Consider the following 65,888-nt stretch of genomic DNA (forward strand, 5'->3'; position numbering starts at 1 on the left):
AAGAAGTTATCTACTACTTCTTCCTCTCTTGTGGTTTCCAACAAAATTAAAGATCATAAATTGAAGCAATCAGAGGAATCTCTTAGGACTGTTATGTACTTGAGTTGTTGGGGTCCTAATTAGTTACTCTTACTCTAATGTTTTTCTATGTTTTCTTTCAATTACTTTCATTTTGGTGTATATAAATGTATGTTGGAAACTTGGAATTCTGTAATTAATCCAAATTTCGTACTTTTAATATAAATTGTGTTTCTGTTATAGTTCTATTGCAAACTAGCTTGGCCCTGGCCCTGGCCCTAGCCCCGTGCTAAAATGCTACTCCCTCCGTTTCAAATTAGTTGTTATATTTTGTCGGTAGGCACTATTTACGTTATAATGTTTGATTATCTTTTACTTTATATCCATAAGAAAAAACATAATTATGTTGAATTTTGTTTGATTTGTCCTACTTTTTAAATATAAATTTTTATAATTTTTTTATATACGTAATTTAAGATATAGTTTAAATTATGAAAAAGTAAATGTAGCAATTAATTTAATACGAGGAAGTATTTCTAACATGCCTATATGAGGATTATCGATAATATATAGTTGGATTTTGCTCTTAAATAAAGAAAGAGTTAAATGAGATTTTACTAAATTTGTTTAATATATCGACATAAAATTTTTATAATTTTTAGTGGTGTGCAATTAAAGTTATTAGTTGATGGAAGAAACACATTGGATCATGTGAAACAATGAACTTAATGTTCTTTTTAGGAACGGAGGGGTAAGGTTCCAACCTCCAAGCCCCATCTTGTGTACTCATCATTAGCTGATTAATTTAGTAAATACAAGGAGGTTGTATTGTATTGTTCGATCTGGTTTATTATAGTTTTTTCGAACATAAATTTGATTTAATTTTGCTTGATTATGTCTTATTTTCGAACACAAATTTTAATTTAATTTTGCTTGATTATATCTTTTTTTTTTTTACTATGTATTACTAATGTTGCTTGTTCCTCGATTAATTTTTCATTAAATAAAAAAACAGAGGGATAGACGCTACTATATGGATAACTTTAGAAATTTTTGGGATTTACCGACTTTGATTTTTTTTTTTTCTGCTGCTTGTTTAGTACATATGCGGGTAATTGCCTATAGATTTGAACGAAAAAGAAAATAGATTAATCAAAAGCAAAATATATCTCAACTCCATCGCATATTCGAAACAATGGTTTTTCAAGAACTATGAGCTATGACAATAAAGGCAGATGTATATTATTGATTTTCTGGAAAAAACAAAGAGAGAATTAAGAGTTGTTTGGTAACTTTGGTTCTCAATTTTTTTTTCATTATCATCTATTACCACTTTAAAATGTGTGGTGTATCCTAAAATATAGGGAAAACATGTTTCATAATGAAATTTTATTATCATGACTCAAGGGTATTTACATTATTTTTTCTTTTTACGAATTTACGTTATAAAAAATTACTGTTACACCATGTGTAACCATTAACCAAACGTGTTTTGGTTCACTAGTGAAGAAATTAGGAGGCGTTTGGTTTGGGCGCTTCATGAAAGGGTAAGGGAAACAAAGCTCTTGATTCCCTTACTCTATGTTTGTTTGGTTATTTTAATCATTTTCTTTACCCCCTCCTTTCCCCCAAAGTCCTCTACATTCATTCCCCACAACCCCCTAGGATTTCACTTACCCTTTCTCTCTTCTACTTCATGGTCACCTTGACCAATAATTGACCACCACACTACCACATGAACTCACCACCCCAACAGCTAGAACCACCACACTACCATCTGAACTCACCATCCTCGCCACCAAAACCACCACACCACCACCTGAACTCACCATCCTTGCCACCCTCGCCACCACATCACCACCTGAACTCACCAGTCACCACCCTCGCCACCAGAACCACCACACGTCACCAGAACCAATCGGAAAACATTCCCCAACCATCTAACCACCAAAAACACCACATCACCTACAACCAACACAAAATTTTACCCTGTTGCGAAAAAAAACCACCACCCGAAAAAAAACCACCACCCGGTTAGCCACCCCCACCCCTTGAAAACCACCAAAACCCACTCGAAAAAACCTCATCCACCCCACAACTACCGCGGAAGAGGGGAGGGAGGAAGAACGTTGGCGCCAAACGTAACAACAACCTCACATAACCCAACTTAAAAACCAAACTCTAATAATTGATTATGGCTTTAGATGGTTAAATTCGACCTTAAAAACTTCAAATCTAAAATTTTTATGGTCAAATTTGACCTTTAAAACCTCAAATATGGTCTTTAATTGTGGTAGAGAAGGAAAACAAGGAAGGGGGGATTGTGATGGGCGGCGGTGAGGTGGCGATGAGGTGGAGAGTGTTGTGCGGTAGTAAGAGGGAGGCGTTATGAGTGGCAGTGAGAGGGCGCGGCGGCAGTGAGGGGTGGGGGTTGTGGTGGTGGTGGTGGTACTTGGGAGACGAGTTTGGTTTGAAAAATAGTGGGAGGAGGAAGATGAGTTCTCAAACCAAACAACATTCTTTAAGAAAGGGTTTTCTTTTCCTTTCTCCTTGTTTCTCTTTCTTAAACCATTTCCCTTTCCCCTTCATGAACCAAACGCCCCCTAAAGATAAGGAAGCAAGAAAGGCAAAGAATAGGCCAAAGGAAAAGGCCAAAGAGAATGATAAACGCAGCCAAGCACTACTTATAAAAGGAGCTAGCTTAGGAATTTATGTCCCTTTGCCTTTCTTGATTCTCCAATCTAAACATTCCTCTACAATTTTACAAACTTCTCACCACATGTATTTTTCATGCTCTTATTTCAAAATAAGTTTCAGGTCTAATCGGGTTTAATTAGCTAAAATTGATTTGGTATAAATATAAGGAAAATCAAGGATGTTTATATTCAATAAGTGCTAATAAAGTAATAAGTTCAGTTTAAATAATTGGAAAATGATATACATAGCCCTTAGGGCTATGTATAAGAAGCTTAAAATAGAAATAAAAATTTGAATCAAGCATTTATTACCTCAAATGATGTGAAATTTTGTCATGAATTCATAAATTGTTTCCATTTTAAGACATGTATTTAATGCTTATATGTAGCCCTTAGGGCTACATATAACATTACCCTAAATAATTAAGTTCAGGTGAATAGAGTGCAACTTTAATTTACAGTTTTTCCTTCTTTAAGATCGTTGTGAGATCGTTTTTTAAATGAGCGATGAATAATTTAGTAATATGGACTTTTTTTTTTTATAAATGTAATATGAACTTTAGGGTGCCATCATTATCTCTTTCTTTATTGATTGTCATAAAATGCCATACTTTCTAAATAGCTAGTCTTAGATACTGACTTAGCTTTAAATGCTGCAATATATACATTTTTTTTTTTAATAATATATAGTTTTTCAGTTATCGCGGTGGTTCATGATATTATTGTTTGCCGCACTTTATTTATTTTTTTTTTTGACAAGAAGAAAAATAAATTCATTGATAAGGAATAGCCAAACGGCACTTACAATCAAATCCTGAAAAATCGAAAATTCCAACATAGGTATATAACACCTTAGAACTAGATACATCGCAAATTTGATAAAAAATAGCCTTAATAAAAAACTTCATCTGAAGCAATACAATCTGTGAGTTCGCCCTGATTCGGCTTAACTTCCGCTGATGCATAGTCGTTTGGGTAAAAATACTTCTGTGGGTTTCTAGATTCTTACAGAGAATAGTGATTGTTAGATCTTCCTTCTTCATTAGACGAACAAAAAAAAGAAATGGAACATCCTAAAATAAATACCATCTTAATGATGGGATATACTTATTGGAAGCAATTAAAAAGGTTTTTGGGGCTTACCACCGGTACGAACACCAGTGGAAGCCCCTACAAAGATTCACAATTGAGAACAAGAGGAAAAGTGATGAAAAAACAAAGAGAAAGAAGAAAGAATGAAGGAAAAACCTTCAAAAACGAAGAAAAACCTAGCGATGGAGGCTAGGAAAAAACCCTCCCAAGGAGAAACCCTAGAGAGAAAAAACTCTCCCAAGAAGAAACCCTAGAGGGAACCCTTGCCGCACTTTATTAGCTTAACTAACACAACTAATGTTATTTTGTGTGGAATGATGTTACTAAAAGAATGAAATATTTAACATTATAGAGAGGAGTAACATGTTTTGAGCTACAACTTTTGCTCATGCATTATAATAATAGTATATATTAATTTTAGACTTGTTAAGATTTGACCTATCTCAATCTAATATTTTTTTTTAATTTTGAACAAGATTCGACACAAAAACGATGCAAACTCGATGAACTCTAATGTTTCATATTAAGATTAGGAATGAATACGACCTAATCAGATTGACTCAAAATTCTAAATAAATTTTGAACAATTATATTTTTCATTTATTGAAAATAATAATTTAAATAATATAACTAATAAATAATCAAATATAAATTATATATATTTACATGAAATAAATCTTTACTCCCATACCAATTTCTAAATCTTTGATTTGTTATAACAAAATATCGTTTCTAATACCATCTTTACTAGCTAATATGATTGTTATATCTATCATATTAAGATGAAACAATAATTATATAAACAGAAAATGCTCTTTTTATATGAGAAAAGATCAGTTGGCATATATATGACAACAACCATAGATGAGGTACAGGGAGCAATTTATGCTAAAACGCATGGCTTCCACAACATAAACTATAGTAATGGGTTCATGACGCACGTACTAGGAATCTAGGATGAGGCTCGTCTAATGCTATAGATTCTGCAAGAGCTCTAGAATATTCTTTATTTTAATCTTATTTTTAATTGTAGCCTAATTTTAAATACCTTCATGTAAATTATTTCTCACACCATGTGTTTCTCTAATTAAATCCTTTGATGAAATTAAGAAAGCGGACTAAAAAAAAGTTAGAAATAAACATGATTACAAGGCTCTTTTAGATACTCCTGTTTTGAAGAATCTCGTGTTGGGTGCTAACATTGTCATAGTTCAGGCAACTCGCACCAAGTTCAACTGATGGAAGGAAGAGAGAGAAAGAGGAAGAAGAAGGAGGAGGCGGTGGTGAGAAGCGCGTTCATACAAGTGAAATTCAAATTGGATTGAGCCACATATATGGGTCAAGTTTCAGCGCTGGCTGTATTATTTCAAATTAGACTGGGCCGGCCACACGCGATGTTTTCGGTGTGGCCGACCCTATATAAGAATTTGCGTTAATATAATACAGGCAAAATTTCTTTATGAAAAATAGAAAAAGAATAAAGTGAATTATATTAATGTCTCATTTAACTGCAATATTTTTCAAGGATAGATGATGAAGTTAGAGGTGATCAATATAGAACGACTCGGTTAGAAAATAGGCGAGTTTTGGGTACGATTTTTCTGTTCGTGGTCAAACTCTGTTGAGCTGATTTTTGGATAAAAAACTGGGCCACAAAAGATGTAAATATGAAAAATTAGTCTATTTTATGTCACGGCTCGAAAATGCCCCAACAAGCGGGCATGGCCCAACCCGATTTAACGGGTTTAGATGCTGAAATTTCGCACTGAAGCTTAACCCAGCACAACCCAAAACTTTAATCCAAACGGATCATTTTTTTTAATAAAACCCGGCCCGACCATGATCACCTCTAAATGAAATACTGAGAACACATTCACACAATGGCACAACGAAGTCCTCAAAATTGACACGTGTAAATCACAGATAAACTCATTTCACTATACACGTGTAATCATGAATTCTTTCTTTGCCTGTGTTATTTTTTCTCTAGTAACTTTTAATTCCCTTTTTTTTCTTCTGTTTATAGCAAAAAAGCAATATTCTCTGGAAGAGCATCTCAAACTATGATAACTCGGGAGCACATCTGATTCTTCCTGGTCCAAACTTCTACTTTTCTGCTCTCTCTCTCCTCCCAAAACTCACTACATAAATCTTCACAAGATAAGGTAAATTACTTATTAGTTTTGACTTTTAATTCATCCAATTTCTTTGAACTTCAACTGTGTGTAATTTCAATGAAATTATGCTTCCAAATCTATCTATAGCTTTATAATTCCCATCAACTTGTGTTTTTTTCAGTATTATATAGCGATATGATTCTTGCGCAGTTTCCAATTTTCAATCTTGTTAATGTAAATTTTATGCCTTTTTTGTTTACTGGGGTATGAAAAATACTAATGATGTCAATTTTCTTGAATTCTCTTGAGATCTTTAGCAGTTATAATGATGGGTATCTTGGGTACTTTGAAGAACTTGGTTAATAATTGGGTATTTGAAAATGTGGTGGAAATGTAATCAACCCTCCTATTTTTCTTGTGATTTGCATAATTGATAATGATGTTTTATTGCATCTTCATTTTTACTGTGGATTTTTGCATCATTTATGAGGATTGGATTGCAATTTGCAAATGGGAGATATTTTCATCATTCAATGTCATTGATTGGCATAAAACTATTGCTTGAGTTTATGTAGTTTGGAAATAATATCATGGAAAATTTTATTTAGAGATGTAGTCTGGGTTATTGGATCCTAAGTTTAAATCCTCATTCCTTAATTGTAGCAGTTGTACCTTCTATGAGGAGAATGAGTAAATAAATAATAAAGTTGTCATTTGCAGCTATATGGACGGTAGCAAAAGTCCCGGATTCGGGGGTTCCTAATGTAGAACTTAGGGTGCATTCTCTCCGCCTAAACTTCTATGAGCTGAACTTATTAGACCTGGTTGATTAGCCGAAGAGAATGCAACTTTAGTTGTGCTGAGGTTTTTGTCATAATCAAACTGGTTATGCTCATGCTTATGTATCTTCATTTCCTCAACTATTATCTATTGCATTGAGGTTCCACTCTCAAGTCTCAATACACTTTGTTATGTATAGTGATCTTGAATCTTATTCTCTGATGTCCCTCATAGTTCATTCTTTCTCCCTTTCCTCCTTGTGCGAGGAGGAGCGTGGAAGCTCATTGCTAATAACAATCAAAATTCCAAAACAAGACTTCGTTGAGATCTCATATATATAGGCTAGTTGGTGCAAAAGCAAAACTACAAGTTATCAAACTTGATTATAGCAGAAACTCTGAAAGAATTCATTATCAAATCCGGAAGAGGTCAACTGCAAGGTGTCCTTTGCCTCTTGCATGTTAGCCCCTCACAGGTCTCACCTTTGGTATACTGAATCTCGTTCTTGTAATTTGATAGTTATGTAGGTGATTGTTTCCTTTTTCTGAACTTCTATAATTCAACTCTTTTCTTCAAACATTTTGATCATAAAAGTTTCACTGTCTTGCTGTAACCCTGTTTTACATTCTCAAGTGACCAGCATCCTACTGAGACTTCAGACTGACAGGGAAAGCGGTAGGCCTAAATAAAATTTAGGATACATACTTGTTAGATTATTCCTTTTTTATTGGGAAAATTCATACTTTCTAGAACTTACGGGCCCACTATATTGTTTCCATCTCTATTAGGTTTTGATACAAGGTCAGCGCCATTGAGATGGATGCAAAATATGTTGATGATTCCACTGTTTCAGTTATTGAGAATGATTCTGGTGGTGACATTGAGGCAATATCAATACAGAACGGGACAGCGGAGGATATATATTCTGAGAAAGAGGTGATACGAGAGATTGGGAGTGCTCTTATTAGACTCGAATTGGATATAGCTGGTTGTTCAGAGAAGCTGGTTAATATGAACCTACTTATGATGCATGTAGCTGCAAGGGAGAGTAACTTTGAAGCATTTACTTTGGAAAAAGAAGACACATTGGTTGGGAAGGCATTGGAATTTGATATCTTGTCTGGTATTTTTGATTTAGAAGTCAGGGAGATGGATAGGTTCATTGGTACACTTGAGACAGACCTTAATAATACTTGTGAAGTAATTTCTTCCTACGAACACCTAGGAGAAGATTTCTTGGCGTTGCAAGAGAAGCTGCAAGATGCTGAAGAATCAATAAAACAATCACAAGAACAAGTCTCAGAATTAGTAATTCAATCTACCAAGTTCCAGAAGATCTTATCAAGTATCAACCAAGGGGAAACCTGTAAGTAACTCTGTCAATCTGATAATTTTCTCTAATTTGATGTTAATGAACTGGGTTTTCAGTTACTTTAAAAGGGGGATTTAGGTATTTGCAGGTCAATCTCTTGACTTTTGGCAAGTATATCTGGTTAAAGAAAAAGAACCTGAAAGTTACAAGGCAAGTTCCTTTGTATAAAAAAATAAAAATTGAAGCATGTAAATCTGTTAAAAAGGTGTTTCTTTTACTTGCACATGATTATTTCCTGTTTCCTGTTTTGCTGGTCGTTAAATATTCTTAACAGGTCCTGGTCCTCATACCTCCTTGAACAAAATCTTGCTCACTTCTGTCAGCTTTATATCTGTTGCTATGTCATGAAGAATCTTACTTTTTGTCAACGCAAGATGACAAGTAAATGTGTTTCTCAATCTTATTTAGATATTTCTTATGCTAAGTTCTCTAGCCCGAATAACACTAATAAAATATTATGAATTAGGGGTAGGAGTACATCTAAGTTCTGTCACTTGTCTTTCTATGTATTATTATTATTATTGGATGTAATAAACTTTAATATGCAGCTGATGAGGACAAGGAAGCAATCATCTCAAGGGAGGGTGACTATATTAACACAACGGCAAAGCTAGAAATGCTAACATCACAACAGCATCGACATGTACTGAGGATGCTGGAAAAATCGTTGGCAAGAGAACTTGAATTGGAGAACGAGTTAAAAGAATGTATGCAATCCCGGGATGAGATGAAATATAAGCTTCATTCTTCTCAACTGGAAGTGTTATCTGCCGAAGAGGAAACTGCTGCTGTCTACGCCCAATTCTTGGAGGCTGACAACGCTTCAGCTGTGCTTTTGGGAATTTCAAAAGATTTGATGAGTAGGCTCCAATTATGCCAATTTAAAATAAACAGTGGACTGTATCGAGAAACTGAAATGAACACTAGGCTCCAAGAATGCGCGAAAGCTGTTCAAAAGTTGGAGAAAGAAAAGGCGGCTATGCAGGAACTTGTAGCAAAAAACAACTTGGAGGCCTTGGCTTTGAAGGAGAAGGTGAGATCCCTAGAGGAGCAATTAAGAGAGTCAGAATCTGCTCTGCTAAATGGAAATGCTTCTTTGGATGAGATCAAGGAGTTTGAAGAAAGAATTTTCATAGTTGAAAGCAGGGCTCAGAAGGCAGAGGCAGAGTCCCAGTTGCTTGCAGAAGCTAATAAAGAACTAAATGGGAAACTGGATCTTCTAAAAAATAGTGGTGTTTCTGTTCAGAAGGTTGAAACGCTTGAAAAGCAACTAAGGGAGACAGATATTCAGCTACAAGAGGCAACAGCATCTGTGGAAGCAAGTCAGGAGAGGCAGAGCTTGTTGTATTCTTCTATCAGTGACATGGAGATTGTGATTGAGAAATTGAAGTCAAAACTTTCAGAAGCCAATGCTCAGATTGACAGTGCAGAAGATAGATGCATTATATTATCAGAGAGCCACGAAGAGCTAAATGAAGAGCTTAATTTTTTTAGGAGCAAAGTGGAATCTTTGGAGGCATCTTTGCAACAAGCAGAAGAAACAAAATTGGCAACTGCAAAGGATATAAATTTACGCTCAAAAGTGATTACAGATATGGTCATGCAACTGGCAGCTGAACGTGAATGCCTTGACAGACAGGTAATAACTAATAGGTATTATCTCATGATTTTGAAGGCCATGGTTGAAATTTGGTATTTTTTTGTTGTTTTGCTGTGGCTATTGTTATGATTCCTGTGATTTCTTGGTATTACTATGTTTTTTTGGAAAAATGTCAACTTCTTCGGTTTATTATAATGCTAGTAATAAGCAAAATACTTTTAAATTATGTAGGCAAAGCACTTTTAGAGTAAGCAAAAATATTGATGATAATGCTTAATAATTTGCATGTCCATTGCTTTTAAGCAAAATTTCATTTACGCCATTGTTAGTTTTTACATTTTATTTACCACTTCTGTGCAACATAGGTTGTGCGGATATAACCTCAAAAATATAATGTTGTGCATGAAAATGTCGGACATTCATCCTGATGTATCTCCTTGTCGGCAAGCAGTTATCTTTGTTTATGAAGGAAAATAGAGCTCTTGTGGATGAATTACACATGGCAAACAAGGTTTCATCCAATTCTACAAACCATGAAGGTGGGGAAACCGAGAAAGGAGTTCTATCTTCTGTGCATCATTCACCTTCAGTTGATGACGGGAAAGGAAATAAAGAAGATTTTGATGCTACAGAGGTAAGAGATGTGGTATTATTTAAGTTCATTAGTGACTGTAAAAGATAATGGTTTATTTTCTTAAATGACCTGAAGATTGAAGGAGCACACTATAAGTAAGTGATAGCTCAGAAATTTACACCTCACAGAACCATTATTTATTCTTGCTTGTGTTGGCTCCATAAATAAAGGTTTTTTAATATATTTTTGGAGCTAAGAGATGAGTATATTCACACTGAATAACTTGTTCGAGAAAACACAAGGAAAATTCCGAGGACAACATTGTTCCATTTATCTTCAATGCCAAGAAGTACTGTCTGCCCTCTCTAAATAGTGATAAACAGAATGGCATTGAATCTACCTCACTAAATAACGGCTTTTACCTTGGATAAGGTGCATGATGATGATGCACTACTCATTCGTACACTCGTACTCATTTATTACTTTGTTTATATTTTTAGGTAGCGAAGTTTCCGGAGGATGTTTTGGACTGTGAACGCAAGTTGGAGCCACAGGATTTGGAATCTAAGCTTAAAACAGTTCGGACAATTGATGCAAGGCGACTTAGTATCAAGTGTATATTCTCAGTATGTCTGGTAGTGTTAATTGCAGTTCTGGCGTTGTGTTTTATTCAGCCAGAAAACTGCCTGTTCTAGTGACGAACTTAGGCACAGTATTGCAGTCCAGTCACTGTAACTTTTAGTGAATTTTGCAGAAGGTGGTGCAGCTGTAGAATATTACACAGGTTAGTTGAGATTCTCAAACTCTTGTCATAGTAGATTGATCTGCACCATGTATACATAGATCCTATAGGTGGAATATTTTTGGCCAAAATACCATGACCCATTTTTATCTTTGGGAAATGTTGACGTTTTGATAGTACCATTTTCACTCTGAAAATCTGTTTGGAGCTTGATGCATATGTACAAGGAAGTTTTTCAGGATATGCTATTGGTTATGCCAAGAGCTTTGAGAAACCCTTCTCAATTTTGGGAGAAGCATGATATGTAACGTCAAGTTTGTTGTAGTGTTATTTTGTCTTACAATTTATGTAGTTTTTGATATTCTTTTGGAAACAACTTACTTGACAGAAGACCAAATACAGATACAACCCGCTTATTCTAATTAACAGCTCTACTCACCAAACTTGCTTGGTGGAAGTGTGGGGAACTCACCTTGTGATTTTGAAATTACAAATACGAACCCTATTACCTACTTGTGTTCAGGAGTAAGGATTCTCTTTTATCCCTTTATTCTCAAACGTTGACATATGTAACTGGGCTGATTGATCTTGCGAGAGGTGCTGATTCAATATGGTCATTTTGGGGGAAAAAAAATTAACAGCTCTACTTTAGGTTAGTGGGTTTATGATTTTCATGTATTGTTCACGAAGGATTTTTCGACTTCTATCATTTTGTAAACTCTATTATTTCTCAAATAACCTCCTTATAAAACTTTAGTCTAAATAACCATCTTATATGAATTTTTGTTTAATTAAAAACACAATTAAATGACAGTTTTTGTCAAAAATGGCAGTTTTTGAGAATAAGTCTAATATAAAGTCAATAACTAAATTTATAAGGTGGCTATTTGAAAAATAAAAATAAAAATTCATGGTATAAGGTGATTATTGTCTAAAAAAACCATTTACAAAATACAGTCACTAAATATAATTATATAGTACTTAAATAGGAATGTCTGCTTCCCACGTTCAAGTAATGCTGGTAAAAAGTGGCAAGCAGCCAAGCACTGCAAATTGCAATTAAAAATTAAACGGTAGTATAAAGTCATAATTATAGTTATTAATGAAAATAACTACTTCCCACGTTGCACTAATGAAAGTAGTGAATGGGAAGTCCGTATTACTCTTTAGTTTGAATTTGTAAATTAAGAGGCGATTAAAGCCATGTGCAGGATGAGCAACTTTAAAGAGGTTTCAAAACTGGCTCAATTTTACTTGTCCGCGAAAAAAAAAAAAAAAACTTAAATCTAATTACAGATTATTCTTTTCCAATTCTATCAAGTGTAATGTTGGATGCAAATTTAAAGAGATTAATTTCTATTTGTATTTTTCTTCTTATCCTCCTATTCTCCAAAAAAAACCTCATTAATAACTCTTCCGTCTCTTCCTATTTACTAAAAATAATTTATTTTACCATAGGGTCCCTAATTTTATGAAACGGCCATGTGCAGATTAAAAAGTAAACCATGCAATATGAAGTATTATACTATTCATCACTGTGCTGCTATATAGTGCACAATCACAATTACAAGCATCTACCCACTCCTGAGTCCTGACTCCTCTCTAGTAGACTCGTCTAAAATCCAAAAGAATGGGGCAAGAGATGAGACTATTCATCACTACACTCGTACTATTCCTGGTTTTTACGAACGATCTTGGCGTCGAAGCTCGACTGCTCGACAGAAAGGGGCGCATTAGTGTTGGTGTCATGGTTTCTGAACCACCACAGACACCAGATCAACCACCAAGCCAACCTGATCAAGCAAGCCCGCCAGAGCCTATTGTCGGAAATGGAGCAGGAGGAGGAGGTGGTGGTTACTACGATTATGATTATTTCAAGAATTGATTCATTGCCTTTCTAAAAGACTCAACTAAAGATGTTCACTATGGGAGGTTATCTTGGAAAACAGAATACTGTTGAATACTATTATTTGCTTGGTAATTCTTGTATTGTTCATGTTTATTCTTCCGACCAAAATATAGGTGATAAGTTTTTTCTTTCCGCTCTTCTATTTGATTTCGTTCCCTTTTCATTTCATAATGTGAACTAATGTAATAGTCGTTACCAAAGGGGTTTAATATAACTTTTGATGCCGAAGAAAAGTTTGACCATATACAAACTTGTCATTCAATCCTAAAATCAATTGGTAATAAGTGGAGTAGCTTCGATCTCATACATTCTCCGTTCTCATTTACTTGTCTCTGTTTCCTTGTCACATCATATTTTACCTTTTGTGATTTTTTTTCTATCTTTTTTTTTATTTTCTAGATTTGCTTAAAGCGTTTTGCTTTTAAGAATTTCTCAGACTTCTCTCGTCCTCTTCATCTTCCTTTGTCATTTCTCATCCCCTCATTTTCTTTTTCTAACTAAGTAAGAAAGTAGATTAATGAAGCAACACTTTACAACCTAAACCAAACTTTAAGGAAGGTAAACCAACTAAGTTGGACTTCCTTAACCTTTAAGAAGGTAAACAATCACTAGAATCCAGTCAGCTTAATTACAAACTATAAAGCTAGTTATAATCTTTCCTAGAAACTTTTTTAGGCATGCCAGTTTTCTAGATCTAATACTCTCTCCGTCCCAAAATATAGTTCCCATTTCAATTTGCACGGTCTCCAAGACGTACATATGACCTACAATATCTTCTATTTCTTATTAGTAAAAAAAATATATAAAAAGTTGATATTATGAATTTATACATTGAGACGAATCTTAACAAGACCCCTCATGAATATATTTTTTTGTATACATTAGTAAGAATATTTGGTCAAAATTTTTAAAATTTGACTCCCAAAATAGAAATGGAAACTATATTTTAGGATGGCGAGAGTAGTATTTTAATATGCGTAACTAACTTCAATACTCGGTACACATTGGTTCCAATATACAGAATTTCTCCCCTGCCATATAACATAGACAAAGGGAATACAAACCTGCTAATATAACATGTTTCTGAATTTTCGATCTTCTACTGTGCTGAATTCCTCTTATCAATTGATGCATGCCTTCAATATTATTGCTGATGTTAAACCATCTTCTAATGAGTCTCAAACTGCCACCACTAAATATACATGTGAATAACAAATGTTGTTGTATGAAGCACAATTAAGTGATAATAACTTGTGTTTGGAAGATTCAACCTACTCCACACCATCCCATGTAGCACGCGAGGTTGTTCACCATTCAACTTCTCATGTACGGCTTTGACAGAGTAGCTACTCATATTACATATCTTAGCTTGTGTAGACACCAACTTTAGTTGCTCCTTAACATCACATACTTTCCCCGAGTACCAACTAGTGCCTGACTTAGGCATAATTCCACCAATCTACTTCTTTCGGATATACTGAGCTTATCCATTTTAACAATACATTGTCTTGCTTAGTAGATACAGCCCAGACATATTTGCCAAGAAATGCAATGTTCCAAAGTTCCACATTTTCTAAAGTCAAGTCCTCCAGTTGACTTTGGAAAACATAACCTCTCAACAAGCAATTGCACCATGTTTTTGACAATAATTGTCCACTCCAAAGGAAAGCTCTGCAAATCTTGCTTATTTCTTGCAAAGCTTTCTTTTGAAGTATGAAAACTAGAGCTTAATACATGTGTAAACTAAGTAACATAGAGATTATAAGTTGTACTCTTGCTTTATAGGACTAATTCCTTGAGCTCTGATTCTCATTGTCATTTTCTCCCTCATTGTCATTTTCTATATAAGAGTTTCACATGGAGCAACAGAGATTTTCTTGGCACATATGAGGACACCAAGATACTTAAAAGGCAGGTTATGTTGAGTAAAAAAATGAAGCATCAACTATCTGTGTGTTTGTGAGAGCGATTCCACATGTATACATTGTATATTTGCTCACATTAGCCTTCAAACCAGATGTATCTTAGAATAGCTTGAAGGCTCTTAGCAATAGGTAAACAGACACAAATTCAACCTTACAACAGAGTATGTATTAAGTCATCTGCAAAACATAAATGTGCGGGTGATACTAAAACTGCTCTAACTCGTGTTTTTGTCAAAATTCTTGACAAATACTCCATACACAACACAAAGAGCAATGGTGACATAGGGTCATTGAATGTTTTCTTCTTCATTAACATTCTTAAACTGCTGCAAAATCGGAGGATTACCTGATTGCTAACCTGAAAGAGAAGACTTTCCAGCATTATCATGAATGTGTGCCGAATCTGCATATTTTTTTTTTTTTGGGTACATGAGGTACTAGTGGATCCCTATCTCAGGGAATTATCCACCAGAAACCTAAAACTAGTAGAATCCCTATCTCAGGGAGAGACTACTAGATATCTAAAGTACAAGAAAAAGAAAAAAGAAAAGGAAAAGCTAACACTAGCTTCTCAAGGAAGCTTTACAATCAAATTTCGCAACTAAGAAACAAGCCCAAGGCGGTTGAGGCGGCGGCTCACTCGCTTCAGCTTCAAATCGCCAGATCTGGAACACAAGGACGTTGTCCATGTCCTTTTGGTGGTAGGGACTATGAGTGGCGGACTATCAACCACCGAGCACGGCACCGACAAGATCAAGGATAAGTCGGTGGTGGCGGTAGAGTGGATTTTTAGAATTTCGGGGCCAAGCCCGGTCTGAAGGATGAGTCGCTTCAGATCTGGGCATGGTCTCTTCTTATCAGTTGCTGAGCCACCATCGACGGCGGTCGGATTCGATGTCTGGCGACATCGAATTGGGCAATAGATGTAGTCGGTGGAGGAGCAAATAGATGTAGACAGATGGTGAGCACAAGGTGGAGGCTAAGTGGTGGAGGGACCGAAGTAGAAAGGCGGTGAGAAGGCTGAGAGAGAGGCGGTGGAAAAGTGGACTGAAAAGAGGACGGTGGGGATTCAGAGAAAATTCTAGAGAGAAGGGAGAGCCCTTCTCTCTAGAACCTCCTAAATGTGCTTTGCCGAATCTCCAGTTGTGTGTTGGAGTTGATGAATCAACGGTTTTGGCGTCAACATTTCACCAATCCCTAATCCAAAGTCCAATGCCTCTATCTCCATAATCTCATCCACTAGTTTCGTTCTTAAGGCATGTGAATCAAATGATGGACCTTTCACTTTCTCCTTCCTGTTTCCATGATCACTACTCTGAGTTTTCTTGCCAGAATTATATGTCATAGAAACTGCACAATCATGCATTAAGGGAAACTTGGAGAGAGTTTCTCAAAGTCAAGTTTTAGGGTAGCTCTGTTCATCCTCTCATTTTCACTCTTCTCATTTCTATGGATCTTCATGGCTTGTTTCTTGCATTCCACCAGCGGAAACTGATTGCCTGATTCTTCTCTTGTTTGCACGGCGTAGTAATTCCTATCCATATTATGTAGTAGGAATGAGTAACTTCACTATGTTGCATTTCCTTAAATTAATACATTGTATTCAACTTTGTTTGATGGAAAGTTCCATGTTGTTTTGCACCCTTCCCCATTTGATTGGTAGCTTTTAAAAAATGGTCAGTTAGGTATCCATTAAAGATCTATAAACTGAAAAAAAGTATCTCCATAAAATGATAAGATATACTTCTTTCGTTTCAAAACAAGTGCAATATTTTTCATTTTAGAAAATGTCAAAATAAGTGCAATATAGCTCAAAATGGAAAGTTTTTTCCTTTTATTTACAAAAATTTCATTACTTAATTTCCTCAACAACTTAATTAGTTTATCATCTATCAATCTAAACCAAATTAATTAATCAACCCACACAACCCCCTCTCCTCAACTCAACCCATCCAACCCCCCTCTTCTTCACTCAACCCACCCAACCCCCTTCTGCACCACCAACCCGACACCACCACCAGCCACCACGCCCAATCCTCTCTGTCAAAAATAAAAAAGCAAAAACCAACAATGGTGGAAACTAATCTCTTCAATCTACTAAGCAAAGAAATCATCTTCATCGTCCTAGATGACCTCAACGACAACAATCTACATTTTTTATTCTAAATCAAAGAACCCTAAAACCTAAAACATCAAAGAACCCTAAAATCTAAAATGTGCGTTGGAAGATATTTAAGTTCAAAAATGTGCGTTGGAAGATATGCACAGGAAAGTGAGAAAGATAAAAAAAAAAAAAACAGAGGGAGTAGTTCTAAAAAAATTAGTTCTTATTGACTGATTTCATAATATGAAAGCAATTTTTAAAAAAATTAGTTCTTATAAGATAATTACTTAGGGCCTGTTCTCCCCAGCTTATTTTCAGTTCAGTTCAGTTCAGTTCAGTTCAATTCAGTTCAGTTCAGTTCAATTCAGTTCAGTTCAGTTCAGTTCAGTTCAATTCAGTTCAGTTCAGATCAGTTCAGTTCAGTTCAGACCAGTTCAGTTCAGTTCAGTTCAGCTCTTGACAATACTTTTACTCTCACATATCACTATTCATTTCAGTTCAGTTCAGTTCAGTTCAATTCAGTTCAGTTCAGTTCAGATCAGTTCAGTTCAGATCAGTTCAGTTCAATTCAGTTCAGTTCAATTCAGTTCAGTTCAATTCAGTTCAGTTCAGTTCAGCTGTTTTATGCCGAAGAGAACAGGCCCTAAGGGCCTGTTCTCCCCAGCTTATTTTCAGTTCAGTTCAGTTCAGTTCAGCTCTAATAAGTTCAGTTCAGTTCAGTTCAGCTCCAATAAGTTCAGTTCAGTTCAGTTCAGCTCCAATAAGTTCAGTTCAGATCAGTTCAGTTCAGTTCAGTTCAGTCTATTCTTTTATAACCATTTTGTTAAATATTATTATTATTATGTTGGTATAATTTATTTTACTAATTACTATTATTATTATTTAAATTATATTCATTACTATTAAGTATATTATTATTATATATTATTATATTATTATTATTATGTTGTTGTTTCTATATTTTTTTTTATTGTAGCTTTACTAATTATTATTACTATTATTATTAGGAGGAACATGGTTTAGGTCAAAGCACAAATAAACCCACTTTTTTTAGCCCATAAACCAATCAAATCGCGTCAAGACGGTTTATGATGTAATTTTCGCGGTCCAACCCAATCATTATTTTTATTACTAAATATTTTTAAATTATTAAATCTAATTATTAAAATAGTAATATTAATTTACTTCTTAGATATTATTGTTATTATATATCATCGTCAAGTATTAATATATTAATACAAATAATATAAAATAATTATTATTAATTATCATTACTATCATTAATTATTATTATTATTAATTTATGATTATTAATATTATTTATTTATAACTATCATTATAAAATATCCAAAATACTACTATTATTATTATTATTCATTATTATTACTTATCATTATAATTATTATTTAATATTCATATTATTATTGTTTAAAATATTATTTATATATTTATTACATTCAATTTATTTCAATGTAATATAATTCAATTCAATTAATTCAATTCAATTCAGTTAGTTCATTAGTTCAGTTCAAATCAGTTCAGTTCAGTTCAGTTCAGCTCTGATAAGTTCAGTTCAGTTCAGTTCAGCTCCGATAAGTTCAGTTCAGTTCAGTTCAGCTTTGATAAGTTCAGTTCAGTTCAGTTCAGTTTAGCTGTTTTATGCCGAAGAGAACATGCTCTTAATTATAGTTTGTTTAAGGTAGTTATTTGAAGTAAACAACAAGTTAATGGAAAAAAATATTCTAAAGCTACTTTAGACAAAACCAGGGGCAAATAGAAAACCATTATATAGAAAGCAGCCAATATATAACCAACCCTAACTTAACACAAGTAAAGATATATGACCACAGATTTATCCAGAAAACCAATACCTCATTAGTCATTACTCCGTTTCCTAGGCCCATTGCTTGTGCTACATCACATACTCCTACCTTGTAATCTTATATAAACCAATTTGGACCCAGAAAATTCATCAAAGCAAAAAAAAAAAAAAAACAAGCAAAAATTTGGCAATTTGAACTTGAGAGAATAAAACCAAATAGAGATGAGTTGTAATGGAAGAATAAATTGCAAGTTTGAGGCAGCATTTAAGTCTATACAGCATAATACTGCCAACAATAATTATTTTCATGGTAATCAAAATTGTCACGTTGATCATTGTGATGCAACTACAATCAAAAGTTCAGCTAGTGCGAGAAAGGAATGGCGATCAAAGGAAGAACAAAAGGCGTTCATTCTTCTCCAATTAATTTTCTGGGGGCCTGATTAATATGGAGTGTTTCTTAAGTCTAGTAGGCTAGTAGCTCACAAATTATGTACTTCCCCTGGTCTTTATTAATTTAATTTTTTTTTTCACAGAGTTTCAAGAGAAATAATGTTGCGGGTCAAAGAAAGAAAAACTATTATTTTATATTGGAGTTAAATGTATGTGTGATGAAAAGTTAGTAGTCCCATTCTAAAAATAGAAACAAAAGAAAGGGATAAACTAATAAGTAAAATCCCAAAAAAAAATACGAGTAAACTAATAAAGGCCGGAGAAAGTATTCTATTGTGTATGCATGCACTATAAAGTTAGTATCGATACGAATTCCTAATGTTATATATGCACTATTTCATGTAGCAATCTCTTTCTTATGTTATTATTAAATGTTATTTATTTTAATAAAAATCTCAGTTGAAGTAAAATAGTCGTTAGTTACTTAGTCATTGTTGCTTGTTGCTTCCTTATTGAAGTTGGGAGACTGATTTCTTTTTTTTATATATAAAGAAGAGGCGTCCACCATGGATACTCCACCATCGGTGGAGGCGTCCATGACAGACGCTCCACCACGAGGTTTCCCAATTAAAATCATCAAAATTTGTGATTTTTATGTGTATTATAAAATTTTAAGTTGAATGTTAATTTTAAAATGTAAAGTAATGATAAAATGTTTTTTTTTTTGTCCACTCAATCAATAATCCATCAACTCAAGAAACAAATTATAATACTTAAAATCAAAGAGATGAGACATAATTTGGAGTCAATTGAAATCTTGACACTCATGCCCTTAATAAATAGAGAACCCTAAATAAGTACCTTCGATACCTCAATTAGAGAACATTCAGTAAGTAATTTTGGAGGACCCTTAAGATTAAAATCCTAGATCCACCCCTATTTGTAATTGGAGGAGTAGCACAAAATTGTGGAACTATAAGATTATCCAAAAGTGTAGTGGAAATGAGTCTGGCCAGGGCCTACGACAGAAGTATGTGCATGACAACTGGCAAGACCCTATTGAACGTTAATTGCAATCTTGAGACTCAGACCCTTATTAAATACAGAATCCAATTAAGTACCTTCGATACATCAATTCGAGCCCCCCTAAAATTTCCTAGATCCACCCTTGTTTGTGATGAGTGAACAATAGCAAGAATTTGTGTAACTATTCCCTCCGTACCAGAAAGATCTGAAATATTTTTCGGGACATGTATTTTAAGGTGATAAGTCGTAGTTTGGTTATCCAATGTTATCTCATTTAAAAAGTAGATATGCTAGGAGTTGGTGGAGTATTTTTTATGGAAGTAGAGAGAATTTTGAGTTACTTTTTATTGATAAAAGGTAGAGTGTGGCTCCAAAAAGTGTAAAAAAACTTAATATATTAATAGCAAAACCATGTCAAAAATGAAAATATTCAATCTAATTTAGGACAAATATAAAAAGAAAGTATTCAATCTATTTTGGGATGAAGGAAGTATAAGACTATCCAAAAGTGTGTAGGTGGAAACGAGTCTAGCTAAAGCCTACAATGGACGCATGTGTGCGGCAACCGTCCAGGCCCTACATGCCAGTGCACAAATTACATTATTGCACGCACCTCAACTTCACTGTTTGATAGAAAATTAAAAACGCCATATTTTTCAAGAGACTTGCCTGCAACGTAGCAAAAATCGCACAACAATTTTTTTCCCATTGTCTTTGTACAAAAAAGATTGATTAGTTCAAGTTAAAACTAATAAAGTCTAATAAATTCAGATAAATGTAAATAAAATTAGTAACCTCAAATAAACAAAAATAAGTTAAAAAAAAAATAGACCCTTAATGTAAATTCCTAGTTTTTTTTTTTTTTTTAAATAGTAAAATTAATTCATTAATAAAAAGTCATACGACATCTACATAAGCAATCGAATATAAATTCCTAGTTTATCTTCTTCAATAAGTAAACATTATTTCTTCTCCTATTGATTGGTTCTTTCCAACTCATTTTTTATTATTCTTATAGATTTTAAATTAATTATTAAAGACTAAAAAAAAAAAAAGAGAAAATTCAAATCAAAGTCCAGCCAAAAACGAGATAAATAAATAAATTACAGTAGAATATTAGAAGTTTGACGGCAAAAAAACCTGGAAAGATCCACACGGACATCAAATCAAAAAGTCAATAAAACTTCAACTCCCTACCTATCTTCATTTCCAACTCTATAAAATTTATTATCACTTCTTCATTATTAGGAGAGAGAAAGTTGAGATTCCTAATTTCCGATCACCGGAACCCTAATTTCTTCGAATCAACGGCGAAATGTCTGGCAGAATTAGCCATAGTAGGTCACACTCTTCAGAAGTGAAGCTATGGAAGCTTTGTAATTTGTGGCAATCATCGTCTTATTCTTCCAATCAAACTTCTTCTTCGTCTTCTTCTACTCAACAACTTCACCAGAATAACCATAATTTGCGTTCTAATTACGATGCAAGCGCATATGGTGCAGGTGCTGGTGTTACGAGGTCGAAACCGAGTTCGGTTTCTGCCGTTGCTCGTTCGTTGCTTCCAGCTAAACGCCGTCTTCGGCTTGATCCTCCTAATCATCTATACTTTCATTGTGAGTTTCTTTGTTTGCTTTTGCAGTTGATTTTTATTTTGTTAGCTTAATTTGTTGTTTTGGAGTTCGGTAGAAACCAAAATTCAAGGGCTATGACCACCTGGGTGGAAATAGAGGAGAGTTGATGATGACATGTTACCAAACATAGGAAAAAAATCACTCTATAGATTAGAAAACTAAGTAGTGGTAACATTAAATATCACTTCGTTTAGTGGTTGGGACTTTAATATATGAAGTTAAGGTCACTAGATCAAAACCTATACTTTGCAATTTTTATTTTTTTATTGTACATGGATTACATGAAGTAAAACACCTTTGAGTAGAGCGCTACATGACATAGTTCCTGGTGTAGGAACGTCTTTTAATAGATTTATATAGATATGGACTAAAAAGGAAAGCGTGCACAGATTAGATAGGAATGGAAGTAGTATACTGGAGTGCATGAAATTTAAAGCATTGCAATTAAAATGAACAAAGGAGGTATGTAGCTCTAGAAACATTTATCAAAGGTAAACTTTTCCATGGGCCATGGCATCTAAGGATGAATGTTAGCTTTAATCTGTTGTTCTGGAGTTTGGTAGAAACCAAAATTGAAGGCCTATGACTTTTAAGATGGGTTATTAAATTTAAAAGTGGACCACATGGGTGGAACAAGAGGAGAAAGTAGACGACACCTGTTAAAAAAAATAGAAAAATCAACGTAGATTAAAAGATATGGGGAAAAAAAGGAAAGCGTGTAGATTGGATAGGAATGGAAGTAGTATACTAGAGTGCGTGAAAGTCAAAGCATTGCAAGTAGAATAAACAAGGAAGTATATAGCTCTAGTAATATGTATCAAAGGTAAACTTCTTCAAGGCATCTACAGATGTTTGTTATGTCTATATTTCAGTTTGGTTGTTGCATTGGAGTAATGTAGAAAGAGAATTGGAGGCCTACGAGTCTGTTTATGATTGTTAGTACTAAGTACATTGAATTATATGGGATTTGGGAATGAACGTTACTCCATTTCACTTAAGTTGCTGTATGTAAAAGTTGATCAGTGTATAAACAAAACAGATTCAAAGAGGACCTTGTGCTATACTTAAATGATGGTATAGCTTGAATGGATCACGGGTGTCTAGGAGTCATAAAGATATTACCACATATTTCGAGGTTTAGTTTTGTAGAGCATTTTCTTGTAAGATTTAGTTTAGGTTTGTAGTGATCTATTAGGTTGGTGATTTAGTTTTAGTCCAGCAGGCAGCATTAATTTTGATTTTCCCCAGCGGAGCTTGCCATTTTGGTTTATCTGTTTAGGAAATGAATTTGGCTCATCTAGTCATCTTACTTGTGTGCAAATATTGAAATAAAATTTAGGATTTGATTGTTATAAATGGTTTTTGAAATTTCGCTGCATTGAAATATTGAATCAGTATGATAATATTGGAAGTTTGTAACGTAGAAAAATAAAAAAAAGGAAGAGAAATCCAGCTCATATGCGGTATATTTGTTGTTGTTATTGTTGTATAGTACTGTATTGGGTCAGTCGTCAGTGTAAGTTGAATACTTGAATTGTGCTTTCTTTCTGAGAGGATGAAATTTGCAAAGATAGATGAGCTCTTTATGTTTTTGGAAATTATACATGATTTGGCCTTCCGCTTCTGTTTTCCATCGTCTAACGTATTGCTGTTTGGTGGGTGTTTGAAGATGAACTGGGTAAAGAAGTCATGAGTGCAGTGAGGATTAAGAATTCCAGCAAGTCCTGTGTAGCTAGGACGGAATTTGACAAAGATAAAGGATCTTTTATGTTTATGGAAATTATTACATGACTTCTACTCTCCTGTTCTTCATTGTCTAATGTGTTACTTGTTTTGTGACATTTTGAAGATGAACCAGGTAAACAAGTCAAAAGTGCAGTTAGGATTAAAAACACTAGCAAATCCCATGTAGCTTTCAAGGTATCACTTCTTTTTAATTTCTGTGGCTGTTTGAATTCTGTACTTGCAAGTGTGAACACCTGTTTTTGATAGTAATCTTTTTTCTACATGTGGGATCTCAATTTTTACCTCTGAAATGGGGTGTGTCAATCTTTGATACCTCTGAAATGTGTATTCTGCACTACCTTTCTGTCTCAGTTCCAAACAACTGCACCAAAAAGCTGCTATATGCGCCCGCCTGGTGGTATCCTTGCTCCTGGAGAGAGTATTATTGCAACTGGTATTGTCGTCAGGCTCCTTTATTATTATTGCATTGGTGACAAAGTTCTTTCAGTTTCATGCTATCCTGGTGTGATTTACCTGCTTTGTGGTTCTTTTTCTTTTGGGGTTTTACTCGTAGTGTTCCTGTGCTCTCAAAAATTCTATGTTATATCCTTTCGTTTAGAGAAGTTTATAAAGTATCCATGTAGTTTTAAATTCTATTAGTGTTATCCTTGCAGTCACTCAATGTTAACAAGTTCTGTTAGTGAAATGTTTCTAGTCTCTTTCGTCTGAACTGTTATCAGGTGGTGGAAAGCTTTTGCACTATTATTTTTGTTGCAGCATATTTTTTTTCTGGAAGGAAAATTTTCCAATACCTCATAACAATCAGATCAAAGTGATTAAATAAGCTTACTTATCTTTTGAAATGCTTATAATTATTCACTACAGAATGTTTTTTGAAGAAAGTTGACATCAAGGATAAAATTTATACTTCCTCCATTCTGAAGTAAATGGAACGCTTTTCTCAAAAATCTCTCACATAAAATAGAGAAGCGTTTCATTTATTTCAAAATGAAAGTATAATTTTAAAACCACAGGATATTGTATGACGTTTTCATAAACTGAGGCTATAACTTAGAATTTACTGAGCAAACACAGGGTCATTACGCAGAAAAACCTTTTATTTTGCTTTGAGTTTCGCAGTCTTTAAGTTTATGGAGCAGCCAGAGAACAACGACAAAATGCAAGACCTCAAGAGAAAGGTTAAATTTAAGATTATGAGTCTAAAGGTGAAAGAAGGAACAGAATATGCACCTGAGCTGGTGAGGTTCCCTCCCATTTCCTGTGGGGTAGTTTATTTGGCTTTAACTTTGCTTCTTTTATTTTGCATTTTACTCTCTTGTGATTTTCTTGAGTGGGGTTTTTTATGTAGTACCAGTTACAACTTATGACCTTTTCTATTCGAAAACCTCTCACCTTCTGGAGTAGAAAATTTGGAACTTTGGTAACTTCTTTGATTTCTTCAGCGGGAAAATGTCATATTAAAGCAGAGAGTGTTTTTCTAAAAGCTGAAAGCCTGAAACTCATTTGACATCATCTTGTCGAGAATTAGATATCTGACCCATTTGCGTCAGAATGTTATCTATAAGAGCATGTCCAATGGATGATCCCAAATTTGGGATCATCAATTCATTTATTACTTTCTCACTCTTCCACCTCATTCATGATCCACTATTGATTTTACCATCATTTGTTTACCCCAATGGATGATCTATCATTTTGGATCATCACATTGTCTCTCCTACATTTTACCATACCGCACTATATATGTTCTCTATCCTAAATTTTATCTCTATAAGAAAATATATTTTTGTGAGATGAGATAAATGTTAAATGAAAATAAATATTACTTTAATAACAAAATTAATTGGAAATGAAATTTGTGGAAGTAACTCAATATTGGTCTCTATTTGTAGACAAAAAAAATAATATAAACATTGGTATATTTTTTATTTTTTTAAAATAAATTAATAGCTCAAAAAAATTGTTGCAAAAAATTTACAACATTACAAAATTCTGATTAAATGTGAGCCATGGGATTGGAATGATATTGGCCTTTGGATGGCTAAATTGTCAGCAATGTGGGGGAGCCCAACAGAATGTTCTTTTACTCCTTCTCACGCGTGTCATTGGGCTTTCCTTTTTCAACTTTCCTACCAGTTTTTCTTTTTGCTTCGATCCTCCTTTGATCAGATCGTATCATCCCTTTCTCTCTCCAATTTTTTCTCTTTCCTAATTCTTTATTATGTTTTTCTCCTTCTCTCCTCATATCTAGACTATAGATCATCCAATGGCCATGCTCTAAGAGACGAGTTGTGGGATCTGAATGTAGATATCCAAACCCTTTACTAGTGGGAATTAAGGACTTTAGAATTTCCTCTAGAAGAGATGAATTGTAGGCTCTGAATGTGGATATTGGAACTCTTTCGGTCTTTCCTAGTGGGGATTGAGGATTTGAGGTTTGGTTGCAAGGTTGCTTATGGATTCAGCAACTCGTATCTTGAAATGGTGTCATGTAATGTCATAAGTAGTTGCAGCATGAATTAAATCCATTACTAAGTAAGTTTAGACCTTCAATGACCAGAGTGATTATGTGCCATATATTGTCATAATTTGTTATATCGTTTTATTTCACTGGTCCCAATTACAGTGACGCGCCACCTGGCCTCAGATCACCTATTTCTTGGGGCGTTATTGGGTGTGTTGAAGCAATTTTTTTTTCCCACAAGAGACCTCAATTTATGAGTTGATTTGCATAAAAAATCGAGGTTTTGGGATTATCTTGTTGCAAATGTCTATTAATAAGGTGACTCAGACTATCAAATCTTGTTAGACCTTAGATAAGTAGCTCAGTCATTTCTTATTTTGGAAAGGCTAATACGGGATGAACCAAACAGTCTTTTTGGCTTGTATGATAATAGTTCTTTCAGGGTGCTTGATGGCAAACAGTGATAGAGAGGTGGTATAGAGTTATAATTGAAGCTATCAATAAGATGATTGAGTAATGAAATCTTTTTTTCACCAAAAGTGTTGAATGCTTTCTAAGATCAGTTTCTAAAGCCAATTTTTGATGTGGGTGTCGATACAACTTCTGGATGGAGTTCAGTTATGTGAGATACTTATAATTTTTCAATTGCTCACTTTATCAACCCCCCTCCCCAAACTCCAGAAAGGGAACATAAGTCGATGCATTTTTATATTATTGTCAATGGGAAAATCGATGGAAGCATGAGAACTGTTTTGTTCTATAAAAGAATGCTATTTGTTTAACATAGTTCCCTCAGTTTCTCTGAAACTACCTCTGCCAGATATATCTCTGTACTCGTACCCTTGAATGAATATCTGGTCATTTTAATTTAGGCAAAGATTCAATGCAGATATTAGTTAGATTACATACGTTAAGGCACATTTAGACACGTAGATTTGATTCATACATGTAGAGTCAATGTAGCATAGACTTGCAGAGGAACTGCAATAAGTCCTCTTTTCTTCTTAGTTGACCCATTGTTTGCATATCTGGAGACAATCGAGTTCAATCGAGTGCAATGTAGGGGCTCGTAGGATCACATCGTGGGATAAAACAATGCATTACATGGTGGTATGCTGAAAGTTGACTTGTGATGGAAGTTAAAAACAGCAAAGTAGGAGTGTTTAGCTAGTGAATAGTTATATTAGACAATCATTCGCAACTAGCTTGTTAGAAAATGCAACTTGAATATGTTCCCATGATCGAATTTATCACTTCCAATGCAAATCCACCTTTTGCATTATTTACCTACACCAGTAAAGAGGTCATCATCAAACAACTTTCACCCAAACGATGCCCCAATTATTTAATTGTGAAGTCGGTGAAATCTGGGAAAATTGGCGTGGAATTAGTTCAGAATTTGAGGAAATTAGTGAAATTCTAATGAAGGATGCAGATTTTTAAATCCAAGTGATCTTTTCGTCGGCGTTTACCCCCAATTCAGTCCGGGGCTCGACTTGATTATAGAAACATAAGTTTAAGGTAACAAAAATAAAATACGAGCTTGTTTTCTAGGAATAGTAATTAATCGTTGTTGTTTCAAGGTCTTTGAGAGGTAACTTTCACGTCCAATTTTGAAGGGGGGAAGATGTTGTAGGATAGGATCCTATCCCGATTTAAAGGTCCATTTACGGTCTAGGGACATAAAGGCCTATCCTAGATCCATAAGAATGAATACTATGATTCACGTTTCGAACAGGCATGAATAAAGCATCCATTGAGATCGATCATAATTGAGTTGTTTCACGCCATAAATAAACTCGAACGCTTAAAAAATCTGTTAGAGAAGCGGTTTCACATCTCTTACAACCAACACAATCTATTTGTTTAGTCTTACATCCATCCCAAGGTATCAATTATAATATGTATGTGGGGCAAGCTTGGACACATTGAGATGGGGTTAAGAAGAATGAGAGGATAGAGGTTTAGGAGAAGTAGAGCATAAAGGGTTCATGAATGAAAAAGCTTCATACTTTACTCCTTCAATCAAGTATAGAAGCATTTTTCATTTATCGTTTTATATATTATTATGGGCAACAACCACGGAAAATCGTGAATGCGATGGCGTTCGCGATAAAGGTTGAGAAGTCGCCAAAGCAGCTTGTTAAGGGATGGCACCTATGCGGCCCAACAAAAAATCACATTGATGGATTTTAACCTTAAATTTGCATTTTTGGCCTTTTTTCAATCTGATCTTTTAAAGAGTAACCTCTAATTTCTTAAGTATTAGACAATTGTATGTGCGGCATATCTAACATTGCCAACCCCCTATCGATATTCTCAGCGTTCCTTTGTTCCCGCAGTTTGATGAACAAAGAGACCAGGCCACTATAGAGCGGGTATTGCGTGCAGTTTTCTTGGATCCTGATCGTCCTAGTTCGGTGAGTTTGCATGTGCATTTTCTCTCCAAGCCTTTTAAGTTTCTAAAAAATTTCATTGAACTCCTTTGGGGAATGAATCTTTTGGAAATAAATCTCATGTTCTTGCTAGGCACTGGAGAAGCTGGAACGCCAATTGGCTGAAGCTGATGCTGCTGTTGAAATACGGAAGAAACTTCCAACAGATAACGGTCCAAAGGTGGTTGGTGAAGGTCTTGTCATAGATGAATGGGTGAGTACATAATTCTCCTTTGAATTTGTTTGATCCTGGCCCAACACCACACACACAATATAAAAACGAAATATGTTTTTGTTATTCTTAAAGAATGCCTAGGTAAGAACCTTTGCACAGGACCAACCTGATCCATCCTTTTAGTTGATAATACAGAAATGCAAATTATTGAAGTATAATCGAACCACATGAGAAAAGATGTGCACTTGTGTTTATATTGGCCCTATGAATAGCGACCAAATTAGTCCTAAATAGCTAAACAGTGTGAAGTCCATAAACTCTCAGACCCTTTACGTAAGACCAAGCTATGAACCTAATGCATAGTTTCAGATGATAGTAGACAAGTGCAGATTATTAGGATCAATACCAGAAAAATGATCCGCAGTTGTTCCCATGATTGGCCATATTTATAGTGGCCTAATTAGTCCCAAACCTTGTGGAAAGTACGTAAGCTTCCAAATTTCTGAACATCCTGTAAACAATTATCTATGATATTAGATATTTGCTAAGAGACATTCCAGCAATTTATGTAGAGAATGGAAATTTCCACGTTGTTGAAGATCTAGTGGTGCAACCCAAAGACTTAAATGAATAGCCATCCTTGCTATGGACGATAAACGTGCAATGAGAATTTACGTGGAGGTGTAGCATCTGGTTTTTGACATCAAAAATAAGATTACGTAAGAAAATGTCACTCTTGAATGTTATAACACATGAATTATCGCCCTTCATCACTAGTTGTTTAATTTCTTTTAATTTCAAAGAAAATAATTGTTATCCACTTCTCCGTTCAATGTGTTCAATGTTAATAAAAAATCTACTGTTTTATCGTCCTGAACATCAGAAAGAGCGAAGAGAGAAATATCTGGCTCAGCAGCAGGGTGAAGCAGTGGATATATCGGTGTGAAGTTAGTATTTCTGTTGGGAAGTATCATCTTTTGGTGTGACAATGTTTTTCCATCCTATCCTTGCAAGTGTAAAGCATCGTTGTGTACAGTCATTATGGTTGTTTTGGTTCTACTTCCGTTGTTGATACTTGTGATCAAAATCTGGGTTCCTATTTTTGTCGTTGTAAATATTGATTTTTTGCATTTTTTTATGGAAATAATTGCTATATTATGGTGGGGCCTCGCTGGAATTATTTTGTTTGGGGAACTTCGAAAGTTCGAATTGGATAATGTGGACTTTTATGTATTGTCGTAATGTAGTACTATTTGCTGCTTGTATTTTACTGACACTTTTTTTTTGTTTTGGGTAATGATACTTCTTTTTTTTTACTGTTCTAACCATCATGACCACCATGGGCACCACTACAATCACCATCATTGCCACCACCACTGCCGTCGCGGAGTTATGCTTGGCAATGATGGTCAAGTGACCACTCATTATTGAAAAAAAAAATTAATAGTATTATTGAAAAGTATTTTACTGTTGTATTAAAAAGGTCAAATAATCTGGTCAAAATGAGCTTTACTCATCTGAAAAAGAGTCGGAATGAGGTGGAGTAGAGCTGTTAGGGAAATTTAACTGATTTGGTTTTGAACTGAATCAGTCAAACATTAACTGATCCGATTTGAGCCCAAAATTGAATCCGTAACGTAAGTTAACTAATCCGATTTTGTACCATGATCGGACCAGTTAACATATTGGCAAATAATTTAATAGATGCGGTGATGTTAGGTTAACATTACCAAGACTACAAATGCAAGTCTTACCAACATTACAAAATTGATCGATTTATCACAAATTATTAACAACAAAGATTCAAAATAATTTAATATTGAGTTAAGAACATTTTATATCTAGAATAAAAAAATATTTATATTAAATAAAAATTCAGGAACTAAATCAATTACAAATGAACCTTATAATATCAAATATTACGAATGAATATTCAAGAATTAAAAAATGAAAATTACAATAAATAAACTAATCAAATCAATAAAGGTCAACTTGATGTGTAGAGGAAGTAAATTTAGGAATCAGGTGATGATATCTAGCTTGCTTGCTCTGCTGTACAAGATATGGCAAGAACGCAACAATGCTCTATGGAATAATGGATCCTGCAAGTCCAGTGTATTATAAAGGTTGTACAGGAAGTCAATACATAGTGAAGCATAAAGTAAAGTCTAAAATTCCTATAATTCAATGGCCAGACAGGCTGTGATTGTTGTAGATGAGTGAGCTTTGCCTTACAAAGTGATAGGTTGTATTAGGTATTTGTTAATAATTCAATTCTTACTTATTTACCAAAAAAAAACTAATCAAACCAAAAATCAACAACTAAATTAACTTACCACTAAATCCCCCGGAAGTGGCTCCCTATATCTTGATGGACAATTTGTCCTTTATTTAATGTTAGCTAGCTTTTTCCCCTAAAAAAAAAAAAAACTTACAAGAGAGTATTGAATACCAATGAGGATCCATTTGTGTGGGGGGGGAGGGGTGGGGTGTGTAAAGTAGGAAAGAGAAAGGGGTTAAGATAAATTATCAAATAAAAGGGGTCAAAATAGGAGAGAGAAAGGAAGTAAAATTGAATTAATAATGTAATGGTGGACCATATGATAGGGACATGAGAGGATAAAAAGGGGAAGAAAAAAAATCCAAATAACGAATAAAGTAAAAGATGGAAGATCTTTTGGAAACGCACTTAAACGGAAAAAACCGCCGACGATGGGGTTAAATCATTGAATAAATAAAAATTATCTTAACCCCTTTCTTTCTCCTATATCATTTGTCCTACAGATACCATGAAGGATTGAAGAATAACCGGCTACTGACAACCGCCGACGACGAAGGAAGTGATCGTGTGACGGCGTGGACGCGTGGTGGGTCGTGGGATTCGGAAAGGAGAAAGAGTTAGGGTTTAGTTCGCGTGAGAGAAATGAAAGCTGGTTATGATTTTTTTTTCCAGAAATATTAGTTGGTCATGTGACGAACTGTGACCATGTGTAGGTTCGCCACTGAGTGTTACTATCTTCTTGTTAGTGGCACATTGTGTGCTCCTTATTTTTCAGCAACTAAGTTGACCTTGGTCACTTTTCCACATGTGCCAACTAACTTGATTGAATAAGTGGGATAATAATCCCATAATAATAAAAATTACCTCAACTTGGTAAGTTATAGTGACTTTCGATATTCTAGGAAGTTCTTTTGCATCGCCTCTAGTAAAATTTGACCATAAAAAAGTTGATTTCGAATCAACTAATTAACTACTCTACTACATAAATGAAGAATATCTTGGATACATGACAAATCAGCGGAATTCCAAGTCTAATAATTTACCAAAACACACAAATCTCGAAACCATACATAATGAAGTTACAACTACACGAATCTCTTAGGTAAACAGTTTCACACATGAATGCCCAAACCATGTTACGTACTGAAAACAACATTGAATCATCAAATGCCAATCCTCTGTTTAGATCCTAGATCAAATATATAAAACCAAAAGGTTAGACAGGAAGATAAACTAACCCATATGCAACTCTATACGTACAAAGTGTGCCCAAACCATGTTACATACATAATGAAGAATATCATCATGATCATGTTTCAAACAATTATCATTTCCCATTCACAGTACAGTAACAACAATTTCTTCAATCTTCTTTTAAACAAGCTAAGAAGAAAACAAATACATATTCCCTTTTCTAGCTCTTCTTCAGAATTCACAGATTATCTGGAACATCGAATTTCTGAGAGCCGAAGATATGATGAGAGCTGTTCTGTTGTACAAAGACAACAATGCCACACTTACTGCTGGTGAAAGTCTCCCAGAGAGGAAAATTGACAGTTCCTGAGATGTTCTTCTTTGGGGAGGTGTCTTTGATTGAGCAAAGCTTTTCAAGCTTTCGAACAACAAAGTCGTTGGAGAGAACGCGACCTGTGTTCTCTCCCTTTGGACAATTCGTCACTAAGCCATTCTCATACAAAGCCACCATTATATTAGCTCCTTGCTGGTCTATCTTCATCCGAACTTGTCCTGACAGTGTGACTTGCAAGGTTTCAGATGATGGTCTTTGGAAGTTTGCCTATTCCACAAAAAATTTAAGTATTCTATCATTCTGTTGGGAAACATTTTAACTGTGATTCTGTGAACATATATGCAAATTTATTAGACCAACTAGACCTGGTCATTCCGTCTTAAAAATTATGGGAACCCTCTGCTAATTATAAAGTTGGGCCCCAAATATACAAAATATTATGCATAAATTGTGAAAATATGATTAATATGTATCATAAAATAAGCATTATTATCATCTTCTTGTAAAAAAAAAAAGCTCAGATTTGAATAATATGACTAAAACAAACATTTAATTTGAGACCTTTGAGCCCTCTAAAGGCAGGGCCCTGAGGTGTTGATCGCTTTGCACGTCCTGATAGATGGCCCTACTAGGAGAAATTATTGGCGCATACCCGGTATGGGCCAACAGTGTCCATACCGGGGTATATTAGTAATTTTGCCAGAAAAATACAAAAAAAAAGTTGACTTAATGGCAATTTAGACAACTCTGATCATGAAGGAGAGAAATCAGATCAACTATTATATGAATCAGATCAACTCTAATGTGAATCAGATCATGAATGTATGTAAGTAAAAACCCAAAAAAAAAAAAAGTTGTATTTATTTACAAATTTGCCACGGTATGGACAAACAGTGTCCATACCGGGTATGCGCTAATCACAGCTCGCCTACTAGTCAAGAGTTTGGCACTCAGATTCTGTTCTTTCTTGGATACACCTGTTGATCTGTTCTGCTAGCAGTAATGGTAACTATTTCAGTGTAACTTTGTACAAAAGAAGTTTATGTTGATTTCTTTAATAATGAAACTCTCATTCCGTATATATATACACTATACACACACAACATTGCCATTCGATACCACCTTCCAAATGTAAAGGATGGTAATAAGATATCATGAATTCACGTCGTTTATAACCGCATGCCAAAAACAGCCAACAGGCTGTTCATTGTTTTAGCAAGCTCATTTTTATCAGATCATTAATTTCCCTTATACACTTAAGTTTACAGTTCCACTAAAGGGCTAAAGGCACTAAATCTACCTAATGATAAGACATGTTTATAGTAAGCTGTGAGTATAAGTTAAAGAGAACAAATATCCCAAGAGAATTTATATGGAACTATTCTAAATAGATGACGACATGATTGATAAGCTATTTAAGTCGTGCACCAGTTACAGTAAAGCAGAAGAAATTAGAGAACATGATACATTACCTAATGGTAAGGCAAAGAGTTACAGCTCAAGCTCAACTAAAAAATTTGGTATAAAACTTTACGTCTAAGTAAATGCATGTTTGGTTGGGACTTGGGAGGGTAACATTTTTCTAGGAAAAGTAGTTTCCATTTTCTTCGATAGGTTTGTAAAGGGTGAAAAATAATTACGACCTATGATCTATTGTTTACAGCACCTCAATCTTAACCACTAGGCCAATACATCTTTGGTTATGCAATCTCCTAATTATGCATGATAACATCTTTTCTTTCTTCATATTTCCATCCCTTCTTTTATAATTGCAATATTTTTTGGCTTCTACCTTTCTCTTCTCTCATATATCCTCTTTACTCAGATTTTCATTTTTCCCTTTCTTTGTAACTTTATATGCTGAGGAAGCAACAAAGAAAACTATTTTAGAATCACAAATGTGTTTTGGTTCATTAAAATGTTTTTGTTCAACAAAATAGAGCCTTGATTTACAATAAACATTAGTCAATTCATGCACTCGGTAATCTCCTACTAGAGTTAAGACCTTTACCTCTCAACTTCAGTAAAATTAGGTGCACCATAGTTTTTAAGGCCGTAAAAGATATAATACTCCTATCGTTTCTATTTGTTCTTCTAATTTAAAATCTTTTTAAAAGAAAAAAAAGTAAAAACAGAAATAATAAATAAATATATACAAAGAGAGTAATATATACATTCAGAAGACTCATGCTATTGATTATACTCGCATTTGGGCCGTTACTTTTTTTTTCCTTCATATTTTGAGAATTTAAAGCAAGTGCACAATGTTACCAACACATGCTTAGATCAACTGGTAAGGGAGTTGTTCTAGCTTAACCAGAGGTCTCGGGTTCGAGCCCTAGGAAACGCATCAGAGTAGGTTGGGATAGCTTTCCCCTCAATTGGAGCCTGACCCGGCTCGAATCCGAATTAGTCGGATCCAAAAATGAATTTCGAAAACCGGGTATGATTAAAAAAAAAAAGTGCACAATGTTGACATGGTCCCATTTGGTATAACCTAGCATGCACCCCACAACTTCATGAAAAAAAAAATATTTTACTTATTTCATAATGAAAGTATACTTTAAATTTCAATATCTTTAATAGGCTAATACTCCAAGTAATAACAATTAATTAGTTTTTAGGCTCGGATTATGTAAAATTATACCTTTCATTTATTAATATTTTTCTTTGAAATAATAACAACAATTAAGTATTACTGTACTTGATTTAGTGATTAAAACATTATTATATATACTTGTGATCTCGAGATCAAATCTTACCTAATGTATTTTCTTTACTTTTAATGTGTCGAAATTACATAGCATAAAATACTCCAGCGATACCTTGCTATGAAGTTACAAACGCTTTTTAATATATTAGTATAGATTAGCAACCCAAACTTTACAACTAATTACTAATATCATCATAAAATGGCATTATATTTTGATTAGCTCAAACTTTACAATCTTGTAGTACTAATTACCTCTTTATTTTTATTAATTATTATTCAAGTTACACATTTCAATAAAAATGAAATCTTAAGACATGATTTAAAAAAAAGAGTACTATGAATGTAGTAAAATGAGCACAAACCTGAAAATTAGGGGAAGGGAATCTAGGAGCAGAATCAATAGTAGAAAGAAGAATCTCTTCTTCATTCCCAACACAATGGGCCCTACCTTGGACCACAACTTGAGGTGTAAAAATGGTATCAAGTTGTAAAGACTCAACATAGGCCTTTTGACGAACAGTATATAAACTTGATCCAAAAGGATCTTTCCAGCCCAAATAATCCCAATAATCAACATGAAAGCCCAAAACAATAATGGGCTTTTCCAAATTAAAATCACCTCGGCCCAATCTTGACATAAGTAGTTCAGCTTCAGGAGATGTTTTACATCCTTGTGATGAGAACAACTCCACCAAAACGACACCGTCTCCTCTCCTCTGCTCCTCTAATATTGCCTCGTCTGACGTTGCTGCGACGTCGTTTTTGCCGTTTCTTGATGAACGCCCTGATTTCCCGAAACAAGAGATCAATCTGGGACCCATCACGGTTCAAACGACCTCGTTTTGGCTCAAAGGAGAGAGGAGAAAAATTAAATTAAAGGGATTATGGTTTTAGTTTTTGATGATCAGAATTTTTTGGTCTGGGAAAAAAATTGCATTTTTTTTTTTTGGGTTTTGGTGTGTGAAGTTTTTTTTTTGTGGGGGAAGAAGAAATTGACTGGAGGAGAGAGAAAATAGGGGAAAACAAAATAATGGGTTTCTCACTTTAGAACTAGATGCTCTGTTTTCCCTTGAAAAAAGAAAAACTAGATGCTCTGTTTTGCGATTTTTTTTCAAGTTTTTGTTGAAGTTGGGTGAGAGATCTATTGTAAACATGACAATGTCGGTGACACGTTGGTTATGGGGAGAATCTAAGTTAGTAAGACTAAGGCTTTCGACTGGAGTTAAGTATCCAGGAGGGTACCGAACTTTGATGAAAGTATCAGTTAAGGTACTGAACTTCCAAATGTACCAGTTAAGGTATTCAAAATAGATGTCTGTTAACTTAAGGTACTGAACTTTGGTTGTACCGTTAACATCCCAAAAATAAAAAAAATGTGACATGACATTAATTAAAAAGAAAAGCTGACATAACATTAATTATAAAAATTCCAAACTCTTTTCTCTCTCCTCTGATTCATCACCTTCTTTTCTCTCTCCTTATTCCTCAACCTCTTTTTACTTTTTACTTTTACTACTCAAACTTTAATTTAACATTAATTCTCACCATCAATCTCATCACCTCCTATATTAATCATATAATTTTGTTTCGTACTCTCATCTCAATCTTAATGACCATCAAAATAAATAAAAAATATTAATTTTTTTACAGGGTTTTAAAATGGAGATACAATGCCAAAAAAACTGAATAATCATATTCAGTATAATTTCCACAAACTATCTCGACTTTTTCTCTTCCTCTGTTTTTCCATTTCATCACTTTCTCTTTCACATGATTTGATAATTATATTAACCAAATCTTCTTCACATAAAGCAAACCCTCTCCAAAACCCTAAATTTTTTTAAGAAAAGCAAACCCGTTTTCTTTCTCCTCCACTTTCTTCTTTATGGAGCTTCTTCAATTTGATCCCCTGTTGTAGTAATAGGAGTTCCTCTGTTTAGTTTTCATCCAACCAAACAAACCAAAAAAAGCCTTTTTTTCTTTATAATTAAAACAAATATCCAATATTGTTACCTCTTACCAGCAATATTATCGATTTTCCCAAACACTATTACAAATCAAAATTATCGATATAATTTCTCTTGTCAATTAACAAAGATGAAGGTTCATAAAAATCTAATTCTCTACACTTCTCGAGTGCTTTAATAAAAAACCAATTGAACACAAGGTGGAACTATCAACTATGTACATAAACAGCAAAAATCACAAAAACTTGAAGCATGAAACTTAATCTCTTATTGTTACCTTTACTTGAAGTATATTTGTATATAGCCCCTCAAAAAAAAACTTGAAGTACATATACTTTCCTGCACTTATTGACTTTTAAGCATAATTAAGTAACTATAACGTATCTCCTCTTGAAACGTCTATAGAATATTGATATTAATACTTAAATTAAAAGAAGAATTGATGGTTTGACATAATCATAAAAAAATAAAACATAAAAAAATTAACCTAAAGTTTGAGTAGTAAAAAGTAAAAAGTAAAAAAAAGGTGAGGAATAAAAGGAGAGAGAAGAAGGTGAGGAATCAGAGGAGAGAGAAAATTAATGTTATGTCAGCTTTTTCTTTTTAATTAATGCCATGTCACATTTTATTTTTATTTTTGGAAATGTTAACGGTACAAACCAAAGTTCAGTACCTTAAGTTAACAGACATCCATTTTGAGTACCTTAACTGGTACATTTGAAAGTTCAGTACCTTAACTGATACTTTCATCAAAGTTCAGTACCCTCCTAGACACTTAACTCCTTTCGACTGGGAGGAATTGAACTGAACTGTGGAAAGCAAAATTGAATTAAATTGAGTTGAAGGAAACTGAACATGAGAGAATGTTTGAAATTAACTGAAATGTGAGAAATTGAAGTAAATTAAACCAAATTGCGAGAAACTGAACTAAATTGAATTGAATTGGAAATATGTCCGAAAGAACAAGGCCTAATGCACCCACTCACTGGAGCCTTACTGACCAATTAATGGTGCGTTATCTTCAGCTTAAAGACCTTGAACTAAAGTGATTGGACCTGATCCAATTTATTGGACTAGATTGAATCTGATTAGAACTAAATGGACCTGATTATTTGACTTGATTGAAACTTATTTGACAAAAAATTTGATGAGTAATAACATAAATACTACCCCTCAAATTTGTTATGACATAATAGCTAGTATCCTTCGAAAAAATAGTAATTGTTAATGGCTTATTAATAATATTTTAACAAAAATAGTAATTATTAATCTCTACTTATTTAAAGATGAATTTCGAAATATTATAATTATGTATGATTATTATAACATAATCAACTAATTGAATTTGAATAATGAAATAATAGATAGTAACACAAATATAATACTATATAATAATTGTGGTACTTTAATTAGAAATTTGATTTTAGTTTATTGATCATTACTCTATTTGGATTATTGGAACTTATTGATCATGATTGGTTCTAATTGCACCTGATTGAAATTTATTGCACATGATTGCAACTTATTGAACCTAATTAAAACTTATTTCACCTGATTGAAACTTGCTCCCTCTGTTTTTGTAGATATAACATATTGACTTTGGGCACTATTCATCCAATACACTTTGACCATTAATTGTTATTTATACATACGAAAAAATATAGTCATGTAGGATCTTGTTTGATTCATCATGTACACTTTCCAAATATATATATATATATTTTATAATTTTTACTTTTATACAATTAGAGATATTATCGGTCAAGTTATGTTTCGACAAATGTGAAAAGTCTAATGTTACATCTAAAAAAATGAAAAAAGTATTACTTATCAAACCTAATTAAAACTTATTAGCTTGATTAAAACTGAAGTGATATGAACTGAACCGAACTAATTAAACTTCAAATTTAATTTTTAAGGTGAAGGAAAAGTACTAACAACTTAAACAGACAACCATTTATTTTGGTATCTACTGCACAATTTAATTGTAAATAGAATAATACTAAGTACTAACCATGGATAAAGTGACAGATGGATGGAGGTCTTAACATCAAAGCAAGGAACCCACAAAAAGTTCTAAATCTACACTCTTCCTCCTTCCAATTTTCCCCATATTTAAAAACTTCCCCCAAAATCCCAAACACACCATACCTCAAAATTAACTATCACAAAAGTTGACTTCTTTTTCTTCATCTTCTTTGCTCTCCCATTTTTCCAATCTTATGTCCATACATAAAAAAACCCTGTTGATAAAAAATGGGCACCAAAAGATTCATATTAACACTCATTATAACATCAATCATATTCTCTCTTGTTTACATATCAACAAAATTAACAAATCCCACAAAATTTAGTACCAATAATAATAAACACTTCAAATTACTGAAATCTCCAAACACCACAAAAAATAACTACCCTGTAACATTTGCATATTTGATCTCAGCATCAAGTAATGATGTACCCAAGTTAAAGCGCATATTACTTGCACTTTATCATCCTGGGAATTACTACTTGATTCACTTAGATTATAGTGCACCAAAATCACAACATTTAGAAATTGCTGATTTTGTGTCAAATATTGATGTTTTTGATCAAGTTGGAAATGTTTGGATTGTGGGAAATCCTAATCTTGTTACTTATAGAGGTCCTACAATGCTTGCTGCTACATTACATGCCATGTCTATGCTCTTAAGAACTTGCAACTGGGATTGGTTTATTAATCTTAGTGCTTCTGATTATCCATTGGTTACTCAAGATGGTATGGTGAGTGCTTTTTTTTTTTTTTTTTAGAAAATTAATTTTGGTAATATGAAAGTTTGTAATGGTATGATTAAGTGTTGATTGATTGATTAAAGGTGGTGAATGTTGTTTGTTTCTGGGTGCAGATTTAATTCATGCGTTTTCTGACGTACCTAGAGATCTTAATTTTGTACAGCATTCAAGTCGTCTGGGTTGGAAATTGTAAGTATTTTATTCTTATACACTTATACTGATAGGAATAATCTTAATTTTTATTCACAATCTTTTGGAATAATGTCAATTATAAGTATCTGGATGGAAATAGGGTTAATTTAAGAAATATTTAGAGTATTCGGTGAATTTTGAAAAGTTGGAGGGTATGTAGTGAAAAAATAAATTATTTAAATATATAGTGAAAAATCTGCTTAAAATAGTAACTTAAATTGTTTTCCGTTAAAGAAATAAAGTGAATTTTAGTGACATTGAGAGTATGCGGTGAATTTTGAAAAGCTCGAGCGCATGCAGTGTAAAAATAAATTACTTAGATATATAGGTGAAAAATCTATTTAAAATAATAGTCTAAACTGTTTTCCGTTAACGAAATAGGGTGAATTTTAAAGATGTTATATGGTATACGGTTTTAAAAAGTTAGAAGATGCGGAGTGAAAATAAATTACTTAGGCCCTGTTCTTTTAGCTTATTTTCAGTTCAGTTTAGCTCCAAGCAGTTCAGTTCATTTTAGTTCAGTTCAATTCAGCTGTTTTATGCCGAAAAGAACATACCCTTAAATATATAGTGAAAAATCTGTTTAAAATAAATAATCTAAACTGTTTTGTTTCAGATGTTGAGATTAAAAAGTTGGGATTATTTCGGTTGATATGAAGTAGTATACATATTTTTTTTTGTTTGGTTTTGTTTTGATTATGTCGGTGGTAATAAAAGTGGCGTGAATTTGAATAAATGGGAAACGTTGCAGGAATAAAAGAGGGAAGCCAATAATAATTGACCCAGCACTATACAGTCGAAATAAATCAGAGATCTGGTGGGCTATTAAGCAAAGGGGTCTTCCAAATTCTTTCAAGTTGTACACAGGTTTTGTTTCTCTCCTCCTCTAGAGTCTACACTATCACTAACAGTCTAACATCAAATATTGAGGTGTTAGACGTCTCATGACTCATAGTGAGATGTTAATATGACAATCTTAAATAAAAGACAATTTTTTTTAGTATTAAGGTTAAGTTAAAGTGGTATCAGAATAAAGCTACAATATCAAAATATAATCTCAGTACTAAATTAAAAAGTTAGATATTTGTCAATGATATAAAATGCAAATACTATAAAATGCAAATAAAATGCAAATACTTCTCTTAAATATTCACTAAATTTTGGTGGGTGCAAAATCGCATGTGAAGTTGAGAAAGGTGATAGAAAGGAATCATGTGCTATGCCTATATGCCATCCTTTAATAGGCTCACATAGTCACATGAGTGAAACATATTACTCCCATTGTTCTTCAATAAATTTTTCATTTCGAATTTTGTTTTATTCATAAGTAAAGAAAATTTTTCAAATTTGTTCTAAATATATAAGAAAAAACATAGTCAGACTAGATCTTGTTTGATTTATCTCATTGCATATATTACTAAAATCAAGCTTTTATATATTTTTACTAATATGTAATTAAAGATATCAATAATATCAAATGTGCATTGGCGAAAAAAAAAAGAGAAGTCTATTAATGGAGATAATATACTATTCCAACTACCTTATTGGTACGATATTTGTCAATGATACCAAGACCTTTTTATGCAACCAGCTAACAATATTGTCCTACGGTTAGATATTTGCCAAGTGAGGGTCGCTCTTGTTCAACTTATTTTAACTTATATAAAATCTTATCCGTTTGGCAAAACTAGCATTTATAGGAGTGGTTGGTTGTTTTATTGGCGTTTGAGCTATATGTTGTTAAATAAAATGTTATTATGTACTCCCTCTGTTTTTTTTTATCGTTCTCACTTAGAATCTTGACATTATTCATACTTAGAGAGAATCTTCTCAATTTTTTCTCAATTTATAAGAAAAAATATAGTCATGTGGGATCTTGTTTGATTCGCCTCAATTAGTACATTATTAATATTCAATCGTTATAATTATTACTAATATATGATGAAAGATATTTAAGTTCAAAAATGTGCATTGGAAGATGTGTAAATGGAAAGTGAGAAAGATTAAAAAAAACAGAGGGAGTAATATGCAGTAGGATTATCCTTGATGTATTTACTTATGATATCAACTTTTTATTAAATTTTCTATTTAGTAAGTAATTAAAGATATTAATAGAATAATGATTAAAACCGTTTTTTAGTAAACGTGAAAGTCGAAGTATTGCATATATATTAAAATGGAAGAATTAAAGATACTAATTATGATGTCATATCTAAACACTACAAAGAAAGCTAAATTTGGTAGCTATTAATTTATAATGGATGATAAATTCATATGAGATCCAATCTATGTGATAAAACGAGGTTAGTGTTTTTGATGCATAAGCTAAAATTTACATCCCATACTCGCGTGTAAATTTATACCCTCTCACATTTTCGATTTTCAAAATTGCTGCATCCACTTCAGCTATTGCATAAGATCGATATGGTGCATCATTATTTATGTTTTTCAAATAGTAAATTTGATGCATCCAGAAGTTGTTAATTCAACATGAATAATAAATTGTTGCTGAGCTGCGAAGTGATAAACTGATAATGACATGCATTATCGTTAAGACTTCCTTTTGGTTTTAATAAGGATGTGAAGGCATATATAGTCAAATCCAAGGTGTTGGCGAGATGCAACTCACGATGATTTGATATTTTCTAATCATGTCAACAACTCATGATTTGAAGTTCAAACCACTAATCCACATTGCACCAATTCATTTGCTATGTCATTAAGATATGATTATATATACTCTTTTTTTTTTTTTTTTCTGTTCTATACTTTTCATTTGGCCTCCTTGTAAGTTGTAACAACCCCTCCAAATCCAAAAGAAAAATCACAAAGTTACTCTCACGACCTGTTTGTTAGTCGTTAATAAATTGCGGTAATGAGAATGAAGTTTAAGTGTAATTTTATTAGGGAAGCACCCTAAAAATCTCCATGGAAAGACATTTTCTTCATGGGGAAGTAATATCACCCATAAACTTGTGTTTTTGTATTCAAGGGAAGCAATTTTCATTGTTACTCATTACCACCTAGGATAAATTCACAAATTAGCATAAATTAGCATTACCATGGGATTGGACAATAATATTATTCACAAATTAACATGCAAATTCATTCCCATTACCACCATTTATAACCAACTACCAAACATGCCGTCAAAGTTTCTAAAAAAACAAAAATCTTCAAAAGGCCTTGTTAACTCCAACTTAAAACAAATATATATACTTTTTTAAGGTAAGAATCAATTTTAATCAACACATCAATCAATTTTAATTAGCAAAAATCAGTTTTTAATCATTAAATTTTATTTGCAATTTGTAAAATCTAATTTTAGTTAGTAAAACTAAATCTTAGTATAATTTGTTGTCAAAGAATTATAAGTACTGTACTTCATTTACAGGTTTCTGTCAGATGCAGAAATGTTGTGGTTTTGTCATATTACATCGAATTCCTAATGTTCAAGAACAAATTATGGTCAACACATTTAGCTTGGGCTAGAAAATCTAGATGTAGCACATGCTAAATCAATTTTTTTAAAAAACTTGATGCCTTAATCCTTGTGGTAGGCACATGTTTTCTAGCTTGTAAAACCATGAGTATTTGAATTCTGACATTATGATAAATCTATCATAACCATACTCTAAATGGTCGGTTCAATACTAATATTTTTCGTCATATTCTAAATAACATTGAATGTTTATGATTTGTGCAGTACTCTCCCTAGCCTCTATTATTTTAGTTGGCTTGTTTTGACTGTCAGCGTTTGTTAATGTACTTTTTTTTATCTCAAATATTTTGTATTACATATATATTAGTAAAACTTAACAATTAAATATTGTTAAACTATTTATTGAAACGAATCAAATAAGTTCTCGCATGACAATATTGAGAAGAATTTTAGATAACTGTAAATAATGTTAAGATTTTGAGTGAGCGAACTGAAAAATTCATTAGAAGTATTATCTAGTGATTAATAGCATAAGGAAAATGGTATATACAGAGTTAAGGACGGCATAAGAAGCTGAAGTGAAAACAGTAAGCATTGATTAAGGATTAATAACAAGGATGACACGTAATTTTGTCCTAAATGCGTAAATGAGTACTATTTCATGATATTTGTTTAATGGTAGTTGTTAGCTCTTACGACCGACCCTGTAGATTCACTTTTTTTCCTATTCAAATATCAGCCCTTTGATTCTGTGTTTTCATATCGAGAATACTTTTGTAGATGAAGAGATATCGAAGTAGTTGTATATAAACCTAAAGCAATAGCATGATGAACCAAAAAGTCTCCGAGTCCTATTGTTGAAAATAGGGAATTACTATCATTTAACCAGCCAAGCAATCATATACTTCGACCCGCACAGAATGTCGGGCTACTTGTTAGGGATAAACGGACATCAAACCCATATGAAGTTTTACCATGAGCCGATTATATTATCAAAATAAATAACAAAAAAAAAACTACCTCCGATCTCCTATGCAGTTACATTGAAGATTAATACCAGAAGTCCAGATTACTGTTTGAAACAAAAATTAAATGGTATAACATCCTTCTAATAAAGTATCTTCAAAATCGTATCAATTCTACTTTTGTTTTTGAATCATCTTGCTATATTTTATTAAGAAGTCCTAATTTTCTTTTCTTTTCAAGAACAAGGCAATATCATAGTACTACACTTAAGCTTGAGGATACAGTGCATGTGTTGCATGATATTATGTGCCTTTGGTATTAGAATATGCATAAAATCAGTGATCGATTTGAATTCTGGTTGCATATTAACTGAGATTCAAAGTTTTGAAAATAATTTGAGTTATAATATCATTTGTAACATGTTGCAGGTTCTGCTTGGATGATATTATCAAGGTCTTTTGCAGAGTATTGTATAGTAGGATGGGAAAATCTTCCAAGAACACTACTACTCTACTACACCAATTTTGTTTCTTCCCCAGAAGGCTATTTCCAAACACTCATATGCAACTCTGAAGATTACAAGAACACTACAATTAATCATGATTTACACCTTATATCTTGGGATAATCCTCCTAGACAGCATCCGAGATCTCTTGGTCTCAAAGATTACCGTAAAATGATCCTTAGCAACCGACCATTTGCTAGGAAGTTCAAGAAAAATGATCGTGTTCTTGACAAAATCGACAGAGAACTTCTTAAGAGGAGTAAGTGGAGTGGTAGATTTAGCTATGGTGGGTGGTGTGGCGGTAGCGGTAGCGACGAACAAGAAGGCAGGTGTTCGGAGTTAGAGGCTGAGAATTATGGTGTTTTGAAGCCTGGTGCAGGTTCAAGAAGAATGAAAACTTTGCTAACAAAATTGGTTTCTACTAGGAACTCTAATAATAATCGTTGGTGTAGATGAGCCAACTACCACTACATTTTTGTTGTTGTGAATTCAATTGGTGAGTTACAATAAAAACTCTCATATAGTCATATGTATGAGAAGGAAAGAAATAGTAAATGATGCCATGACTGTTTGCTATATAGATCAGGGAACTATACTTTTATTGATGTTTGCAATATAGATTAGGGGCAGTGCTTTCATATTTTTTTGTTCTTTCTGATTTCATGAAAAATTCACATTGTGAATATTGAATCTGAGGTTTTGGGTGTCTTCTCATATTAATTCAATGTTTAGATTCAGTGAAACTTATAAATTGGAGTGATTTCCATTGATCAACATTTATATGTAATAATAGTCTTGATTGTGTTAGGGAACCTATCTAAATTAGAACTCTATTTATAAAATATATTTCCTGAATTAATATTCTATTTTATCACATCCCTACTGTCATAGCAAGAGAAGGGCGAACACTGAGACTGGACTTCAATTGCAGAAATAAGTGTGGCAGAACACCTGTATTAGTAAATATGTTAACAAACTGATACCTTATTAGGAACATGCAAAAACTCGTATGTGATCTAATACAACCTTTTTCTGAACAAAGTGAATACCCATCTCAACATGTTTGCTATGTTGGTGCTGTACAAGATTGCGAGAGAAATAAGTAGAATTGACATTATCATAATAAACATAGTAGAGTTATTATTTTCCTTAAGCGTTATTTTCCATTAAATTATAATTTTGTTCTTAAAATTATTATATCTGTTAGGAAATCAGGTGTTGTAGTTTGATTAATGCGGAACAGAAAATCAATGAAATAATAAAGTTGAGAAAACAATAAAGATAAACAAACAAAGAAGACAAAGATTTACGTGGTTCAGTCAAATTTGACCTACGTCCACAGGCGGGGGATTAGAGCTTCTTCACTATAATGGAGAAAATCAGAGAGAATAATACAAGGAGTCTTAAATTCAAGAGGCTAAAAGTGTTTCATAAGTTGTGTGTCAATAATGAGCACCAAGAGGTCCTTTTATAACATAAGGAACCCTGCACAAGAACCCTAGAATATACTCCGCACAAAACCCTAAAAAGAAAAACTGATTCGGAAACTTATCTTGCAAATCGCATTTCCTATTGCAAAAGGAATGACTTTGAATGGGTACTCAAGATTCTTATTATTTGATAAAATAATATTTGAGAATTGGATGGGTTTGATATTGAAGAAAATGCCACATCTCTGGAGCAAGTTCACAAATACTAAGTATTCAGGTTAAGAAACAAGTCATGGTCTTCATATCAGTCTGTGAAGATTAGAGTGGACAACCGCTAGTGAATAGCTGCAAGGAAGCGAACATAAACTATTCTTGGGGGGATGCGAGGAAACCTTTTCCACAATCAAGTCAGTCATGTGTCCGTGAAGGATTTAGAGAGAGAGAGAGAGAGAGAGAGAGAAGTAGTGGGAGAGGATAATGGTGTTCAGAAAAGGGTATCTGTAGAAAAGTACCAAATGGTTATTTATAGTAGTGACATTCCTTTGACAAGGTGCTTAATCAATATCCATTTGTATGGCTGCGGTGATCCTGACATAAGGAAAGATTCCTCTAATATGTCGTGTTAGGTGGCTGCCAGAAATATTATCGGGCTACCTCTTGGAAGTAATCTCAATCATTGGGAAGTGGTCGCGTAATGGAAACTGTTTGCGGACATCAATAAGTATCACTACCCATACAACTAGCCCCCCAATATCATTGGAGGTCTTGGTCGTTAATGATGTTGCCTTAGACGCGAGCACATATGGCGTACTTTGTATGTTTGGAAGTTAGTGCTTCTGATTGCCACGTGTCACCTTGGGTAGTTGCAAAATTTCGAAAAAGTGTAATCATTACCTTTTATAGAAATCCCGTCCTTTTGTTTATTAGGGTTAAGCATGCGTTGGACACTAGTCATATATAAATGGGTGAGAAGTTGAAGAGGCTCTTTATCTTAACCATCAATTCTATGGATTCATTGGAGAAGTTGTCCTTTTTCTAATTTTTTATTTCATTCTCTCAATTTCTTGTTCCTTAGTTTTCTTTGAATTTTTGAAAAAATTCCTCCATAGCCAAGGATTTCTTTGCTTAAAATTCGCATTTTCTTCTCTCAAATTAGTCCAAAAAGTTACTAAAAACATTTTTCTTCACTTTTCGAACCTTGTGCTTCAAGAATTTCACGTTTTTTGGTTTTTTGTTTTTTGGGTATCCTGTGGGCTTGGGGTTCGTGATTTCTGTCGCTTTTTTTGGCCAAGACTTGATTTTTCTTTGGTTGGTTGCTCGAAATTCTTTGGCTTTTATTTATCGGAGAGTTTCAAAGTTTGGTAGAGTATTTTGCTTTTTTCCGGTGATAGTTATATAAGATGTTTGTTCAATTTTTTGGCGAACTCCTTTATTTTCAGTTAATCTTTTTCATTTCACTTTTTGTTGCCTAAGCTCTTTTTTCTTTTCGTCCATTATTTGTTAGCCAAAATACCCCTAGTGAAGTGTATATGACCGAGAATAATCCTTCTTCTCCCCCTGCCATTGATGGCAAATTTTCTTCGTGCGCATATAAACTTAGAGGAAAGAAAAGTTGGCTATTATTTGACATCCTCTTACTAATGAGAGGGAGAGGGAGATTAGGTCAAGGTTTCTTAACGACCAATCTACTCCTAAGCAATGGAACCTAACCCATCAATATTTGTTCGCTAGCCAAAGTGGAGATAAGCGAACGCTAAGGAAGTTGGGACATCATATTCTAGTTAGATAGCAAACCTATTGTTGGGTTTGTTTTGTCCAAGAAGTTTTATGGCTGTGTAAGGGAATTAGTTACTCCCACTTACACACCTGTCATTGATCTAGGTGACAATATTGACTCTATTGCAAACATCATGACAAGTCAGGAAGAAATCTTTTATCAACGCCGAGACTCTACTACCGACCCCTCTATCTGCATTACCCCGGACGCGACTGAGACCTCATATGCTAATATTGGTACTAGCGTGCCCTTGTCTAAGAGGATTATCGGGAAAAGTTTGCGAGCAGCTGGGCATACATATGGTCCCCCAGATGATAAGACTGAGATAATCCCCGACTGTGATGAGCTGCAGTTTATTACTCATTTTTGGTTGCCAGACAATTGTCCTCTAAGTGTTGCTATTGATAGGGCTTGGTGTTATGATGCCATCAGCTTGGCTATTGTAAGGTAGCAGATGTCTTGTCTAAATTACCTGATGATTATAGTTTGTGGTGCCAACCGACGATTCGATAGTGACCGATTATCCTCTCGGTCATGTGGTTGTATACACCCACCACTTTGAGGTTGGACTTCGGTTTCCTCTAGATCCCTTCTTTGTTAAGATCCTGAGAGCTTTCAATTAATGTCTACCTGGCACAATTGACTTCTTTGGCGATCCGAAATATTATCGCCTACGGGGTTTGCCGCTTTTGGATTTTCCTGATGAGATGAGAAATTTGTTTCGCCAACTTCATTGGCTGAAGAAGAACAAGTCTTCTAAGCAAAAAAGGATGGTGGTCTCTGATGACGGCTGATGAAAAGATGACCGTCTACCCCAATATTAGCGGTCTGAAACGGTAACAATCTACTTTCTTCTAGTTGCAGGTGCCTGATGATGATTACCCTATCCACCGACACTTCACTAGACCTTGCCCCCTATATGGAAGGCGTTGCTTCTTATAGTTTGTCGATCGCGGACCGAGCTTGAAGCTTATAAACCTTTTGATATGAAGAGTGACATTATGTCCATGAGGATGGGACACATAAAGCTATAATTTAAGAATTCCGTCAACCCGCTTTCCAACAATAGGTACATTCTAGTTATATTAATTATTTTATTAGCATAAAATGTACAAAAAAATTGTACATAAAAAATAATAATTATTATGTTAAATAATAAATGTGAAAGTATTGGGTCAGACCGTCTGACCCAATATTCTCGTCAGAAGGGCTGAGCCCAGTACTATAAAGCAAACTAGATTTCATCTTACGTCAATACGTCCTTATATCATGTCTGCTTGAATTGTCTGTTTCCCATTGAAACAAAGTTGATTATATAGGCACGTAAACAACTATCTTACGACTAATAAACACTTTGATTCGGTATAAATCTTATCTCCAGCACATCTAAACCCATAGTAATGTTGCTTAAAACAAGCAGCCATTGATTAATATTGCCATGGCGTCGCGGCGGTATCAAATTCCTTTCTTTAACCTATTTACAGAGAAAAGAGACAACGAATCTAAAGTTCAAGATTTGGAGCTTTTAATGGTCGAATACGACCATAATGTGGGAGACTTGAGCAAACGGAGATGCAGGTTATCAATGATTCAACCGGAAGTAACATCACTGGTTTCAGTTTTTGAAAATAGTGGTTCTCTTTTAGTGGAGACAATCTGCAGGAAACAAAATACTAAAGGGTCTAACAAGCACATATTTTCCAGTGTTCACAAGGTTAGTGTTTTGTTTTCTTTTCAGTTGGACTTTGTTTTCTTTCAGTTGGACTTTGTTTTCTTTCAGTTGGACTTTGTTTTCTTTCAGTTGAACTTTGTGTTTCTTTCAGTTGGACTTTTTTGTTTAGTTACTTTGTTTTTTTTCAGTTGGACTACCTGAAAAAAAATGAAGACTACCTGAAAAAGAATGAAGACTACCTTAAAAAGAATAAAGACCAACTGAAACCCAAAGTAAGTCTAACTGAAGTACAAAAACCAACTGAAAAAAAAAGAAGACTACCTGAAAACAAAATGAAGACTACCTGAAAAAAAAATTAAGACTACCTGAAAAAAGTAAGACTAACTGAAAAAAAATTGGAACCACCTGAAAGTCGTCCGACCAAAGATTATGGTCGGACGAGTCCGACACAATACGTTTTCATAATAAATATAAAAATGTCCTTACAGTTTAAAGTCTCTATTCAAAATAATTAAATTTATAATTATTTTATTTTATAAATCTTTATTTACAGCAAGTGCATTCTTTAAATTCTCTATTTTCTTATTACAGTTTTTATGTTATTTTTAAATAAATAAAAATGTAAAAAAGGGGCTTTATTTTAATTTAATAGAAAAGGTCAAGTGGATGCTCCTTTTGACATATTTTTGTACATTTTATGTTAAATTAATTCCATTATATGACAAATACGTAAAAAAAAAATATTTTTAGAAATATATAATTCTAGGTGCTCAAGAATTTGAAACAGATTACAGTCGCAGTGTGCCACCGATATATCTGTGTTAATTTTTTTCTTTTATGTTGAGAGGGTGAACTGTTCTTTCATAGAAAATGGAGAGATAAAATAATTACATTGTAATCTTGAATTAAGTGGTTAGTTATATTTCATTGGAGTCAGGATGGCCGAGTGGTCTAAGGCGCCAGACTCAAGTTCTGGTCTTCGTGAGAGGGCGTGGGTTCAAATCCCACTTCTGACATTTTTTTATAATTTTGTTGTTTCAATATTTCATGTATGGAGGAGATATTATAAAAGCATAAACAAGTGATTCTTCAAGCCTCCCTTCGAATTCTTTTTGAAATAGTACTTTGTTTTGGGGGTTGCCGAAGTGGTTGAGTTCCATTATATTTGTGTTGTTTCATTTAGGGGGGGAATACTATAACATTTTTTTTAAGGGAGTGAACCAATTAAATAATTCTGTTTTCTGCTAAACGAAATAGAGATTTAAAGTTGGAGAAAATCCATGGGAGTGTAAATTTGAATTACAACCATTAATTTTGTGAGAATATCAAAACTAACTAATTGACGATTTGACGGCAACGTTGCACAAATAATATATACTCCTTCTGTTTCTTTTTAATTTACTCACTTTCCTTTGGGAGAAAACCAAGGAGAAAATATAAAAGTATGAGAGAAAAACTGAGTAGAGAGAAAAACTGAAAAGTGGATTAAAATATTAAAAAGTGAATGACATGGGTGGAATAAGAGGAGAAAGTAAATGTGATATGTTACCAAAAATAGAAAAAAGTAATAATGTGTAGATTAAAAAGAAATGGACTAAAAAGGAAAATGTGTAGATTAAAAAGAAACGGAGGAGTAATAATTAGTGAATGTGACAGGCGATGCCCAAGTTCTTTCTTTATGTAATTTATTGTCTTATGAGAAAAAATTGACTTTATGAGAATTTGGTATACTCTTAAAAGTTTGGAACTCAAATCAGTAACTTAACTATTTACAAGGAATTACATGGAGTAAGAGTTTATGTCTATAATAATAAAGTATATTGTTATTACCATTGATGTGTTAGATATCTAACTACTATGTGTAAGTCTTTTAATGAAATATAATTACAAATTTACAATACCTTATTATATTTTGTTTTGATATTATGTTGAATTCATGGTTAAGCTCTCAGCCTCTCACTTCTTATTTCAAAGGTTATATGTTTGATACATTGTAATTACACAATGTTATTTTTTCTAATTGAGGATTTTGACATGAAAATTGAAAATTAAGCATTGTACTAAAGCCTTAGAGGAGAGTGTCATGTGGCACATAGACTTTCTTAGTAACGCCTTTAATATATTAGTACTAGCCTCAATGCACGCAATGTGTGCGAAGGCATATTAACATCAATACCAACATTAAAAAACGCTTGATGTACTAATATTATTTTATTGTAGTTTAATTTGATCATTCACAACCCTTTTTCAATGTGATAAACAAACATGTATCAGAATGTATTAAAGGTTGATGTTATTGAATTTTATATGTTAATCTCTTTAATATATGCGTAATTTATTGAATAACATTACATTGAAAATTGGATGATATAAGCCTATTTCTTTAATATATTTAAATTACAAACATATTCTCAAATAATTACCTAATAATCATGACATATTTCTACATAAAAATAAAACGATGACATGGGTGGGTTATCCCAAATGACACAAATGACTACTACGAACCTTTAAATAGATAAAATGGTAAATTATTCTCATCGACATATAGGACAATTATAAAAGAAAAAATAAAATAAAAAATGAGACTATCGTATTATTTTTCTTGGTAGGTTTTCGGATTATTAATGTATGTTCTTTGAAATTGTAATTGCAATTGGAAGTTTAGGTAGAAAGAAACTCTATAAGTTCTTACGTACTTTGTGATTGTTTGGAATTGTTTTAGTTATATCACTTTAATTTTCAATCGAAAATATCTCTTTTTAAGCATTTTTTTTTGAAAGGTGCTATGTATACATTACATCTTATTATAAGTTAGGCAATCTTAAGTTTCCTTATTAGTTATTGCACATAATTGTAGATCAAGAAGGAATTGAATATTTTAAAATAAGTATTTTTTGATAAGTTAAGGACATAAAAGTAATTTTATATGAGGAAACCATAGCTCATCCCTTGCCTTATATAATAGAGATAGACTAGTTTTGAAGCTCGTGCGTTGCACGGGTTCTTCTTTATATTATTTTTTTGCAAGTTTTTTTTGTTAACATTGTTGATTTTGTATTGTTGTAAAATGAGATTTTTCAACACCATTTTACTTACATACTTCCTTTGTTCTTTTTCTATTGCAATAATCATCACTTTGGGTAGTTTTATCTATTTCGACGACTACTCCATTTTTAGTAAAAACAAAACTATAATTGACAATATTGCCTTTACTTTATGTTAATAAAATCATTATCAATTACTCATCAAATTGCCTCATAAAGTTGCGTTTACTTTATTAAGGATTTACTTATCTCCTACACTTGTTAATTAAAGAGGTACCTCTATGCTAAAATACTCATTTTTTCATTTCCTTAAAAACATGCGCAAACCCATTGTTACAGTAGAAAAAGAACGGATAAAGTATTTGTCATTATACTCTTCTTTCTAGATTTTTTTATTGCGATAATATATAAATTTTATATTTTTTATTATTAAATAAAATATTGTAGCTAAGTCTATTATTAAATAGTATCTCTATAATTGGTATAACTAACATAATTAACACAATTTTAACATGAAAAACACCCCAATGATACTTGAAGAAAGTAGAGGGTACTTATTTAATAGATGCATGATAGACAATTTATAGAAAACATGAGTGTCAGCCATAACTTCAACTTTTAATGACACATAAACACTAATGCATATAGAATGGAAGATGAAAAAATGAAAAAATGAAAAAAAGATCATAATAATGGTATCATAAATATAATTAATTAAATTAATTAAATATAAAACTAACCTCTACTAATAATCGAAAATAATATTTAATTAAGAGAAAAATATACCTGTTCATCCATCATGACCATATCAAGACTTATCCAACTTTCTCTTTTTTTTTATGGTCCATGACCTCAAATAGTTTAGAAACACGAACCTTTATTTTCCAATTAGTTTAGTAGAATCAAGTTCATGGAGAAAAGAATAAGATATGACATATAGATATATGTGAAAAAACAAACATAAATATGTATACAATATATATTCAATAAATAAAAATAACTAGTGAATTGCATTATACCTTTGCAATGTCGTTGACAAACTTTTATTTGATTCATGTAATGCCACCATGATATGCTATAGGTTCAAAATTATAAATATATTTTATCTTTATATAACTCAATTTTTAAAAGTATGATTTTCAAAGATATAATTGATATTGTCCACATATAATACGCTATTTTTATAGTTATTTTTACATGTAATTAAAATAAAGAATAAATAATACGTTATTTTTCATCCAAATAAATAAATTTTCATAAGCTGCGTAGCTATATTGTATATGAAACTTATTTCGAAACATATTTCGAGCACTCTCCAATGGTAAAAAAAATTATAATATTTTGAATTTGTAACAAAAGTTATATTCAATTTACATAGTATTATAATTTAGGTTGTTTATCTAAAATCAGAATGTAATGTTCACTTATCCAAAACACCTTATATGTATTTATATCTATAGTGAACCCTAGATTTTTAAAAAAATTTATAATTAAAAATAATAACATGACATGCTTAAATAGAGCTTTCTATAATATTCTAAGGTTCACTACTACATTTTTAATCAAAAGCAATGACTAAAATAAGCTATTGCGACGACTGTTTTTTATACCGTTGCAGTAGGATCATCTATTGCAACGGTCCTTTTCAATTTAGGTTCATGAATTGAGCTATTGCAACGACTTTACGTTGACCGTTGCATTAGGTATATCTATGGCAACGGTTTAGTGATTGTCATTGCATTAGATGAAATTATAAATAGGGTCGTTGCAGTAGGTGTTATATATGACAGCAACGTCTTTAATTAATTAATTGGCGCAAATTCTATTCCCTCTATATTTTTAGCCGAAAATTCAAAAACTTAAAAAAAAAAAAAAAAAGCTTATACCTGCTATACTTCATCGTGAAATCAGGAACAAAAACCCTTAACACATAACTGAAGAAACACAACGAACAGAAATCCAATCCCCCACATCTTGCAAGAGGAAGGTTAAGAATTTACGAGATTTCTTCCAAAATTCTTCCCAATTTCATGAATATATGCAAAATTCAAGTCTTGAGCGAAGCAATTAGGTGAAATTATTCAAGAAAACTCAAGTAAAGTGACGACATTCAAGAAACCCCAACAAAGAGACGAAGCTCGGAGTTACAAGAGGTATGTTCTTCAATTTCCATTGTCATGGGGTTCTCGAATTATGCATATATAGCAGCGAGATTATGTGCTTGTAGTCTGTATCATATTACTTTCACTTCTCCTTCAATTATTTTCTGTCGCTGCACTATTTATTTCATTAATTCGTTAGTATTCATGTGTAAAAGTATTATGCAGTTGATATCAATAGAAAAAAATTTACTAAACTAATATCAATTATAAGTGTTGATAGGATTTCGTTAATACAATAAAATTGGGAAAATTGAACTTCTAAATTACCTTGTTTTACCGACTTAGCTGTACATGGAATCACTTAGATGTGAGGTTTTTCCTTTTATTCGAGTTTTGATTTAAGTCTAAATGTAGAAGATTTATAACTCTAATAATTCGAAAGGTTGAAACTTTGTGAAAATTGAAGAACTAAGTGCACTACCTGTTGCTTATTAAAGCTTGCCAAAACTGATATTGAGCTATTGTGTGCATTATGTTTGATGAATGATGATGTTTAATTGATCACCCAATAAGTGGTGTAGGTTTGTGTGATTCAAATCCATATTGGATGCTCTATAGTGGACAAATTTTAAAATTCAATTACCTAATAAAACATTAAAAAAATCTGTGATTTTATTCGGTGAATAAATGCGGAAGGAATATTGCATCAGCTTCTTCAATTTATTGTAGAAACTTATTGAACTTAGTGATCAGCAGTCCTATGTTAATTAGTGGAATATGAAGACTTTAAACAAGGAAATAAAGGACCAAATCTTTATGCCAGCTAACGTTGAGTAGATATTAGTAGAAGTGTCCTCTAAGTTGATAATGTTGAGTCAAAGAGATAAAAGAGCATTGATACAGAAGTAGAAGTGTCCTCTAAGTTACTAACCATTTGTTTACTTGCACTTTAAAGGGAATCAAAGATATCTATTGTGAGTTATCTCAGTTTCTTAAAGTGGTTGGCGAGCAAAAAGGAGGGTAATAGCATATGATAAATGTATTTAGTCGCAATTCTAAAAGATGTCTACTCCTATATTAGCGGGTGAAACGCTTTGGGAGCTAGTTTGTTTTTATTGAATGTTCAAAGTTTATATTAACAATTTGTTTTGAAATATAAGGATTTTTATAATTTTTTAAAATTGTATGCTGACTCAATAATCTGTTTTGCAACATACCGTTAAGGAACAAAATGGATAACATAGATAAAAAGTGGTGGATGCTTCAAAGATGGAGCGATGAATATGAAGAAGGAGTTGAGGAGTATATTAGTAAGGCTTTTGCTATTAAAGCACAAGGGAACCAGATTTGTTGTCCTTGCAATGTTTGTCATTATCGTTATTGGCAGTATAGAAATGTTGTTAGGGATCATATCATTGTTAATGGTTTTGTTCCCAGAAGTGATAAGTTGTTAGACTTAGATATAAATATTGAAAAAGAACCGGATGTGACAGAAGAACATGATGCGATATTAGACACGAATGATGACATAGAGGGTTGTTGCATGATACAATGAGAGAAGGGCCGAATGAAGATGCAAAGAAGTTTTATAGATTAATAGAAGAAGGTCAACAAGAATTATATCCAGGTTGCAAGAAATTTTCCAAACTGTCCTTTCTTATTCATCTATTTATATACAAGTGTGACCATAAGTTGAGCAATGTAGCAATGTCGGCTTTGTTAGGAATATTTAGAGACACGCTACCAGATGCAAATTTGCCCAAGTCTTTTAATGAAGCAAAAAATGTTTTAAGAGTTTTTAGGGCTAGATTGTCAGAAGATTGATGCATGCCCTAATGACTGCATGTTGTATTGGGAGGAGCACGCAAATGCAACAAGTTGTTCTGTTTGCAAGACTTCAAGGTGGAAAGTAACTAATAAAGAAAAGACTAATGGGAAGGATTATAAAATTCCTGCTAAAATTCTAAGGTATTTTCCAATTAAGAAAAGGTTGCAAAGGTTATTTATGTGTCCGGAAACTGCAAAGTACATGATATGGCATAAAACGAATGATTCAGAAGATGAGCTTTTACAGCATCCAAGGGATGGTGAAGCATGGAAAACATTTGACAAGAGATATCCAGACTTTGCCAAAGATGCTCGTAGTGTGAGGCTTGGGTTAGCTTCAGACGGGTTTAACCCATTCCACAATATGAGCATTGTACATAGTACGTGGCCAGTGATATTGATCAATTATAACTTACCTCCGTGGTTACTTACGAAGCCTGAATTTTTGATGTTAGCATTGCTTATTCCCGGTCCCTTATCCCCGGGAAATGATATTCATGTTTATTTGCAACCACTAATTAAGGATTTGAAAGAATTGTGGGAGGTTGGATTGGAAACTTATGACTCTTTAAGCAATCAAAGGTTTGATATGCACGCAGCATTGATGTTACCATTAGTGACTTTCCTGCTTATGCAATGTTGTCTGGTTGGAGCACAAAAGGGAAACTTGCATGCCCTGCTTGTCATTATGAAACTGAATCATTGTTCTTCAACAAAAGCCACAAACATTGCTATATGGGTCACCCTACTTTTTTAGATTTGTCTCACCCCTAGCGTCGTAATAAGAGATATTTTATTGGAGTTATGGGGCAAAGAGATCAACCAGTGCGTTTAACAGGAATCGAAACTAAGGAGTTACTTTGTGGTTTTCGAAATAAATGTGGAAAGTTGAAAAGATAACGAAACAAGAAAAGGAAGTTCCATGGAAAAGGGTACCAATATTTTTTAAACTTCCATATTGGAAGCATTGTTCACTTCGCCATAATCTTGATGTAATGCATATTGAAAAAAATGTATGTGATAATATCATTGCCACACTGTTAGATTTACCTGGAAAGAGCAAAGATCATGCTAATGTTCGTCAAGATTTGAAAGCCCTAAATTGGATGCCTGAACTTCATCCTCAATTACTAGAAGATGGTAAGGAAGTATTTCCAAAATCACGCTTTTCGATGTCATTAGAAGAGAAGCGATTGTTTTGCCAGGTCATTAAAAATGCAAAGCTACCACTTGGATATGCTTCAAATATCGCTCGATGTGTGCAAGTTGGTGAAAGGAAGATCACTGGATATAAGAGTCATGATGCTCATTTTCTAATGCATTACTTGCTTCCTGTTGCAATCAAGACAACTTTGAGCAAAGATGTTGCAAAACCTTTGCTAAGGTTGTGTGCCTTTTTTAAGGGCATATGGAAGAAAGCTATCGACCCCAAGATCTCGACTATTTGCAAACTGAGATTGTTGAAACCCTTTGTCAGTTAGAAGAAATTTTCCCACCTACCTTCTTTGATGTCATGGTTCATTTACCAATTCACTTGGTGGAAGAAATTAAGCTTGGTGGTCCAGTTGGAATTAGGTGTATGTATGCAATAGAGAGGTACCTCCGAGAGTTAAAATCTGATGTTCGGAACAAGGGTCGTCCGGAGGGCTCAATGGCTGAAGGATATTTGGCCAAAGAATGTCTCGCATTCTGGAAGATACTTGAATCGATCAAACAGTCCTTCAGATAATAATGTTGTTGATCCTAGTATCTCAAATACATTATTTCCCAATATTGGCCGACCTATTAGAGGAAAGGGAAGGAATAGAAAGAAGAAGGATTATGGGTTTATGATGGATCACATTACACGGGCCCAAGTCCATCAATATGTCTTATTCAATTGTGATTCTGAGGAAGTTGAGAGATACATCGAGTAAGATAACTTAACACGGAATTTTTTCTAATTATTTTTTCTAATTTTTTTATCTTGCTAATTGTGATAGATACTAACATATTTAGTAAAATCACAGTGAACATAAGTTGTCTGTAAGCAGCCACAGGAAAAGAAAATGGGATTTCGCGCATACTCATAGCAAGAATTTCATGGAGTGGTTTAGAGAGAAAGTTGATCTCAATATTCAAGAAGGGGAAGAAATAACGGATCATATCAAATGGTTATCAAAAGGACCATCTTGTGTTGCTAAGAAGTTCAGTGGCTACTCTGTTAATGGCTATAGGTTCCACACCATGAAACGAGAGAAAAATGGCGTAACTCAAAATAGTGGAGTCACCTTAACAGCTCTAACGCATAGTTTTGCTAGTAGTAGAGATCAAAATCCTGTTATGGGGGCTGTGAACTATTATGGCTCGTTAGAAGATATTATTGAGATATCTTATCATAGTCACTTTAGTGTTATCTTGTTCAGATGTGTGTGGTTTCATTCGGAAAAGGATGATTTTGGGATGGATGTCGTGAATAAGAATAAGAATATTTCACAAGGAGAACCGTTCATCTTGGCATCTCAAGCACATCAAGTTTTTTTTATTGAGGATCCGCTTAAAGAGGGTTGGCATTATGCTATTCAAAATCTTCCTAGAGAACTTTCTGATGGTACTATATATGTCTTTTTTTTGGTATTCGATATGAATTCGTGTCTATATTGAATTACAATGCATGTGTTTAATTCATGATTTATCGTCTCATAAAATATATCTTTGCGGTTTTTTTTTATTTTTGTAATTAACCATCAATGATCTTCTCCTTCCAGTGATCTGCCATGCTTGAAAAGCAGTGGTTGGTTGGTTCATCCTTGTGTTCTTTCTTGACCAATGTGTTGCATGCAGTAGTTGTGTTGCTTTTTGCATGGTGTTCCTTCTTTTCTTTCTTTATCTCTGCACTAGCAGGTTTCTTAGAATCCTTTGATTGAAAATTTGCTATATCTGCTTTTCCTCCTTCAGCTCTGCACAAGTAGTCTGTTTGGCATCCTTATGGATTGTACTTGCGTGTTCTTTCTTCTTTGTCACTGCGTGTGCATCAGATTTCATGTCTTTGACAGAGATAGTGTTAGCATTTTCTTTCTTCTGTAAATCATTACATGATGGCTTTGTGTCCTTGGATGCTGGACAATGGCATGTAGTACAATGTTTCCCCACTGCTTGGTGATCTGTTGTTTTTCCCCAAAAATATACAATAACGTTGATTGTCTCATTCCCCCCCCCTTGTAGATGAAAAGGAATAGAGAGAAGCTTAATGTTGGACAACATCAGATTCCACCTTATGAGAGGCAACGTTTAGAGAGAGTGAGGTTTAACGAAGAAAGAATGAAAGCAAAAGGGTTTGGAGGTTTGGCAAACAAGTCATTACTCGACAAAACTCAGGAGATTCTCAGTGGATGGAGAGATGATGAAATATTTTCATCTGATGACGAGTACTTCACATCAGACTATGAGGGTTATGACGAGGAGAACGAAACTAATAATGATGCGCGACAAAATACTATGGAGGTTTGTGATTTTTGTTCAGCTCAATTTCTACCTGTATATTATCTCTAGTGGTCTTATTAGGTCATGCTGGCTTATTATAACCTTTATATATTCATCTATCTATTTCTTTGGTCTCCATCTGTTTTTCTTTGGTTCATTTTTTGCTGCATGTTTGTGTTGTCTTGTTTATGGATGCGATTCTGGAAATCAGTTTCTCAAAATATGACTTGTCAAATGCTTGCTCGTGATAACATATACAAGTATTGAGTTAATAAGGCAATGCCCAAACAAAATTTTTCAAGGAGGGGAGTGGGCAGTTGAGGGAGGGTGCAGTTTGTGCAGTGAGTGTGTGCAGTGGGCAGTGAGCGTGTGCAGTGGCAGGGTAGGGAGGGGGTGGGCAGTGAGTGTGTGGGGAGTGGCAGGGAGGTTGGGTATTGAGTGTGTGCAGTGAGTGTGGGAGTGCAGGACAGGGGGGGTGGGCAGTGAGTGTGTGGGGAGTGGCAGGAGGTTGGGTATTGAGTGTGTGCAGTGAGTGTGGGGAGTGCAGGACAGGGAGGTTGGGTAGTGAGTGTGTGTGGGGTGGGCAGTGAGTGTGTGCAGTGGGCAGTGAGTGTGGGGAGGGCAGGACATGGGGGGGTGGGCAGTGAGTGTGTGGGGGAGTGGCAGGGAGGTTGGGTATTGAGTGTGTGCAGTGAGTGTGGGGAGTGCAGGACAGGGAGGGGATGGGCAGTGTGTGTGTGGGGGGTGGGCAGTTAGTGTGTGCAGTGGGCAGTGAGTGTGGGGAGTGCAGGACAGGGAGGGGGTGGGCAGTGAGTGTGTGGGGAGTGGCAGGGAGGTTGGGTATTGAGTGTGTGCAGTGAGTGTGGGGAGTGCAGGACAGGGAGGGGGTGGGCTGTGAGTGTGTGTGGGGTGGGCAGTGAGTGTGTGCAGTGGGCAGTGAGTGTGGGGAGTGCAGGACAGGGAGGGGGTGGGCAGTGAGTGTGTGTGGTACATGAGAAGTACTAGGGATTGTGTAGTTTGTCATTTGAAGGAGGCCATTTTGGTGGATATTTGAGAGTCCATCTAAAAGGAGAGTGTTGTTGGATCCTTGGAAACCATTGTAGATGAAGTGTGTTTGCTCTTGAGCAAGGGCGTGTACCACAAAGATCAAAGCAAACGTAAGGCTCATTTGCTGTATGATTGTAAAGTGAGGAAGATTTCTAGGAGCTATAGCCATAATAGGCAAAAGATTAAAACTATTTGCACATAATGCGTATTGCGTGGTGTGGGGATGAAAGAAACACCAGTAAATTATTGCTGTATTGGAGTGAAGGTCCCAAGTCTAGGGAATTAGGTTTCAAGCGTCTACTAGTTTATAACAGTAATATGTTATATGCTATGTATATGAAAGGGATATCTTACAGACTGTGGTCTGTGGACTGTGGGGACTTAGGAGGAGGGTCTTTGGAATTGTTGCTATTGCTGATAATCTCTAACTCGACTCGAAAATTTCAAATAGGCTGATAATCTCTAACTCGGCTCGAACCTGATGATGACAAGGAAATTCAAGATTAGTGAGTCTAGGTAAAAAAAAAGTCATCTTCAACTTTTTAGTAGTCCCACTATGTTTCTTGATTAAAATCGATTTCTTCTAACTCCCTGGCATTTTTCTCATGTACCATTAAAATATGCTCCATAAGACACGTAACTTTAATCTTCCTTGTTCCTCATGTGCATTCCAACTAATTTCCAGATTACAAGTTACCGTTATATACCTGATGTCGATACACAAGATAAGAAAAGCCGAAGAACACCAAAATGAATGGCAGTAGAATTGGAGTCACCACAGCATAAACAAGGCCCAACAATATATATAATTGTATCTGAGGTTCCCAGTGTCAGATACAATTATATATATTATGATCAGCTCAATTGCTCCAACAATGGCAAACTCACTAGATTTTACACTCCTCCACAAGACCAATCATACTAAAGGTGTCTCCAACTCACGTTGAACTGTAGAAATTAAATATCCAAGTAACAACACATCAAAACCCCATAATTTAACATTAATTTAGATAAATCATAACAGACAATCATTTTAAGAACACAATTAAATGAAAGATTCAGCGTTGAATTATGTCAGCAGGGACATTACCTGCCCAACACCGAGGAGGGTACAAGGAGGAGTTGAGGTGTGCCTAGAACATGAACCTGCAGAAAGCAACCCAGAAAACCCATTAATTTAAGAACAATGAATGGCAGTAGAATTGGAGTCACCACAGCATAAACAAGGCCCAACAATATATATAAAGTTGCCAATGCTTCCTGCATCCATTGCTGCCTCCCTATCCTTCTCAGTCTTCACTAAGAACCAGTTCTTCATCAAGTGGTATATAATTCGTATTTGCACCTAAGATCGTTGATTTACATCTTTATGCTGAAATAGAAACTATAGTTGTACTGTTGTAGGCCGGTCACTAGGTCAGGGAAGCAACTTAGAATCTGCCACTGTCTAAGCTCTAAATATTATTCAGCACTTCTTCACATATGTCTACTTCTCTGAAAAAGGCAGCAGTTATAGCAGCCAAAAAGTTTAATAATTTACTCAGGTTGGTGCCATTATATGTTTCTTGTATGGTTTCAGGTGGAAAAAGAGGGAGTGAAGCACCCATTATCTCAACCATTATCTATGAGGGAGTTTGTGCATAAAAATGGGCAACGGAACCAACAAGCAAAGGATAACACAACATCTGAAAATGTCGAGCAAAACAGGCGAAAATCCGTGGGGACTGCGAAACCTGCAAAACAGCAAATGACAAAGGATATTGCACGCCCTCAAAAGCAACAACCAAAGGGAAAGACACAAGAAAAGGAGTATTGTATTCCGGGGTCTATATCTTCATTTCGCTTGTTTCGGCAAAAGCAGTTAGAAAAGATGCGACACACCACAGACACGGAATCTCCTATTACCAATGGAATGACACATGAAGCAAACTTGGAAATTCAGATTCCTTCCACTATAATAAGAAATGATGAAGTTGAACATGAATTGGAGCAACAACCAATAAATGAAGAAATAGAAGTGGAATCTCAACCAAATGAAAGAATAGAGGAAGGTATATATCACGCACTTTTGTAGATGACATTTTCTTTTTTCTTTTATATATATCTTATTATATAAACTAATACCTTAACCTTCAATAGCTTGTAAGAGTAAAAAGCAACGAGGTCCAACAACGTTAACAAAGGTCCACTCGCGTACAAGAGAAGAGCGTGAAGCTATTGTACTGAACTCAATCGGCCAACCAGTTGGACCAACAAAAGAAGTTGTTGATGAATTTAGCCTCTTCTTGGGTACAGTTTCTAGGGATTCCGAGCTTGCGCCTCATAATTATAGAAAATTCAAACTTTTGCCCACACTTGATAAAATATGGGATTATGTTTTGGTATGTTCCTTTCATTGTTTCTTTTCTATATAAGCTCATTCATCAAACTGAAAACATGTATACACTACTAATTGAGCTCATTCATTGGACCGAATACCTTATATACTACTAATTGAGCTCATTCATTGTTGGGTTAGGAAAAGTACATGGTTCCCGATCAAGGGAAAAAATGGGTTTTCGAATCTATAAATGCAAGTTGGCGTGGTCATAAATGTGGTAAAGCAAAAGCACTACTATGCACATGAAACTGATGAGAAAAGGTGGGAAAATCGTCCAAAAACAGTTTCCGATTCTCAATTTAAAGATCTTTTGGAATACTGGAATTGTTCACTAATCGAGGTATATGGTTTTATTATCTATATAATTTTGTTCGTCTAGTGTTGAAATTGTATGTTAACTTTTTTTTCTATTACAGAAAGAAGCAAAAATTAATAAAGGCAATCGTGGATCACTAGATGATATGCATACTATGGGTCCAAAGTCATACGCAATGTTACGTCATAAGTTGGTAACAACACATTATCTTGATTTATAGTTCTTATTATTCCATCATTTCATACTCTTAGAAAGTTATATATTGAACTACTAATTTTTATCTCTAAAGCAACAAGAGGATCCGGATAAGCAAGAGCCTTCACAAGAAAAGCTCTACAAAGAATCGAGGAAAAGAAATCCTGAAAAGACATACCTCACCAACAACGAAAAATCTATATCCAATATTGTGAGTTGACATGCTATTTATTTGCATATTTTCTGCCTTAACTTAGTATATGTAAAACTTAATCTTCATTGGATAGGCCAAGATGGATGCTTTACAAAGTGTTGAACATGGAGAAGATGGTAACACTAAGGATCATTACTCTGAAGTCATACAAGATCTTGTACGCAAAAATCGTGTACGCCTTTATGGAAGAGGTGTAACGAAGACTGATTTGAAAAAAAAGGATACAAATTCGGGTTTCATATTTCCACAGAAGTTTTTACAAAGTATGGAGACTCAATTGGTGCAAAAGCTAGCACCGAGCGTGGCATCTGTCATTCTTTCTCAAATTCAAGCCGCTAATCCAGGAGTAGAGCTTGTGATTCCTGATTTTTCAATTGGTACAAAACCAAAGGATGCATCTAGAGATCAACATCCAACTAGTGACACCAATGAGCAAGCTTCTAATGGCTTTCAATTGTTAGATTGTGAGGTACCATTTTTAAGTCTTATTTCTCTATGAATATATTTATGAACTAAACCTGTGGAATATGCTACAACCATGACTTTTTCATGATTTCATTCTCTACAACATAAAAAGCATATAATCCATGTGACAAGTAGAAAGGTAATGGGTTACATGACTTTGAGAAAGCTCTCCAATTACTGAAAAAATGAATGTAAAATAGGCATTGTCTTCACAAAATTAAGCTTAGTAATATGAGCAGTTATTCTGTTAAGAGTGTATCTGAAAAGTCGAAGGGTGAGCAGACTAGTGTATGTTACATGGGATGTTGTGGTGTGGAACATATGGAGTCTTCCTAAGCACAAGTTTATCACTTGGTTAGCACTGCAGGAAAAACTTCAAACAACAGCAAAGCTAGCTCAATATGGTATGAGTTCAAATGATTTATGGTGATGCTACTGAAAGTCACTAGCATCTATTATTCTCCTATAAGTTTAGTGTTGGGTTTTTAAAACTCATCAAGATCTGGTTCATTATTCTGCCTAAGAAAGTGTCTAGAATTTCTCTCTGACTGCCTATCATAATACTAAACCTGCCTATCATAATTCTGCCTAAGAAAGTTAGTGTCAAATAGAAAGTGTATGTAATATAGCAAGGAAGAAATTCTGTATACTGGTACCACTGTGTTCCGAGTATTGAAGTTAGTGTTAAATAATAGATTAAAAGCATAATTAGAGCTAGAGTATTAGCAATTCTGCCTAAGAAAGTGTCTAGAATTTCTCTCTGACTGCCTATCATAATACTAAACCTGCCTATCATAATTCTGCCTAAGAAAGTTAGTGTTATATAGAAAGTGTATGTAATATAGCAAGGAAGAAATTCTGTATACTGGTATCATTGTGTTCCGAGCGAGTATTGAAGTTAGTGTTAAATAATAGATTAAAAGCATAATTAGAGCTAGAGTATTAGCAATTCTGCCTAAGAAAGTGT

At 34.0% G+C, this 65,888-nt stretch overlaps 4 protein-coding genes and 1 non-coding gene across 7 annotated transcripts; 4 read left to right on the top strand and 1 right to left on the bottom strand.

Moving 5' to 3' along the window:
- Nucleotides 1–5,786: 5,786 nt before the first annotated feature.
- LOC104907241 (WPP domain-interacting tail-anchored protein 1) lies at nucleotides 5,787–11,208 on the top strand. 3 transcript variants are annotated; one of them, XM_010696137.4, is made up of 5 exons: nucleotides 5,792–5,971; nucleotides 7,492–8,069; nucleotides 8,624–9,714; nucleotides 10,127–10,309; nucleotides 10,750–11,208. In XM_010696137.4, exons 2-5 carry the CDS (start codon nucleotides 7,520–7,522, stop codon nucleotides 10,942–10,944), a joined length of 2,019 nt encoding a protein of 672 aa, XP_010694439.1. In that variant the 5' UTR covers nucleotides 5,792–5,971; nucleotides 7,492–7,519; the 3' UTR covers nucleotides 10,945–11,208. The 3 variants fall into 3 exon arrangements, with proteins under 3 accessions (XP_010694440.1, XP_010694439.1, XP_057249897.1); XM_057393914.1 differs by lacking the exon at nucleotides 5,792–5,971 and adding an exon at nucleotides 6,014–7,378; XM_010696138.3 differs by lacking the exon at nucleotides 10,750–11,208 and having other exon boundaries at nucleotides 5,787–5,971; nucleotides 10,041–10,270.
- Nucleotides 11,209–21,309: 10,101 nt separating this feature from the next.
- Nucleotides 21,310–29,897, top strand: LOC104907240 (vesicle-associated protein 4-1). The gene is made up of 7 exons (XM_010696136.4): nucleotides 21,310–21,783; nucleotides 23,651–23,721; nucleotides 23,899–23,980; nucleotides 24,667–24,785; nucleotides 28,354–28,431; nucleotides 28,541–28,660; nucleotides 29,505–29,897. Exons 1-7 carry the CDS (start codon nucleotides 21,486–21,488, stop codon nucleotides 29,565–29,567), a joined length of 831 nt encoding a protein of 276 aa, XP_010694438.1. The 5' UTR covers nucleotides 21,310–21,485; the 3' UTR covers nucleotides 29,568–29,897.
- Nucleotides 29,898–32,202: 2,305 nt separating this feature from the next.
- On the bottom strand, nucleotides 32,203–36,321 carry LOC104907239 (hypothetical protein). Its single transcript, XM_010696135.4, has 2 exons — nucleotides 35,506–36,321; nucleotides 32,203–32,697 (listed from the first exon to the last, which is right to left on the bottom strand). The coding sequence occupies exons 1-2, from the start codon at nucleotides 35,962–35,964 to the stop codon at nucleotides 32,335–32,337; spliced, it is 822 nt and encodes a 273-aa protein (XP_010694437.1). The 5' UTR covers nucleotides 35,965–36,321; the 3' UTR covers nucleotides 32,203–32,334.
- Nucleotides 36,322–39,146: 2,825 nt separating this feature from the next.
- On the top strand, nucleotides 39,147–45,799 carry LOC104907238 (beta-glucuronosyltransferase GlcAT14A). Its single transcript, XM_010696134.4, has 4 exons — nucleotides 39,147–39,868; nucleotides 39,996–40,071; nucleotides 40,826–40,941; nucleotides 44,911–45,799. Exons 1-4 carry the CDS (start codon nucleotides 39,367–39,369, stop codon nucleotides 45,441–45,443), a joined length of 1,227 nt encoding a protein of 408 aa, XP_010694436.1. The 5' UTR covers nucleotides 39,147–39,366; the 3' UTR covers nucleotides 45,444–45,799.
- A 4,999-nt stretch (nucleotides 45,800–50,798) lies between these two features.
- Nucleotides 50,799–50,882, top strand: TRNAL-CAA (transfer RNA leucine (anticodon CAA)). The gene has a single exon. It is a non-coding gene; the product is annotated as a tRNA-Leu (tRNA).
- The last annotated feature ends 15,006 nt before the right edge of the window (nucleotides 50,883–65,888 follow it).

Source organism: Beta vulgaris, chromosome 4 (assembly GCF_026745355.1).
Source record: "Beta vulgaris subsp. vulgaris cultivar EL10 chromosome 4, EL10.2, whole genome shotgun sequence".
In the NCBI taxonomy this organism is placed as follows: Eukaryota; Viridiplantae; Streptophyta; class Magnoliopsida; order Caryophyllales; family Amaranthaceae; genus Beta; species Beta vulgaris.

Bases quoted from the DNA above. Each gene is read 5' to 3' on its own strand.
- LOC104907239 (XM_010696135.4), bottom strand. From the start codon at position 35,964: ATGGGTCCCAGATTGATCTCTTGTTTCGGGAAATCAGGGCGTTCATCA. The intron at 32,698-35,505 runs GTTTGTGCTCAT...TTTGTGGAATAG, and splicing joins TCCCTTCCCCTAATTTTCAG to GCAAACTTCCAAAGACCATC.
- LOC104907238 (XM_010696134.4), top strand. From the start codon at position 39,367: ATGGGCACCAAAAGATTCATATTAACACTCATTATAACATCAATCATA. The intron at 40,072-40,825 runs GTAAGTATTTTA...GAAACGTTGCAG, and splicing joins AGTCGTCTGGGTTGGAAATT to GAATAAAAGAGGGAAGCCAA. The intron at 40,942-44,910 runs GTTTTGTTTCTC...AACATGTTGCAG, and splicing joins TTCTTTCAAGTTGTACACAG to GTTCTGCTTGGATGATATTA.
- LOC104907241 (XM_010696137.4), top strand. From the start codon at position 7,520: ATGGATGCAAAATATGTTGATGATTCCACTGTTTCAGTTATTGAGAAT. The intron at 8,070-8,623 runs GTAAGTAACTCT...TTTAATATGCAG, and splicing joins TATCAACCAAGGGGAAACCT to CTGATGAGGACAAGGAAGCA. The intron at 9,715-10,126 runs GTAATAACTAAT...GTCGGCAAGCAG, and splicing joins GTGAATGCCTTGACAGACAG to TTATCTTTGTTTATGAAGGA.
- LOC104907240 (XM_010696136.4), top strand. From the start codon at position 21,486: ATGTCTGGCAGAATTAGCCATAGTAGGTCACACTCTTCAGAAGTGAAG. The intron at 24,786-28,353 runs GTGAGGTTCCCT...TTGTTCCCGCAG, and splicing joins CAGAATATGCACCTGAGCTG to TTTGATGAACAAAGAGACCA. The intron at 28,432-28,540 runs GTGAGTTTGCAT...TGTTCTTGCTAG, and splicing joins ATCCTGATCGTCCTAGTTCG to GCACTGGAGAAGCTGGAACG.